This window comes from Nuphar pumila, chromosome 6 (genome assembly GCF_984573655.1).
Source record: "Nuphar pumila chromosome 6, dmNupPumi1.hap1.1, whole genome shotgun sequence".
Lineage (NCBI taxonomy): Eukaryota > Viridiplantae > Streptophyta > Magnoliopsida > Nymphaeales > Nymphaeaceae > Nuphar > Nuphar pumila.
Genome location: NC_143254.1, coordinates 92,167,915 through 92,240,003, shown reverse-complemented (window position 1 = coordinate 92,240,003; position 72,089 = coordinate 92,167,915). Strand labels below are relative to the sequence as shown.

General features: G+C 39.1%; 2 protein-coding genes and 1 long non-coding RNA gene across 4 annotated transcripts; all 3 read left to right on the top strand.

Annotated features, from left to right (window-relative positions):
• The first annotated feature begins 1,781 nt into the window (after positions 1-1,781).
• LOC149835153 (uncharacterized) lies at positions 1,782-2,612 on the top strand. The gene has a single exon (XM_090010425.1). The coding sequence runs from the start codon at positions 1,787-1,789 to the stop codon at positions 2,336-2,338; it is 552 nt and encodes a 183-aa protein (XP_089866551.1). The 5' UTR covers positions 1,782-1,786; the 3' UTR covers positions 2,339-2,612.
• Positions 2,613-14,282: 11,670 nt separating this feature from the next.
• LOC149835152 (uncharacterized) lies at positions 14,283-37,039 on the top strand. The gene is made up of 2 exons (XR_016432602.1): positions 14,283-14,590; positions 36,850-37,039. It is a non-coding gene; the product is annotated as an uncharacterized LOC149835152 (long non-coding RNA).
• Positions 37,040-52,097: 15,058 nt separating this feature from the next.
• On the top strand, positions 52,098-58,818 carry LOC149835151 (oxygen-evolving enhancer protein 1, chloroplastic-like). 2 transcript variants are annotated; one of them, XM_090011731.1, is made up of 3 exons: positions 52,098-52,434; positions 53,418-54,154; positions 58,465-58,818. In XM_090011731.1, the coding sequence occupies exons 1-3, from the start codon at positions 52,195-52,197 to the stop codon at positions 58,478-58,480; spliced, it is 993 nt and encodes a 330-aa protein (XP_089867857.1). In that variant the 5' UTR covers positions 52,098-52,194; the 3' UTR covers positions 58,481-58,818. The 2 variants fall into 2 exon arrangements, with proteins under 2 accessions (XP_089867857.1, XP_089867856.1); XM_090011730.1 differs by lacking the exon at positions 58,465-58,818 and having other exon boundaries at positions 52,099-52,434; positions 53,418-54,269.
• Positions 58,819-72,089: the final 13,271 nt, after the last annotated feature.

Sequence of the window (72,089 nt, the reverse complement as noted above, 5' to 3'; positions counted from 1 at the left end):
TGAAAATATAAAACATTTATAAAACTATATTAAACAATGAATATCACAAAAAACTACAATATTCTGTTTTTAGTGTATTAATATCACATTAAAATCATGATGAAAATGTGATATTTTCGAATTGAATAACTTTTTAAATGTCATTTTTTATCAATAAAAAGACAACCATTGAAGATACAAAGTTAATTCATGATATTTTCAAAATATCATCATTGGTTATCAAGTGATCTTAATAATTAGAGAACTATGACATATTGAAAACCGGATCCGATTAAGTGTAAATATCATATTTTGATCAAGTCGATCGGACCCGGATCGGATCTATCTTTTTTCATCCAACTCTGAATCCGATAGGTCAGATCCAATTAAGTTGGATTCGCTAATGTCTAGATTCCACCCAAATCGGCATCTGTTGGCATCCCTAGGTGAAGCTAAGGTACCACATGAGCAACAAGAGATAAAATGTACCACATGATCAACAAGAGATAAAATGTTTTTGTGCTTATTGGTAGGGCTAGGAAATGGAGATGAGCTGACCGTGGCTCGGCTACTGTTAAGGGCTTACTCGAACTCTCGTGAAATAAGCTCAACAAGCCCAACATTAAAAACAAGTGTTTGGCTTGGCTCGGTTCATATAACTAGTAACAAGTACATTTGACATATAGTTTATATTTCATAAAATGTAGATGGTTCAAGTATTTGTATTGCAACCACTAAATTTAGAGTTCACATCTTATTGCTTAGAGCTTTGAAACAATAAATTTACTTCAGTTTCAACTTGGGTTAGTAGGTTTGGAGTCTAAATTCTGTTATTTTTTATTTTTAAAAAAACTAGCTTTTTATATATTTTAACCTAGAGACGACAGTGGATCAGTGGGAAACGGGCCCTGCCCCGCCTCAGCCCGTTTGAATTGGGGATGGAGGTTAAAATCAAAACCGGTGCGAGAATGGAGGCGGAGATGAACTTACGCTTTCTCTTGCCCCATCCCCATTTTGATCCCTGCCTTGCCCTGTCCTCAATTCTTCTTTAGGGATGGCAATGGACCAAGAAGAAATGGGGTGGACCCACACCTCACCCCGTTTGAACCAGGGATGGAGGACATGGGGATGATGAAGATGAGGATGAAGGTTAAAATCAAAACCCGTGCGGAGATGAAGGCGAGGATAGAAAGCATAATTTTGAGACGGGGGGAGATGTAGACCTTGTCTCCCTCCCCCGCCCTGGTCCACTGCCAACCTTCTTTTAACCCTGTGAGCCTAATAACTCATCCTGACTCAGCCAGGTTTGAGTTTTGTTGGACCACCCGAGCCTACCCAAACCCAGCGCGCCGAATGTCGTGCTTCAAAGTGAAGAACCAAGAAAACTTTTATTACAGTGACCGTGTTACCCTCCGTCTAACAATTTCTCTTGCTTGAGTGTTGAAGGACACCTTCGTCCTTTCTAATAATGTTTCGTTTCTTTCTGTCATCTTATGAATCCTACATTTCCGTACCATTTTTCCGTTCCATTTTAGTGTAAGAGTTACAAATAACTGAGCTTCAGTCTCATTTTTCCAGGTGGACCAATAAGAAATTTCCAAGATTAACAAAAAAACAATTAAATCAACGGCTGTGGTTATATCAATTGAAGCGCAACTCACGAGGCAATATTTCCTCCAATGGGGCGCCTTCGTCACCTCTATATGACCATCCATACGACGCCATCTCGATCATTCTCATTATCATTCTTCTTCTTCTTCCTTCGTCCCTCAAAGCAACTTTCAGGTCCACCATCCCTTTGCCGACGATGGCCCCCAAAGCCAGGAAGAAGAAGTCTCCGGATGCCGGACCATCGACTCCGCCGGTAATTCCTCCGCAGGAGATGCCTCCGCCGGAGATGCCTCCGCAGGAGATGCCTCCGCCGGAGATGCCCCCGCCGGATATGCTGCCGCCGGAGCCAGCGAAGAAGCAGCGGGAGCAACGTGCCGGGAAGAAGCTGACGAGAAAAGAAAAAGGAAAGGCAGTGATCGGAGAGGAGAAGGGAAAGAAGGATAGCATCAAGAAGAAGAAGAAGAAGAGCTCGGAGTCGTACAAGAGATACATATACAAGGTGCTGAAGCAGGTACACCCGAATACCGAGATATCGAATCAGGCGATGGTCATCATCAACAGCTTCGTGGTGGACATATACGAGAGGATCGCCCAAGAAGCTTACTGCCTCGTCCAGTACAACAAGAAGCACACTATAACGTCCAGGGAGATACAGTCGGCGGTGAAGTTGGTGCTGCCCGGTGGGCTCGCCAATCAAGCGATCACCGAGGGGACTATGGCGGTAACCAAGTATAACTCTACGTCTTAGTAGGTGAGGCGCGGGTTCGGGGTCGGTTGTCCTTTGTTGAGTGTTTTGGTTGGTGGGATGGAGGGTTGAAGCGTGGGTTTCTTTTGGAGGGGTTCTTGTTTGGACGTTTTGTCTGGTCTATCGTCTTATTTGGGTTTTGGTAATAAGGGTCTTGCTTGGAGATGAGAAGAATACAGCAGTTGTTGATTTCGTTTCGTTATTTCTTGGTCTTTCTTCCTTCTTCTTTTTTCCTCTTTTCTTGACGAGCTAGATCGCTTCAGACATTAATGGAGTTGAGTTTTTGCAAGAGAATCTTTCTCTCTCTGTGTGTATGTGTGGCAATGTGGTGTTGCTGTTGTTTCTCTCACGCATGCAAACTTGCAGCAGACACGAACTGAGTTGGGTGTGGGTGTGCGCACGTGCATGTCAAGTTACTCTGTGCATGCGCACGAGCTGATGCACCTCTCTCTCTCTCTCAAAAGACCCATTGAATCGTTGTATGGTGAACCATGGTTGATCCAAACGTCAAGCCTCCACACTTCATGGTCTCATTATACGAAGCTAGATTACTAGAGTGCTTTGGGGAATTCATTTAGAACAAATTCGGTGAAACATATTACAGATGTCAGCAATTGGCTTAAGGCTTGAGGCTAGTACTTTTTCTCGATAATCTCAATCGTTTCTTCCCTTTATAGGATAGGCACCCTCCTCATGTCCCGTTGTCTGAAGGGGGGGGGGGGGGGGGGGGGATCTTGGGGGGATTATACAAATCGTCCATTTCACTCTGTGAATTCTGTCTCTTAGATTAGTGGTTTGTATGCGGCGACTGTGCTAGGAAGCGTACATGAGAACCATGGTCCATGGTCTTGCTAACTAACCATTGATCTTTCTTGTTGTAGGCCTACATATAACTATTGCCCACTAGGTTGTGTTGGTGTTGGTAAACCAGCCAACTAAGTTGAGCTCTTCTTGTTCAAGCTTAATTGGCTTGTTTTGCGCAATATGAGGTTTGGTTGACTATACGTGCAGACCCACTATGAGCACAAACCAAGCTACAAGTGGTTCCCTCGAAAAGTAAATTTTTTTTTTTATAAATAAAAAGGGCGACGAGAAATTGAATTATATATAAGGCTTTTCTTTGCAAGGGAAAAATAATGAACGATCAACCTCTTGTATACAACGGATGGCTACCAATTTCTGTATACTTGATTATATATATCAAGTTATGTACACTTCATTATATATGATTTTTTTTTTATGACCAAGGAACCAATGACAACCAGGTCACTTAATGGGTTCGTCTTTTTGAGAGGTAAAACTTGGGGTTGAGGACACAACCACCCAACCTTACGTCATGATACAACAACGGCAGCCCCTGGTTCATGTAGTTCTTAGTGGGTTCAGGAATGGGTTTTCTTATAATAGGCCGGATTAAACTTGGATCCGAACCCAATACCATACCCAAAAAATGGGTCCAAGTCTGGTACCACCTGGGTCTAAACCAAACCCGACCGTTGATGGCCATATATATATATATAGTTAGTTAGTTAGTTAGTTAGATCATAATATATTGCTAGCTGATTCAGAGTCGGGGGAGCCTGACCATCCTTATTCAAGCTCTGTTTACTTAACATAACATGTTGATACCGAGCTTAATAAAGCCATTTTGTTTTATGAGCGCAAACGAGCTCATTATGTTCATATAGAAAAAAATATTAGTATTTAGTTACAATATCTATGAGAGGACAATTCCGTCGAACGCATATTTATCTTTTAGAGACTCAAATTTTTACAGAATAGATCACCAAAACATCTGTATCATTCATCGTCGCATCCTTTAATGCTGAAGATACATCCTCTGCAAGCAAATGAGCTCGTTAGTAATGGCAGCCCACTGCACTATTTTTCTTAGAGAGAGGTCGATTCTTAGAGACTCTAGCATTGGTGCGCTCTTGATAATAAGCTTCAAAGGTCAGGAACCGAGGGGTTACATGATAGATCGCTCACTCAACGTATTTTTCATGAAGTATATTGAAGATTAGGTAGATACTTTTCCAACTGTGAAGTATGGTTTGCGAACAATGTAGGGTTCAGCGGTAGGAATAGGTCAAATAGATGGACATCTGCATCACCCCCCTGTCTATCAAGCACAGGTAGAAGGAACAAAGAAGAAAGAAAAATACAAGGAAGAAGAAGAAGAAAGAGAAGAAGAAAAAGTTGCGTTGCCGCAAAAAAGAAAGAGGAATAGAGGTTAAATAGATTAGGGTTTAAGACCTGGATAACGGGTTGGGTCAGGCTGGGTAGAGTTGTATATATAGATCTATATTAGGGTTTTACATTTTGCAGGGCTTTACGCACGTGTACAGGCATCGACACGATGTGTTGTCTTGGTAAAGTACAAATCCAATTAACAGTTGCAAGACGTTATGAGTAAATCGCTATATTACATATTGATATCGTTCACATAGACAAACAAAGACATATCTATTTTTTTTTATACAATTAGACATCCTGTTAATTACCTATTGGTGATGATATCTGTTTTGTTGATGATGATGGCCATGTGTTTTATCTAAGCCAAACCATTATGGTCAGGTAAAAAAGACTAGGTTTTTTGGTAAATGATTGTGGTTGTAAATGACATCGATTTGTAGTTTTAAAGTTATCGATTATAAAGTTATCGAATGTAAATGACATCGGTTGTAAACCATTCTCGTTAATTACCCAGGGCTAGGTAATCGATTTGTAATTATGAAGTTACCGCGATAACGATATGTTTTTGTTAGTCTTTGTGAACGAAATCGATTTGTATTTATAAAGTTACATCGATTTGTATCGCTGACTTATTCATGATTTGTTCTTTACTAAGTTTGTACATCGTGTGGCTTTGTTTATGAACGAATTATTCTCGGACAATACCGGATGTTGTAGAGGCCCTCCCATACAATATGGATGATACAATTTATATATAACGATTTGTATATGTGAAGGCTAGATGAGAAAATGATTTTCACTAGTTATATAAACACTGAGTTTACATACAATTTCTGATTTTCATACCCGATTGTCACATTTTTCACTAACTATGATTTATACATGTGAATGATACATATTACAAGGATTTATACATGTGAAAGATACATTATTAAACAGAGTTCTATTTTTAATACATGTGAAAGATACAATTCTATTTTTGTGGCTCACGATTCATGAAAATGGCTTCATTCAAAAACTCTTTCTTAATAAGACCATCTAGTGTACATATTCATCTCCTATTTTTGTTAAACTATTAACAAATCTGACAATGTGGAAATTGGGTCATGCAAAGAGGCATGGCAACTAACTTTATGGTAAGACTTAAACAGAATTCACATGTGATTCCTATGTTCCATAGCTCACTTTCAAATTCATCTGAGTTTGTCATGAAACAGAACAATATAAGACATTACATTAAGTTTCACAAGAAATGCAAACATCCTCCCAACATTGATTACATACCAAAAAACTTATAAAATTGAAGCTATTGTTCCAAAAAAACTGGTAAGGAAGATTAAAAGTTACAACATTAAAAATTATGTGTAAAAACCAGTGTCAAAAAAAGGGGGGGTCGAAAGCCGGGTCAGACCCGACCCGGATCCGTAACCCGGTAGGGTTTTTAAAACTTTCCCCTTCCTCTCTGTAGCCGCTTCGCACGATAGGGCCCTGTAACCATCGGGGCTACGATCTCCCCCAGTTCCTTTCTTTTAAGCAACGCAGAGGGAGAGGAGGCCCCTCACGCGCAACTTCTCTCTCTCCCACTCTCCCTCTCGACCGGTGTTGCGACAGTGGAAGTTTTGTAACATAAGGCAAGAATGAGAAGGCGGCAATGTGTTGTAACACAAGCTAAAAACCAAGGTGGGAACCTCGACTCGAGATGACGACAAAGGTTGTTACTCCGGTGGCAAAGTTTGTGTCGTCAAATGGAGCTTCTGTTACAACAGATGGTGCAAAAGTTTACTCCTTAGGGCAAAAACAGAACGTTTGGACTTTGAAGAGTTAACATCAATCTCGACTTTCTGAATGAAGGATATTTTTGTTCTTTTCTTGAACCGTCATTTTCTTTTTTTAAAATGAAAGACATTTTTGTTATTTTCTCGAATCGTCGTTTTATGGCAAGAATAGCAAGAAAGGGTACTTATGTCTTTGCAATTGCACCAGACTCCCATGTTAAGTGATGCCGACACACACGAGAAAATCATCCCCATGTGCTTACATACGTAGCGCGCATTGGGACCCCAAACATGCACTGTGGTTAAAGGTTGTATTCCTGGGAGAACACACACCACCCTCCCGTTCCAACCTCCTTCATTTTGCCCATTTTTTTTCCTTTCTCCTTCATGTTTCCTCCGTGGCTGCCACCGCGATTTCCGGCAACCAGCCAACGAAGAGGGGGTCACCACCACCTTTCGGCAATCATCCGGCAACTACCCGTCTGATGGAAGAACCTCCTCCACCACCGGTAGCAATGTTGCCTCTGTCGCTCGCCAGCAGCAGGGGTTCTCGTCCGCCCCTCTAACTCGAGTGCCACCATTTCCGGTGTGTCTCCTCCATCTCCGACCTTGGAAAGCACCACACCCTGAACAACTTCTTTATAGGTTCACGTCCAGACGGTGAAGGTTCTGAGTTTGCTGACGGACGATGGTGGCAGTGCCTAGGATGGTTGGTGGTATGCTGTTGCACTGTAAGTCGCTGAGGATGCTTTAAAGATTATATGAATGAGGTAATTCCCTAAGCGATCGATCATCAACTCGCATATATGGTCCTCAACCTCTGAGAAAATTGTCTCGAACTCGTCCGACGACTCTTTTTTACACTTGGTCTGCTAGAACCGACAGCCATGGTGTTCCTTGGCGATCGCCACCTTGTTCCTCCTTCGCAGTCGACATCTCTCGAGTGGCCGTGGTGCAGATCCACCTTGCGCGAGTATGCAGTCGCCGCCCCTTCAATGCTCAATGGCCAAAACGCTCTCAAGTACTTGAAGGTGTGCCTGCTGCCAACATCCGCGTGTCTGCGGCGGCGTTGCTACTCCGGCCCAAGCTTTTGTTGGTTAATGCTCAAGGTCGTGGGCAAGAGGATCCAGAGCCCACGTCCGTTTTTTGATGCTCAAGAAAGAAGAAGTGGGTAGGGCATCCAATGCCCACGATTTTCTTGAAGGGCACTCAAAGCCCACAATTTGTTAGTTTTCCTAGTTTATAGGAATTGCTTTTTGTAAGTAGGGTAAAAGGTAGTGTACGTGTGTTTTGCTTTTCCTATCTTTTAGCTTAGCCTTTCTATTTTCGTGTAAAGGCCTTTTGCCTTCTATAAATATTCTACCTCTTCATGTTAAAAATGTAGAGAAAGGTAGAGAGAGAGTGTAGAGAGAGGAAAGGAAATTCGTGAATAACAATATTTGAGGTTTTTACTTTTCAAGTCTTGTATTTTGTGCTATTTCATGTGTTGCACCTTTTTGCCTTTTACCTTTATTTCCCTCAATTCTTGGTATCAGAGCACAGGTTCGAATCAGAGCTGGGCGTTCGAGAAAAATGCAATAGGAGCATTGTCGAAGCAAGGAGTTCCTATAGATTCAAAATTTCTTTTGAAGGATAATTATTGAGTAAGTTCGATATGGCAAATAATTTTAACTCTCTCAATTTGTCACAATCATTAGTGCTAATTTTTAATGGTGAAAATTATGAATTCTGGAATATTAAGATGAAGACTTCTTTATCTCACAAGACCTCTGGGAGTTGGTTAAAAATGGTTATGCAGATGTTGAAGGATCAAAGGCAGCAGAAAAAATTGATGTCAAAGAAGCTCGAAAGAGAGATGCAAAGGCATTGTTAGTACTACAACAGGCTGTGTCTGAAACCATTTTTCCAACTATTGCCGGTGCTACTAAGTCAAAAGAAGCCTGACAACTTCTGAAGCAAAAATTTCATGGTGATAAGAAGATCACAACGGTTAAACTTCAAACTTTAAGAAGAGAGTTTGAAACATTTTCTATGAAAACTAGTGAGTCAATTCAAACCTTCTTTTTTAGGCTCTCTACTATTGTAAATCAAATGAAGACCTTTGATGAAATTTTAGATGATCAAAAAATAGTAGAAAAAGTTTTAAGGTGTCTACATTCTAAATTTGATCATGTTGTTATTGCAATTGAAGAGTCTAAGGATTTATCTGTGTATTCTATTGATGAACTAATGGGGTCTCTTTTAGCCCATGAGCATCGCATAAACAGGTCTTCAGAAAAGACATTGGAACATGCCTTTCAATCGAAAGTTGAAATTTCAAAAGAAAAGAATACTCAGTTTGATCAAAAGGGTGAAGGTAGAGGTCGAGGACGAGGAGGTTTTAGAGGATCTTTTCGTGGACGTGGAAGAGGTCGAGGAAGGTTTTATGATTCCTCTCAAAGGAATGATGGAACAGAAAAAGGTAATCAAAATATGTTCTTTAAAGGAAAACAATGTCATTTTTGTAAGAAATTTGGTCATATTGAAACCCGATGTTTTGAAAAGGCAAAGCAACAAGCAAATTTTGCAGATGAAAATGAAAATTTGTTTCTTGCAAGCATGAATACTAACAGTTGCAAAAGTGAAATGTGGTTTGTAGACAGTGGTTGCGGTAATCATATGACCGGTGATAGAAGTCTTTTTAAGAATATTGATGAGACTGTGAAGTTGAATGTGTGGCTTGGGGACAACAATAAAGTAGATGTCAATGGCAAAGAAACAGTTGCAATCAAGACAAAATCAGGTAATGAACGATATATTCAAGATGTGTATTATGTTCTTGGTTTGGCTCAGAACTTATTGAGTGTAGGGCAATTGGTTAAAAAGGGTTACACTCTTTTATTTGAAAATGACATCTGTGAGATTAAAAACAAGAATGGTACAGTTCTTGTAAAAATAGATATGGTTCAAAATAAAATGTTTCCACTTGCAATGATCAAGATAGATGATTGTGCCTTTATGGAAAATGGTTTTGATCAATCCAAACTGTGGCATTTGAGGTATGAGCATCTTTATTTTAATGGTTTGAAACTCTTGCATCAAAAAAATATGGTAGTTGGTTTGTCAGCCATTAATTATACAAATGAGATATGTGAAGGGTGTGTTTATGGTAAACAACACCAATTATCATTCCCAGTTGGAAAAGCATGAAGAGCTAAAGAACCTCTTGAATTAGTTCATGCTGATATATGCGGGCCCATGAGAACTCCTTCATTAAACAATAGCAAATATTTTTTGCTTTTAACTGACGATTTTACTAGAATGAGTTGGGTGTACTTTCTTTCTCATAAATCTCATGCATTTGATAGATTTAAGGAATTTAAGCTCCTTGTTGAAAATGAGAGAAGAAAAACTATAAAAATATTGCGCACAGATAGAGGAGGAAAATTTTTATCTGATGAGTTTGGTTTGTTTTGCAAAGATCATGGTATTCGCAGGCAACTGACAGTAAGAAAGACACCACAACAGAATGAAGTGGCAGAAAGGAAAAATCGTACAGTGGTAGAAATGACACGCAACATGCTAAGTGAAAAAAAGGTGCCAAATGAGTTTTGGGCAGAAGCCGTTAACACTGCAGTTCATATCTTGAATATTTCTCCAACAAAGGCAGTTCAAAACAAAACACCTTATGAGGCCTGGTGGAATCGAAAGCCAAATGTAAGTATGTTGAAGGTATTTGGCAGTATAGCATATGCTTTGATTGACTCTTCAGAAATAACCAAGTTAGATAAGAAAAGTGAAAAGTGAAAAGTGTATCTTTGTTGGTTATAGTAATGAAACTAAGGGATATCATCTTTATAATCCTTCTTCTAAAAAATTGATTATAAGAAGGGATGTTATTTTTTATGAAAAAGCATGTTGGGAATGGACCAACAATGAAAGTGTGAAGTTGCAAATTGATGAAGTGGCATCGCAATCAAATCATACTACTGAAGCATTATTTTCAGAAATGTCAAGTATGGGAGATGAATTCACAGAAAATAATGAGTCCACACTTGATGTGGACACTCCTCCAAAAAAGGTACGGTCTCTAGAGGATATTTATAAATGTGATTTTGCTTTTGTTGTTCTAGAACCATCATCATATGATGAAGCATGCACAGATAAAAAATGGTTAGATGCAATGAAAGAAGAAATGGAGGTCATTAAGAAGAATGACACATGGGAGCTTTCCAACTTGCCACCTGGAAAGGAATCAATTGAAGTAAAGTGGGTTTATAAGGTCAAGTATGATGCTGGTGAAAATGTGAAAAAATATAAGGCAAGGTTAGTTGCTAAAGGGTTCTTGCAAAAGTATGGAATTGATTTTACTGAAACGTTTTCACCTGTTGCAAGATTTGAAACTGTGAGAATGATCCTTGCGATTGCAGCTCAATTCAAATGGAAAGTTTATCAATTTGACGTTAAGGCTGCATTTTTAAATGGTTTTCTAAATGAAGTCGTGTATGTTGATCAACCATCTGGATTTGTTGTTAAAGGAAAGGAAGAAAAAGTTTATAAGTTAAAAAAGGCATTATACGGGTTAAAACAAGCCCCGCGTGCATGGTATAGTTGCCTTGATAAATTCTTCCACCAAAATGGTTTTCAAAGAAGTGATAGTGAACCTACATTCTATGTCAAAGTAAATGGGAATGAATTTCTCATTGTAAGTGTCTATGTAGATGATATTATCTACAATGGTTCTTCATTTAAGCTTATTGCAGAATTTAAACATAGTATGATGAAGGAATTTGAAATGTCAGATTTGGGGATGCTATGTTTTTTTCTTGGTCTTCATGTCGTGCAATCTGAAGAAGGGATTTTCGTGTCTCAAGAAAAGTATGCTTTGGAACTGCTCAAAAAATCAAAGATGTTGAATTGCAAAGTTTGTGAAACTCCGATGAATGCGAATGAAAAATTGAGTTTGGAAGATGGAATGGCAAGAGCAAATGAAAGATGTTTTAGAAGCTTGGTAGGTGGATTAATGTACTTAACTCACACTCGGCCAAATATTGTATTCTCAGTCAGTATGATTTCAAGGTTTATGCACAATCCATTTGTGCAACATCTAGGCGCAGCAAAAAGGATTCTCTGCTATATACGGGCAACAATCAATTATGGATTTTTTTTATAATCATGTTACTGACTTTAATTTGATTGGATTTACTGACAGTGATTGGGCAAGTTCAATGGATGATCGAAAAAGCACAAGCGGGTTTGCTTTCAGTTTTGGTTCAGGGATTGTGTCGTGGTGTTCAAAGAAACAAAATTCAATAGCGCTATCATCTTCAGAAGCGGAATATATTGCGGCTACATCTGCTACCTGTCAAGCAATCTGGATAAGGCATGTTATGAAGGACCTGCATGTAGAGCAAAATCTCCCAACTAAGCTCTATTGTGATAATAAGTCCACAATATCTATTGCTAAAAATCCTACTTTTCATGGTAGGACAAAGCACATTGAGCTTAGATATCATTTTATAAGGGATGCAGTGGAAAAAAGTGAAGTAGTGTTGAAGCATTGCTCTACAAATGATCAAGTTGCTGATGGCTTCACAAAAGCCTTGTTATCTAAAAATTTTTTGATGTTCAGAGAATCCATAGGCGTGCAAGGCCTTTCACATTAAGGGGGAAAATGTTGGTTAATGCTCAAGGTCGTGGGCAAGAGGATCCAAAGCCCACGTCCGTTTTTTGATGCTCAAGGAAGAAGAAGTGGGTAGGGCATCCAATGCCCACGATTTTCTTGAAGGGCACTCAAAGCCCACGATTTGTTAGTTTTCCTAGTTTATAGGAATTGCTTTTTGTTAGTAGGGTAAAAGGTAGTGTACGTGTGTTTTGCTTTTCCTATCTTTTAGCTTAGCCTTTCTATTTTCGTGTAAAGGCCTTTTGCCTTCTATAAATATTCTACCTCTTCATGTTAAAAATGTAGAGAAAGGTAGAGAGAGAGTGTAGAGAGAGGAAAGGAAATTCGTGAATAACAATATTTGAGTTTTTTACTTTTCAAGTCTTGTATTTTGTGTTATTTCATGTGTTGCACCTTTTGCCCTTTACCTTTATTTCCCTCAGCTTTCTTGGTCGTCCAATTATAGCATCGTCCGGAAATCTGGGGTTGAACCCTAATTTCTTCTTCTTTCGGGGCAGCAATTAACAAAATGGCAAGGGCATCGAGACCCAAGAGGAGGAAGAACGATGCGTCCTCCTTGGTGTCGATCTCCACGTGGAAGACCTAGATGCCAGAGAGCCTGATCCCACCCTCACAGTGACGCCGGTGACTCAGAAGCTCTGGTAGCGGGGCACCCTGTTCACCCAGGCCCCTCTCTCCACCGCCAGTCGAAGGCAGTTCATCCTGTTCGGTGTAGGGGGTTCCACTGCCTCCTTCGACGCTCGTCGATGCTCCGATCGAAAACGAAGAGCCCCACAACTCCTTACGCAGTTTGTCCTCCTCGTCGTCCTCTTCGTCGATCTTGTTCAACTCGTATGAGCGATAATTTTTTTTCTCATATGTGAGGAGCCGAATACGTCTGGTGCTGAAGACCTCTGCCGGATCGGCGTCGAGCGGCGATTGTCATCGAGTCTATGTGTGTACACCGTAACGACTCTGATACCACTATTGGGATTCGTATCAGTGGTGAGTCGAGAAGTGGATGGTACATTTCGATTAACCGGTTTGCTTGGGGGGGATTTCTTGGATTCACGTCCTTATTTTCTGATGAGGGGGGGGGGGGGTCTGGGTTTAAGTAGCCGGGTCCATCACTATTTTAGTGACTCCTGGGTCCATCACTATTTTAGTGACTCGTAACTCAAGGCCAACTTATGTAAGTGGGTCCTGGGACTCTGGCTCACTACTCTGAGTCATTAGATTTTCATGTTTGAGACCTAATGGTCATACTATACGAGGATCCAACAGTAACAGCTTTGCTCATCTGATAGGCAACTTGTGAACGCGGGCAGCCAAGTTGACTCGACTTCAGACTTCACGAGTTGAAGACCCTTAGAGGGTGTCCTTTACTCGCAAAGAGCTTGTTTAAACACGTGGAATAGACTCGGCAATCACAAGCATGAACAACCAATGTTTGGTTCAGTTTAACTCATATAAGCTCGTTAATTAATGATAAATGTATTTTACATATATTTTCAGTCACATAGGTAAGAGGGTTGAAGTGTATGGCTTGCAAGGTCTAAGTTTAGAGTTCAAATCTTATTGCTTACAAGTTTGAAATGTTTGTTTTGTAATGAGTCAACTCGAAAAGCCCTTGCTCGTTGGTTCACAAAAGAAAGTGATTTGAAAGGTTCTTATTAGCTCGTGTTTCAAACTTGCTTGCTTTGCATTCGCAAAATGTGAAGCTCGTTGTGGCTGTGTTACACATGTCTCATCAACAGCACCTGTATGAAAGTCAGTACCATCTCAATAAAGAACTGGTGTGAGCTTGGTTTAGAGTTCAAATTCTATTTATTCAACTCTAAAAAATATATGTTTTTGTAAATGAGCTAACTGGTGCTCGGCTCATTTAACTGGCTCGGCTCGACACAAGAAATGAGCAGGGCTTGAACACCTTCTGTTCGATTCTTTCGGCTCTTTAGCAACCTTACAATTGAGTATAGAGTTCAAGAGACAGAGACCCAAACTTGATACATCGGGGCTCACCTGAACCACACAGTCCCTAACTTGTTATGGTTGTATTGATCTAACACGTTTCTTGTGTGCAAAATCGAATCAAACCAGTTCGAGTTTGACTCCAAAAATTAAACTTGATGTTAAATTAACCGGATGCACTCAATCTCAAGAAAACTATGGGCCACCCTAATTAGTTGGTTGATATGGTTGTCAGGATTCGAAATAGATGAGGAAACGGAGAAAAGGGCAGCTTAAAATTTGCACGAACCGTGAAGCGTTTTAGACTGTGTGTTGGCTCTGTGGTCAAAGGTAACATATAAAACCGACCTTCCCAGAAAAACTCCCGAGAGAGAAAGAGGGGTTTTGGAACCTTTGCCTTGGTTATCAAGTGAGAGAAGAAAGAGGACCCTAAGGGAGAGAGAGAGAGAGAGAGTGGTATTGCATCATGTTTCTTGGGGCCATGCCTCGCCGGCCGGACAAGGCCACGGCGCACAGAGAGCTGAAGAAGCACCTGACCGTACTGGGCGTGTGGGTTGCGGTGATCCGCGTCACCCCTTACGTCCTCCATTACCTCTCTGGCAACAAGGAAGAACTCAAGCTCGAGCTCGAGTTCTGACCCCTCCCCACCTTCTTCCTGTCTCCCAACAGCTGGTAAACCCCATCTCTTTTCTGTGTTTTCATTCGTTTTCGGACGATCGACCCCACAAATCGTTTTTAGTTTTTATGCATTAGGCCTTTTTCAGTTGGTTCTACTTCTGAATCTTCATGGAATCCTTTTAGCTATAAGATGCAAAATTATTTTACTTGGTTCATCTTATTCTGCTGGCTTTAATGACTATTGTTACATGTGTTTGTCCTCAATTTCTCTCACTTTTTCATTGATCTGCCGATGATGAAAAGGCATGAACACCTTCTTTTAGCTCAAGTGCTTCTTTCCTTTGAAATCGTGCACTTCGAAACATAGGCCTGGATATGCCATTTGTGCAACTGTGTCTTTTCTGTTGAATATTTTTACACTTCTTTAAATCGTTTGTTTTTGGTGAAGTTTATTGTTTGATCGAGATGGTCCAATCGATGTATGAAAAAATGTATGTGTCCTTTAGCAAAATAAAACCATGAAGTGTCGAAAGAATGTAAGAACGGGATTTGAGCAAATTGTAAATAGTCCAACATGGATATTATGCGAGTTTTCTAGTTTCCGTTTGTAAGAAAGAGTTCTATCTTGTGTTATTTTGTCATGCTTTCACCTGTCACTCTTACTAAAGTTTCTGTTATACTTTGCCTTTTTTATTCATTATATTTGCATACTATCCTTTTCAATCTATTGATTCATCCCGTTAGTTTCATCATCGTAAATAGTGCAGCCAAATCCCTTTTTTTAGAGTTTATGCTTTTTCAGTACTCCTTCATGTATATTGTATGGGTGTCATAAATTGAAAATTGGAATCTTTTTAGTAATATTCCTTCTCTCTTGCTGGTGCTATCTTTAAGTCCCACTAGCGTGGCTATTTCTCTGTCATCTTGCCCCAGATTCCACAACTATGGAATGTTCTTTTATGTTTGAAGGTGTTTGTGTTCAACTGCCACAATGAAAATGGAAACTATATATATTTATTATGACTCATAGGAAAAGACTATAAGTGAAAGCCTCAAAAATACATTTTCAAAAACTTAAAGAACTTCAAAAATATCTAAAGCCATAATTAAATAAAAAAATGCTTTATTGATGAAGCAACAACCAATAAGACAGGAAATCTAAAGTTCTAACTTCTAAACAAATATCAAGCTAATTTTTCAAGTACTAGAACATGTAATAATTCATATTTAATTATCTATACTTGATCTCACTAACAAAAATTCTTAAAACTTATTTTTCATTTCCATGTTCTAATGACACAAATTAAAAGTCACAAATTCACATTAACAATCTTTATATACAAAATTACAAACCTACACATACACAATAAATTACATGTACATACACAATCTTTATATGTAGTTATGTACATATACAAACTTACACATACACAGTCAATTACATGTATATCCACCTATCAAAAAATTGTTTTAAAATAATGACACAATTATACAAACTAACATTCACAATTTGATCTACACAATCTTTACAAAAACCAACACATACACAGTCAATTACTTGTACATACATAATCACATGCACAGTCAATTAATTGCACAATCTTTACGAACCTATACTCGGTCAATTAATTTCACATCAAGAAGAACATAATCACATGCACAGTCAATTAATTGCTGCATGTAGCCAATGCCATCTTCCCAGGAGTATGCAACGACCAAATAGAGAAAACATAACCAGACAAAAGAGGAAGGGAATATACAATATTACAGATGTTGTACAATCTTAAAAATGAAAATGATGGTCAAATTCTGCAAAGAAGTCAATGACAAACAGTCTTTACAAACCTACACTATCAGTCAATTAATTTCACATCAAGAAGAAGAAAAAGAAGAAGAAGGAGAAGGAAAGAAGCAGCAGCAGAAGAGGAAGAAGGAGGGAAGAAGAAGTGGCAGCAGCAGAGCAAGGGAAAAAGAAGAAGAAGGGAAGAAGAAGAAGGTGCAGAAGAATTGAGAGAGAGAGAGAGAAGGTGCGCTCAGTTGTTCCTCTCTTCTTCTTCTTCTTTCAGTAGAGAGAGAGAGAGAGATGTTGATGGTGAAGGAGGGTGGGGACTGGGGAGCAAAAGAGGAGAGGAGACAAAGGGGGAGGTTACCCTAACATTAGGTCTCCCTCCCCCTTTTGTTTCAAGTTTTTTTTTAAATTATAAATAAGGTGTGCGCCTCACCTTGAGGTGCGCCTCAAGGCATATGAGGTACACACCTCAACCACTTTTGCGCCTTGGGCTTGCGCCACAAGGCAAAAAGCTCCTCGCCTTGAGTCCTGACATGCTTTCATCAACACTGCTTAGGACCTATGTCACAGGGACTCTGCAAACGGAGTGTCACACCTGCGTCGACGTGACGCAGGTGCGGCGCCCGGTGCGGTAAACCCGACCATGGGTGCATTGACCCAGGATCATTTGGGTCCAATTTTTATATTTAAAAAAAAATCTGCCCGATAAAATATACTGCGGAGGGGAGGATTAGGGCAATTTTTTTTTGCCCTAATCCTCCCTTCCTCTCTTCCCGACCTCTCCTCCTAAAGTCGACGCCGCCGTCGATCGCTCCGTCGGACCTCTCCGACTCCCTCTGCTCTCCTCTCCGACTCCCTTTGCTCTCCTCTTCGACCCCTCCCCTACACAAAGAGGGGTCAACAGAGAGTGCGGGTGAAAAAGGTGAAAAAGGATCCGACCCGAGTCGACCCGATCCATGTAAAGATTGTGTACAGAGTATACATTTTCTTTTAATCGGGTCTAGATACACCAGACCTGGATCCATATCTATGTAAAGTAAAGTTATAAATGCATTGTTTTAGGTCACTATTTCATACAGAAATCGTGACAGCCGCAGACCCCTTACTTTCGCCTCTTCGTCTCTCTCTCTCTCGCTCTTTCTCAATGCAGGTACGGGTGGATTTCTAACATGGTATCAGAGCTTAGATTTGTCTAAGGGCAAAAAAAAGGCTTCCGACAGGAGCGACAATCAGAGTTTTGAGGTTTTTCGTTCCTCCCCTTTTCTACTCTTCTTCATTTTCTTTCTTCTCTCGTTCTTCCCTCCTCTTCTGAATTTTTCTGTGTACCCACATCTCACGTGGGCTTGCTTCTCTCTTGGATCTGAGATTCACGTGAATCCTGTTCACGTGAACCCAGACCGTGAAAAACGAGGGGCTGTATTTCACGTGAATCGCTGAAATCGATTCACGTGAAACATCAGACCAATCGCGTGCCCTATTTCAGTTTCTGTTTGACATTGCCTGCTTTACTCCCTTTACTGTTGTCGTCTGCTCGATCTCCCTTTGTCCAATCCCTTTCACACATCCATTTCTACATATTCAAATATATATTTGCCGTGTAGTTTGTTTTTTCTTGTTTCTCTTATTGCTACTCGTTTGAAAATATATTTAACGTGGGAAAGTTTTTTTTTAATGTCAGTTTTCTGGAGAGCATAGAAAAAGGTTCAGTCTCTCTATTCTTATTCTCTGAATCTGACAACCGCAAAAAAAAAAGGCTGAGCATTTCGTGAACACTCTTGCTGAAATTCACTCTCTATGGATTCTTATTCCCCTCAATCAAATATTTCTTCAAGTTTTCTCAACTAACTCATTTTTGAAAAGTTGAATACCTCAAACTTCTTGATTTGGAAGAGACAAATCATTCCTTTTATAAGGAGCCAAGGTCTCTTAGGTCAATTGGATGGAACCATCCCAGTCCAACCAAAATTTGTTCCTAGAGAAGAGAAAGATGATCAAGGGGCGAGTTCGATCGTATATGTAAAAAATATAGAATTTCTCAATTGGGAAAGGAAAGATCAATCTGTTGTTGTATACATCACCTCAACCCTGTCTCAAGAGGTCCTTGTTGCCATTCCCGACAATTGTACAACATTGCAACTCTGGGAGCGACTGGTTCAGACGTATTCACAGGTTTCATAAGCTAGGATGGTTTTTCTAAAAAGGGAATTTCAGTTGCTAAGAAAAGATTTCATGACCATCATGGAATATTTGAACAAGATGAAGACCATCACAGATCAACTTGCAGTTATAGGATGTGCCATTAGTGACAATGACACGGTCCAACAAACTCTGAGCGGATTGGGATCTGATTACAATATGATAGTCACTTCACTATTGTGCCTTCCTATTCTTCCTACCTTTGATGAGCTACGAGCCAAATTGATCCAGTACGAAATGACTTTGAAGGGATTCTCTGAAGAAACTCACATTCACCCAAATTCTTAAGAAGTTTTTGCGACAGGAGTGACATATGGTAGAGGACGGGGACGAGGAGGACAAGGGCGAAGTGGACATGGAGGGCGTGGTCTGCTTCCCACTCCAAATATGTTAGCTCATGCGCAAAGATCAAGATTCATCCCTACTTGTTTCCTTTGTAACAAAAAGGGGCATATCAAGGCAAATTGCTGGCATAATTCAGAGAATAAAGGAAAGGGTCCACAGACGGAAACCAAAAGAAAGTTCACAAATACCAGAGACAGTGGAGAGATTAAAGATCTGCTGATATCTGCCTTGTCAGAGTTGAAATTAAGGCAGAGTGATGAAGGCACTTGGTTTGTTGACTCAGGGGCAGCAACTCATGTGACAGGCGATGCAGGTGAAATTTCTAACCCTATTCCTTATTTTGGAAAAAGTAAGATTGTCACTAGAGATGGATCCCACCATCCTGTTTCTCATGTTGGAAAAACTGTCATTCTCATGCCATATTCCACTCTTACTCTTTCTGACGTTCTTCATGCTCCTGACATCAAGAAAAATATTGTCTCTGTTTCCAAACTTATTGATGATAATAATGCTTCAGTTGAATTCACTCCCTTGTCTGTGCATGTCAAGGATCTACGCACGAGGGAAACATTCGCTGAAGGAAAGAGACGAGGCAATATGTATGTCTTTGAAGAAGCTCCATGTCATGTTGTTCGCCCTGTTCATCTGAATTCGAAGCCTTCATTAGAGTCATGCTCATCCTCTTATGCTAATGTTTTTAGTATTTCTGAATGTAATAAGCCATTTTTATGGCATTGTCGATTAGGACATTGTGGGAGTCATTTTATTGAAAAACTTGTCTCTAATAATCTCATTCCAAAAGAAAGTCTCAATGGGAATGAGAGCAGTCATAAGTGTTTCAGTTGTCTTTCATGCAAGTCATGTATTGCCTTTCCATTCCATTAATAAGAGAGCTTCAAAACCTTTTGAGATAATTTGTTCGGATGTATGGGGACCCGCCCCGATTGCCTCTAGATCTGGGAGCAAATACTATCTAATCTTTGTTGATAACTATTCCCGATACACTTGGATATATTTCATAAAAAATAAGTCATAAGTCTTCTCTTTGTTTCAAAGTTTTCTTTTCTTGGTCAAAAATCATTTTTTTGAGTCCATTCAATTTTTCCAATGTGATGGAGGTGGGGAATTCTCATCCCGTGATTTTACTTCCTTTCTCTGAAATAATGGAATAGGAAGAAGGGTGTCCTGCCCTCACACCCCTCGACAAAATGGGATTGCTGAACGAAAACATAGGCATATCGTTGAAAGTGCCATGAGTATGCTTTATGACAGTAATCTTCCTATCAACCTATGGACATAAGCTTTCCATTCTGCCGTACATGTGATAAATAAACTACCTATGGTTCTGGGAAATAAGTCTCGTTATCATTGTCTTTTTGGACTTCATCCTAGTTATCACGATCTTCGTGTTTTTGGATCTGTTTGTTACGTGCATATTGATCAGTCCCTGAGAAACAAGTTTTAGGACAAGGCCAAAAAATGCAGGTTTGTGGGATATGCAAATGACTATAAAGGATATAGGTGTTATGATCCCATCAACAAACGCATCAGAACCTCAAGAAATGTTGTCTTTGATGAACAAAATTTTGATCGCGAAGCTGACGCAACGAACATGTCAACTGAAGTTTACTATCCTTGGTTGAGTTCAGAACTTTTTGCTGGCCTCAATGAAGCGTGTTCCTCAGATTGCGTGCAACAAGAAGAAGAGATGTTTGAGAACACTGGGACGTCGGGATCACAGAATGCAAAGGAAGTACTAGGTAGATACAAAGGCATTGTCTATTCCAGACAGAGACCGATAGCATCAAGTCATTCAGATCATGTCTCAGTCACCAATCCAACTCCTTCTCATACTCTTGAGGTCAGAAAATCAAACCGCATACGACATCCTATTGACAAGTGAGTTAGCTATAACAACTTTTCCTTGGATCTTCAACTTTTTTTAACTGCCCTCAATAAGGAAGATGAGCCCATTATGTACTATCAGGCAGTCACTTCTACCAAATGGGTAGAAGCCATGAATGATGAAATGCAAGCCTTGCATGAATGTGAAACCTGGGAAGTTGTTCCCAGTTCACCTGACAAAAATGTTGTCGGATGTAAATGGGTCTATAAAATAAAGTACAAGCCAGATGGAGCCATTGAACGATATAAGGCAAGGCTTGTGGCAAAATGATTCACTCAAGAAGCAGGGCAAGACTATGATGAGACCTTTAGTCCGGTTGTAAGAATGGGAACAATTCGATTATTATTTCTCTGGCTGTTGAACATGGATGAAAGTTGAGTCAGTTTGATGTGAAAAATGCATTCTTGCATGGAGATTTGAAGGAGGAAGTATACATGGAGCAACCTCCTGGATATCAAGAACAAAATTTTAAAACCCATGTGTGCAGGTTAAACAGAGCTATCTATGGTCTGAAGCAAGCATCTCGCTCTTGGTTTGATAGCTTCTCCTACAGATTCAGAAACATGGATTTTCACATTCCATGCTGGACCACTCATTATTTATTTTAAAAGTCAGACTGTGACCACTCTATTATTAATTTATGTCGAGGATATTATCATCACAGGAAACTCTGCAACCCACATTCAAGAAGTCAAAGACTTACTAAGTCAGAGGTTCAAAATGAAAGATCTTGGAGTTCTACGTTATTTTCTTGGCGTAGAAGTTGATAACCAGGCTCATGGCTTGACACTCACTCAACATAAGTACACCGTAGACGTTCTCAGCAAGGCAAGCATGAAAGACTGCAAACCTCTAGGAACTCCAAGTGTGCTTCATCAGAAACTTAGCACTGATGATGGAGATTTGTGTGATGACCCCACCAGGTATCGAAGCATAATAGGAATGTTACAATACCTCACATTCACTAGACTTGACATCGTTTATTCAGTCAATCAAGTATCTCAATTTATGCATACACCACGTACTGGACATATGGAAGCGGTCAAGAGGATCCTTAGATATCTGAAAGGGACTATTGAGGATGAATTGATATATTCACCATAGTCATATGGCAAAGATGAGCACGAACTTACTGTATATTGTGATGCAGACTGGGCAGGAGATCCTGACGAACGGAGATCTACATCAGGATATTGTGCCTTTAGTCTTTTGGAGCAGTAGAAAACAAAAGGCTATCGCTAGATCAAGCACTGAGGTTGAATATAGATCCATGGTTGCTGCTACTGCCGAAGTCACATGGATCAGGCATCTACTAACTGAAGTAGGAGAAAAGATCTCCCGCACTACCTTGCTATGTGACAACCAAAGTGCTATCAATGTGTCATTCAATCCAGTATATCACAGTCGTGCTAAGGACATTGAGATTGACTAACACTTTGTGAGACAGAAGGTTGAAGAAAAAGAGATTGAGCCTGAATTCATCAGTACTGAAAGGCAAGTTGCAGACATATTTACCAAAGGGTTAACCAAGGATCGTTTTTTGGATGCTTAAAGGCAAGTTGTTCATGGTCCAAAACCATGATCAACTTGAGGGGGGTGAAAAAGGTGAAAAAGGATCTGACTCGGGATCCGACCCGAGTCGACCCGATCCATGTAAAGATTGTAAAGATTGTGTACAGAGTATACATTTCTTTTTAATCGGGTCTGGATACACCAGACCCGGATCCATATCTATGTAAAGTAAAGTTATAAATGCATTGTTTTAGGTCACGATTTCTGTATGAAATCGTGACAGCCGCAGACCCCTTCTTGCTTTCGCCTCTTCGTCTCTCTCTCTCTCTCTTTCTCAATTCAGGTACAGGTGGATTTCTAACAACGGGGAGGGGGTCGAGCCCCCTCCCCTGCACAAAGAGGGAGGACAGGGAGCACCATGGAAGTTACTCATAAAGGAGCAGGGCTCATGGTGGCTTCGGCATGCAGCTTGTGCGGATGATTCTCGAGCAGGAACAATATCAGAAGGAGGCTGGCCGAGTGGCACCGACAAGTGCTGCCGCAGAGGTGCGTAGGAGGGTGCCGACGGGTGACACCGATGCAGGGGTGGTAAAGTCGAGGACAGTGGCGCTGGTGCCGATGGCACCTAGTGGGTGTTACCATCAATAGGTAGGGAGTCAGATGAACCCTTCCATGAAATGAAAAGAAGAAACGGGAGGGGAAAGGGTTGACCCCCTCTGTATTGAGAGAGAGAAATGGGAGAGAGGTCTCGTATGAGATATGAAACAGTGAGGTGAGGGGCTTAAATAGGGGTGAGTAGGGGCAATTTATTAAATGAAAGGAGTAAATGGGGGTAATTGAGTATTTTTGAGAATAAGAGAGATATGAGATAGTGATGGGATGGGGGTAGGTAGGGTTATGATAACATGTATTAATTAGATTGGGTTGGATTTAGATTCATACCTAATTTCTTATCTAGATCGGAAACTCCAAATGGATAAAACCCCACACCCAATCCAATTGGATTTGGATTTCCTCTAGGTTCAAACCTAATTGGGTTTTGATCTGGATTGGGTCCCCCAATGGATATGATCCAGATATCATTTTTAAATCCCCATATACCTTACCATTGGATTTGGATCCTTATCCAGATCTAAATGATTCACACCCAAAAAAAAACCCAATAAGCTCTTGTATTCTGAAAAGGGTCTATCCTAATGGATCTGATCTGAATACCATTTTTAAAACCCCAGATATAATAATTTATTCCCTCGATACTTTGTTTTCTCTGCAAATTTTTTTCCCAATTGCCGTTTAAATAATACAATTAAATAACAGTCGTTGATTATCCTAATTTTACCAGCGTAGACTAATTTTTGAATGATAATTTCCTCATTATTTTATTTAAAATAACCCAAAAATACATGAAAATCTCAAAATATTACACCTTTAATTTAAAAATCTTTTTAAAACGGCTCGAGTTGGGCCGACTATGCTGAAAAGAACGCTCAGCTTGACTTGAGATGAACACCTTTAATTTAAAAACCTTTTTAAAAGTTTTAAAATTTATGTAAAATCTTTTTTATAAAAGAGGGGAACGGCAATATTTGAACCCATGCTCGACCCCTCCCCTGCACACTGAGAGCGCAGGGGAGGGGGCTCGGCCCCTCCCCTGCCAACAGGGAGCGCAGGGAGGGGGCCGACCCCTCCCCTGCACAAATTATATATATATTTGCTGCACCCCCGCACCCAAGTTTTTTGAAAGTGCCGCACCCGCACCCGCACCCGCACCCATGTGACATAGCTTAGGACATTATGCTGGAGTACAGTTTTTTGTTTCTGCTTTTGGACAAGAGTATAATGGGCTGAAAGAAGGATGTTGACACCCTTTCTTGACAGTTGGGGCATAAAAGTTTTGTTTTAGATCTTGCTATATTCCCTGTTATAGACTTATGTCCGATTTGTACCTCATGTTAGTTGGGAAAGAGGTTGTGGTTCATGTTCGGAGTTGCTTGGTTACAGTTACATGACAAATGAACTAACTTTAAAGAGGCATGCAATATGGTTTATTGGTTTTATGATACTGTTACATGAATGGAGGTTTTTGAATCTGACAAGCCTTGTTAGGCATTAACCTCTCTTTAGATTGTAGAGTAGAGGGGAATTCTGTTGGAGCTTCTTTGCTGGTGACCTTTGTCTACATAATGTGGGTTGGTTAGTGCTGAGATGACAGATTATGCTGTCCTAATGGTGCCTTTTGTATTCAACAAGCTTTTGTCGATGGGGCTTGTTTGTCTAGAGTGTTGTGAATATGTTTTGGTTCCTAGTCAGATTTCTTTTATGCATAGATGCATTGTTGTACATATCGAGCAGCAGAATGCCTTGTTCCTTGATCTCTGGGATGTTGGTTGTTCCTTACATTTGTATGTATCCCTGGAAGTGACTTATAAAGAGGGTGAGTGAATGTTTTTTTTCCCAAGAGTTGGAGCCATATTGTCAAAAACACCATTTGTTGTCTTTCATTCTTCTTGTTCTATTGTAAAATCATTAACATGAACGCACAATACAGTTTTGCTATTCTGAGCGAGCTTGGTCAATATGTTGTGGTCAACATATTCTCAATTTTCTAATGTAATACTTCAATCTAGGACCTTGGGACTCCGAGTTTGGTTGATATTACTTCGTAGAGGGAAAGCATACAGAGTTTACACAGAGAAAACATGGCTAATTTTTTTTCATTCATTTTTTTAATAACTCACTTTCTTTCACAATGTTCATTATTCATAACATAAGAAATAACAAATATATAAATGTTCAATGACAAGAAAAATTAAAAGCTCCTAAGTGCTCTTTTGAAGAAGAAGTAGTCGATCAAGCCTGTGCTAATGTGCCTAGAACCTACAGTTGTAATTATATAAGAGGGTGAGTTTACAACTCAATAAGAAATAATTAAATAATTATAAGTAAAATAAACACTTTAACTTACAATTGTAGTGAGTTCTAAGCTCCTAGTCTGAGTTTAGTTTTCGACATACTACACAAGTTTGTATATTTTAATTATCCTCCCATTAACTCTCTTAAACACTTTGTCATATCAAACTAACCTTATGTTGGTTATACCGGTTATAGTTGTTTATGGGAGTAACTGAAATGAAATGGGGATCTTCGAAACACGAGCTTTGATTAACAAGAGCAAGTGTCAAGAATGACACTAAAGCATAACCCTTAAAAAGGGTATAACTGGAAACAAAATAAAAATAAAAATGTATTCTTTATTGATATGAAAAACCAATTGCTTAAGAAGCATTGGAGTCAAATACAAGAGGGGCTGCACCCCTTTATATACACAGCTGAAAGAGGACTCAATAGAGCTGTTGGGCACAGTCCAACAACTCTATTTAGAGCTGTTGGAATGTGTCAGTCCAACAGCTCTATTGCTAGTCAAGTCTGGACAGGACTTGACTAGCAACAGTCATTCTAGTTCAAACTGAACTAGATGACATAAAGACAAAAAATAAAAATAAAGGAAAAAAAATACAGAAAAGAAAGAAATGAAAAATGTATTTATATATATATAATAATATAATATTATTATATATACATATATGTACAGTTTTACATTTTAACACTCCCCCTCAAACTTACGGTACAATGAGCGAAAGTTTGTCTAAGAGAAAGTGAAATCGGGGAGCAGCGAGAGGCTTTGTAAAGAAGTCTGCTAACTGATATTCTGAAGTGACATATGGCAGATCAATTATCCCGTGTAGATATTCCTCTCTGACGTAGTGACAATCCATTTCGATGTGTTTGGTGCGTTCGTGGAATGTTCTGTTACTGGCAATGTAGATCGCACTTTTGTTGTCACAACACATTTGTGAAGCCTTTGTTGCTTCAACTCCCATGTCAGCAAGCAGTCGTCGGAGCCAAACTACTTCCATGGTCGTGGTTGCCATGGCTCTGTATTCAGCTTCGGTGGATGAGAGAGATACCTTCTGCTGCTTTTTACACCTCCACGAGATTAATGATTCCCCTAAAAAGACACAAAAGCCAGTGGTTGAGTGTCTGTTATTGGGATCACCTCCCCAATCAGCATCAGTATATGCAATTAAATCAAGAGAAGAGGAGGAAGATAAGAAAAGTCCTCGTGAAAGAGAGGACTTGATGTATCTGATAATACGCATGACTGCTCCCATATGAACAGAAGTAGGAGCATGTTGAAATTGACTTGCTGTATGAACAACATGTGCTATATCTGGTCTGGTAATGGATAGATAGGAAAGTGCCTCGACAAGCTGTCTGTAAGGAGTAGGGTCTGCAAGAAGTTCTCCATCATCAATCTTCATTTTAACATTAACAACTTCTGGAGTGTCAACTTTCTTATCATCAGTAATACCAGACCTGAAAACAATATCAAAAGCAAATTTAGTCTGAGATAATAAATATCCTCTAGGAGAATAAGCAACTTCAATGCCTAAAAAATATCTCAACAAGCCCAAATCAGTCATTTCAAAATGAGATTTAAGAAGTGTTTTGATTGTTTCAACTCCCTGTTTATCGCTTCCGGTGATGATCATATCATTCACATAGAGAAGAAGCACAATGATCCCTGCATCAGAATTCTTAATAAACAAAGCAGTGTCAGTTAAACAGAATTGAAAACCAATATCAATCATAACACGACTAAACCTATCATACCAAGCTTTTGGTGCTTGTTTAAGTCCATAAAGAGCTTTTTCTAAGCGAAGGACTTTACCCTTAGGAATACTTAGACCAGGAGGGGGTTCCATATATACTTCTTCAACTAGCTTTCCATTTAAAAAAGCATTTTTGACATCCATTTGAAAAATAGACCATTTTTTGATAGAAGCTAAGGCAATTAAGGTTCGGACAGTAGTCATACGAGCCACCAGAGCAAAGGTTTCTTCATAATCAATCCCATATTCTTGGGCATAACCTTTGGCTACTAAACGGGCTTTATATCTTTTAAGAGTACCATCACTCTTGGTTTTAATTTTATAAACCCATCGACATCCTATAGTTTTCTTCCCTGGGGGAAGATCTTGAATATTCCATGTAGAAGCCTTTTCAAGTGCATCTAATTCAGCTTTCATGGTTTCTATCCATTTGATATCATTTTTTGCTTGAAAATATGTGGATGGTTCTTCATATGAGTGAATTAATGCAATAACTGCCCTATATGTGGGTGAGAAAGACTCGTATGATACAAACTTTTCTGGAGGCCTCGAGATTCGGGATGATTGTCTAGTTGGAATGTTAGAATATTTCTCAAGTGCACATGGAGTATTAGACTCTTGTCGCCTGGAATATTGAATACTAGTATCTCTATGAACTTCTTCATTTTCAACATTAAGATAAAAAATTCTTTGATCATCATCAAAGTTACAATCAAGGTCATATTCATCAGATGTTGATGTTAGATCTAGCAAAAAGGAGTACTCAGTGACGTCTTTTAATTTTCTAAAATCAAAGAAGCTCTCCTTTTCAAGAAAGGAAACATTTCTAGACACATATAGTTTATTATTTTTGAAGTCAAAACATCTATAACCTTTCTGGTTTTCAGCATATCCTAAAAAGGCACAGGGAATCACACGAGGGGAAAGTTTATCATTTTTGTCAGTAAATATTAAACATTTGCACCCAAATATTCTTAATCTAGAGTAGTCTGGAGAAATGTTCATAAGTTTTTCAATGGGAGTGATATTTTGTAACGAAGAAGATGACATCCTATTAATGAGATAGGTGGCAGTTAAGGCAGCTTCTGCCCAAAAGTCTTTAGGGACTTGATTTGCTATTAATAAAGTTCTAGTGGTTTCTATAATATGGCGATGTTTTCGTTCTGCCAGTCCATTTTGTTGAGGTGTATAAAGACAAGATCTTTGATGTGTGATGCCATGCAATTTAAGATAATTTTGAAAATCTGTGGATAAAAACTCTCCCCCTGAATCTGTGCGAAAAATAGTAATATCATTTTGAAATTTGTTTTTAACCATATTATGAAAAGTTTGAAAGTATGAAAATACTTCAGACTTATGTTTGAGAAAGTAAATCCACGTATGTCGGGAGAAATCATCGACAAAAATAACATAGTAAACAAATCCTCCTTTAGAAATTACTGGTGCAGGACCCCAAACATCCGAGTGTATTAATTCAAGTGGTCTTGAAGAGAAAAAGGTTCTGTTATGAAATGGTAATATTTTCATTTTGCCGAGAATACAATCTTTACAATCAAATGATTCAGAGTTACAAAATTTCCCTAGATTTGGAAAATGTTGGATTTTGGCTATATGTGGGTGACCAAGTCTCTTATGCCACAGTTCCAACTCTATTTTTTGAATATTATAACAAAAAGCTTTCTTCGGCATTTCCAAAAAATCCATGTAATAGAGTCCTCTTTCTCTATGGCCTTCCCCAATCAGCTTGCCTGACTGACGATCCTGTACCCAACAACCATGAGAAGAAAAAGAAATATTACACCCATAATCAGAAATTTGAGATACAGATAAAAGATTTAAATTTAATTTCGGAATATGTCTAATTTCTGGAATAAAATTTTTTTTTGTTTTATAAATTTTTTCAAAATTTCCTATTCCTTCTATTTCAAGAGAAGTCCCATCAGCAGTAAAGACCTTTGACACACTTGTTTTATTTTTAACACATTTGGATAGACTTTGATTATTTGGGGTCATATGAAAAGATGCACCAGAGTCAAGAAGCCAAGAAATTTTACCTAAATCAGAAAAAGATGAGGCTGCTGCGCCGGTTGAAGCTTCAGATGAGGAAGAGGCACCTTTGATGAGAGGCTGAAGGATCTCCATTAGTTGGGTCAGGGAAATTGGTGCATCCTGATCTTTAGGCTCCGATCCAGCAATTGCAACTCTTTTTTCTCTCAGCTCCTTAAGTTTGGGACATTGTGGCCTGTAGTGTCCCGGTTCATGACAGTGATGACAAATAACTTTCTTCTTATCATAGTCACCATTTTGTCGGTTAAAGTGAGGAGGCCTATATGATCGAACATGATTCCCTGGTCTAGACACGGCTAAAACGGAATCATCTTCAATTTTTAAAGAACCTTTCCGGAGACGATTTTCTTCCATTGTTAACTCTTCAATAGTTTCAACAATAGAAGGAATTTTCCCCCGGTGAAGTAGGGCCGATTTAGTGGTTTCAAATTCCGGCCTTAATCCAGTGATAAACTGGTAAAAATGTTCAGCATCGAGTTGTTTCTGACGAAGCTCGATGTCTTCGGCACAATGCCACTTTGGTTCTAAAAGGGAAAGTTCTTCCCAAAGTTCGGACAACCCATTGTAATATTCACGAATAGTTTTGTCTCCTTGTGTCATCATTCGAACTTTTTCTTGGAGGTTGCACACGTGTGCAATATCTTTAAGGGAATACATATTCTTAAGGTATTCCCATGCCTTATCGGCATGATCAAATTTGGCAAGACTTGAGCATTTTTTAATGTCAACGCTATTGATAAGCCATGACATTATCTTCGCATGAGATATTCTCCATTCTTTCCATTTCTTCTCGTATGAGGCAATAGCCTTGATTTTCTCTTCTTCCGATAGAGGGACCTGTTTATCTCCCTCCTTTTTAGTAAGATATACCTTAGGTTCCGAATCGGAACCATCCACAATCCCCCATAAGCCTTTTCCCCATATATGGTGTTTCATGATTGAAGCCCATGTTACATAGTTCGTATCGCTTAGTTTCATAGGCATGATGGTGACTTTATCATTGTCATCCATCGATTACAAGGAGAGAAAGAATAGGGATAGAAGAGAAACAAGAAGGAAAATGAGAAAGAAAGAAAAAAAACAATACAACAAGATGTGAAATCTTCTCCAATGAAGTGATAAAACACTTCTCTTCAAGTGGCGAACACTTTTGCAAACGGGCACGGAAACCGAGGCAGCTTTTCCTCAAGATTTAGTACTTCCGCGGCTCTGATACCATGAAATGAAATGGGGATCTTCGAAACACGAGCTTTGATTAACAAGAGCAAGTGTCAAGAATGACACTAAAGCATAACCCTTAAAAAGGGTATAACTGGAAACAAAATAAAAATAAAAATGTATTCTTTATTGATATGAAAAACCAATTGCTTAAGAAGCATTGGAGTCAAATACAAGAGGGGCTGCACCTCTTTATATATACAGCTGAAAGAGGACTCAATAGAGCTGTTGGGCACAGTCCAACAGCTCTATTTAGAGCTGTTGGAATGTGTCAGTCCAACAACTCTATTAAGAGCTGTTGGACTGTGTCAGTCCAACAACTCTATTGCTAGTCAAGTCTGGACAGGACTTGACTAGCAACAGTCATTCTAGTTCAAACTGAACTAGATGACATAAAGGCAAAAAATAAAAATAAAGGAAAAAAAATACAGAAAAGAAAGAAATGAAAAATGTATTTATATATATAATAATATAATATTATTATATATACATATATGTACAGTTTTACATTTTAACAGTAGCAACCCGCGTATAATACCCAAATTCTACATGTTGGCCAGACAATGAACCATACACTCCCAGTGATCCCCGGACCACTAGGTACTACAGTGAAACAAAAAGAGGGCCCCACCGATAGCTAACCGGGAGGTCAAGCTCAATATCAATCTCAGTATAGTTTCCGCGAACCAGGTAGCCCTTATCATAGGTCGCCATTTCTGAAATTTAAGGGGTTATGCATGCTAATCTCAATATATTCATTCACATAACATGAATAGAATAAAGGGAGTCAAGTCTAATCACAATTTCATCATGATGCATGTTATTAACAATTTATCACACATATATGCTATCACAACATAATCTCATTCTAATATGCATGACATATCACGGTTAACATATGTATGTAATCATCTTATAATTTCATGCATGAACATTTTATGCACATCATGTTTACACTCAAAAGTTATCTTTCTAATCATGCTAACTCGTAACATTACAATAACATGCATCATTAAAAGGTTTATTAACAACTAAAATTATTTATAGTATCCCTTACTTCGAATACGAATCTTGTGTTTTGGTCGCAATTGAGTCTCAAGCGACTCTAATAGTAGGATCTGATTATTACATAAGTATATTCATATTAATACACATCACCTCTTATATTTTAACAAAATTATCAAAATATCCCTCTTGAATTGACTCATGAGATATCGATTTTTGTGCCCCTGATTTGACTAAAACTAGAGGGCACAAAGATTTTCCTCTACGATACGAGTCCAACGCACCAAACCTCACTCAATTCTGAGTTGAGAGTGCAAAGTTATGCCCATTTACCAAAATGGATCTTGATACATAAAAGGGTACTTTGGTCATTTCGATAGTCATATTCAATATTCGAAATTAAATCACAACTCGATCCAGATTCATTTTTATCTGAATCTCATTACTGATCTGGATCCAAAACTATCAGATTGGATCCTGGCCCAATTTTGATATAGATTCAAAACTGATCCATTCAGTTGGATCCAGATCTAGTTTTGATCTGGATCTAGTACTAATCTAAATAAGATCTAGTTTTGTTCTGGATCCAAAATAGTCGATCCAGATCTAGACCCAGATCTTTTTGGATCCAGTTCTATTTGAATTGGTTCAAATTACCTGAATTCAGAATTAGTCTGATCCATATCAGATTGGATCCAAATCAAGACCCGAGACCCAGTCAGACTCGACTTAGTCTGGTTCAAACCTAGACCCAGTTTGGTCTAAACCGGTTCAGTTTCGAGCTGACTTGATCTGAACCGATTTGACCTGATTTTTTTTCTCTCCTCGTTCGGTCTAGGTTGCATCGAGGCGGACCCAACCTCCTTTTTTTTTAAAGAAATAAAAGCGGAAGGGGCTCTACCCCTTTCGTCTTTTCTGTTGTAGAGGAGACCGATCGTCGGCGCCCGTCGGCCGACCCTCTCTCTCTCTTTCGACAACATTCGGGTTTTTTCTCTCTTTTTTTTTGTTTCTCCGAAGTTCGTCGGCAACCATGGTTGTCGGCCCTCTTTTCGATTCGAAAAAAGGAAGAAGAAGACAAAGATTCTTACCTCGTCATCAACCGAATTCCAGGTATGCTCCCCTCTGAATTTTTTATTCGTCTCTCTCCCTCGCTCTTTGCCGCTCTCTCCCTCTTGCTCAACGGTGGTGGGGAGCGCACCATGAGGTCTATTTAGATAACCTCTGAAAAGATGTCATTCCTGACTGGGTCAGGATCCAGATCCAATTCGTTTTATTTAAACACATGCTCATTAATGGCATGTTGTAATTTTAACATATCATGTAATGGGTATTTTCGGACCTTAATTTTTGTATCTGTATATACTTAATGAGAAGCAAAACCGCAAACCCTGATTTGGGTATTCTTCTGTAGCCATCAGAGTGTCTCTCTCCTCTCTAACCATTTTCTCACATGGTATCAGAGCAAGGCATATTCTGAAGATCTGATCGTTCTTATGAGCCTCTCCAACGTCTTCCAAGGTATTTCTCAAATCGTTCTGAAGATCTGATCGTTCTTATGAGCCTCTCCAACGTCTTCCAAGGTATTTCTCAAATCTGATCCAACTATTCTTCTTTTTCTTTATTCTTTCTGAATCCTTTTTAAGCCAACGTATTTATCTCCAACGTATTTTCCTATTTCTAAAATCTGCATCAGATCTTTCTCTTTATTCTCCTTATTCTTCTATTCTCCAACATATTCTTCTATTTCCTATTTTGATCTTTTGCGTGATTTCACAAGTTGATATCACATCCATATTGTTCCTCTTTTTCTTCAGATTAACGTAAGACCCGATTCAGATCTGAGTAAAATCTCAGATCTCTTTCTTCTCGAATTTCTTTTCTTCTATTCTTCTTTGCATTTTTCGAAAAGAAAAGCACGTTACATTCAAATAACGTATTTTTGTTTTGCATTTTATTGACTGATCTTTATTCAGATTAGTTTACTGCATAACCTAGGTTTCTGTCTCGAGTTTGTTGTAAAAAAAAAAGACAGCCGAGTTCTCTGAAATTACATATTCGTTTTGATTTTTATTCTTGAATTTTGTTTGTTAGTCTTTTACTCCTTTTGTTCTACTCCACTCTTGTTTCTAATTCTATCTTGCTTTCGCTTTCAATCGCCTATGGATTCTTTTTCTTCTCAATTTGACCTTTCTTCCAACTTTTTTAGCCAACTTGTACCTGAAAAACTGAACAATTCTAATTTTCTCACATGGAAAAGACAAATCATCTTATTCATAAGAAGTCAGGATCTTTCTGGACATCTAGATGACTCTGACTCTGTTTCTGTTCCTTCAGAGTTCATATCACAAGATGACAAGACTGGGGAGGGTGACACTTCCATTACTTTTGTTAGAAATCCAGAGTATATATCTTGAATAAAGCGAGATCAAGCTTTGGTTGCCTGCATCATTTTCACTCTGTCACAGGAGGTGCTCGTGGCAATCCTGGATGACTGCACAGCTATGCAGTTATGGTATCGTCTTGTTCAGACGTATTCTCAAGTTTCTCAGGCTAGAGTTTTATTTTTAAAGAGTTTCAAATGCTGAGAAAGGACTCCATAACTGTCATGGAGTACTTAAACAAAATGAAGATTATCACGGATCAGTTGGCCATCGTGGGTTGCGCGGTCAGTGACAAAGATATGGTGCAATAAACTTTGAGCCGATTGGAACCCGATTATCATATGATGGCTACTTCTTTGCTGTGTTTGCCAGACTTACCTACATTCGAAGACCTTCGTGCTAAGCTCTTACAGTATGAAATGATTTTGAAGGGATTCTCTAAAGGTAATCACAACCCCATTAGAGCACACGACGTTCTTGCCACAGGAGTTACCTATGGTCGAGGACGTGACAGGTATGAATCTCGAGAAAGGGGAGGTCAAGAGAGGAATGGATAAGGAGCTCATGAAATATTACCTACTTCCAGTATGCCTCCTAATCTGCAAAGGCAAAGGACAATACCTACTCCCTTTCTCTGCAACAAAAGGGGGCACATAAAGGCAAATTGCTGGTTTAACACGCAAAATAGAGGAAAGCAATTGAAGACAAGAAAGGAAACAAATACATTAAAGAATAGTGGAGAAGTCAAAGAGTTATTATTATCTGCCTTGGATGAATTGAATATCAAACAGAATGATCAAGACACTTGGTATGTTGATTCTGGTGCAACTCCGGTCATGAAAATGGGCACTATCCACATCATACTATCATTGGCGATTGAGCACCAATGGATTCTCAGCCAGCTGGATGTGAAAAATGTGTTTCTACATGGAACTCTAAAGGAAGAAGTATACTTGGAGCAACCCACTGAGTATGCAGAAGGGAACTCTAAAGAATACGTGTGCAGGTTAAAGAAAACTATATATGGTCTGAAGCAGGCATCTCGATCTTGGTTTGATAGTTTCTCTCTTGAAGTAGAAAAATATGGCTTTAGTCGGTCTTTTCTTGACCGTTCTATTTTCATATTCAAATGCAAAGATATAGTTACCCTATTATTGATATATGTTGATGACATTATCATTATAGGTAACTCTAATAAACATATTGAACTGGTTAAAGAACTTTTGAACCATAGATTCAAGATGAAGGATCTTGGTAAACTGCGATACTTTCTTGGAGTAGAAGTTGACAGGACTCTTGAAGGCATGGCACTTACTAAACATAAGTATACTGTTGATGTTCTTAGCAAGGCAGGTATGACAGATTGCAGGCCTCTAAGCACACCCAGTGTACTTCATCAAAAACTCAATTCTCAAGATGGAGATTTGTATGAGGATCCTACAGGATATCGCAGGATGGTAGGAATGCTTCAATATCTTACCTTCACTCGGCATAACATTGTTATTCTGTCAATTAGGTATGGAAGTTGTTAAATGCATATTGGGCATATGAAAGCTGTTAAATGCATTCTTCGATATTTGAAGGGAATTATTGGAGATGGTCTTCTGTACAGAAAGAGTATGCATGGCCATCACATGCATGAACTTTTTACTTACACAGATGCAAATTGGGCAGGAGACCCAGATGAGCGTAGGTCAGTCTCAGGATACTGTGTTTTCATTGGCCTAAATCTTGTCTCCTGGGTCTGTAGGAAACAAAAGGTCATAGCCAGGTCGAGCACATAAGCTAAATATAGATCAATGGCAGCTGTTACAGCCGAAGTAACATGGATAAGACACCTGTTGACAGAAGTAGGAGAATCGATTTCTAAAAGCATTATCTTGTATGCCAATCGAAGTGCTATCAACATGTCATTCAATCCTATCTACCACAATCATGCCAAGCATATTGAAATTGATCAACATTTTGTAAGACAGAAGGTCGAAGAGAAGGAAATTGAACCAGAATGCGTACGGAGTGTTGATCAAGTTGCTGACTTGTTTACAAAAGGACTTATCAAAGACAGATTTTGGATGTTAAAAGGCAAGTTGTTCATGGTTCAAAACCATGTACAACTTGAGGAAGGGTGAAAAGACGTCATTCACAAGTGGTCCGGACCCAATTCATTTTATTTAAACACATGCTCATTAATGACATGTTGTAATTCTAACATATCATGCAATGGGTATTTTTGTACCCTAATTATCGTATCTGTATATACTTAATGAGAAGCAAAACCGCAGACCCTGATTTTGGTATTCTTCTGCAGCCATCAGAGTGTCTCTCTCCTCTCTAACCATTTTCTCACAACCTCAGCGCCCCCATTTTCTCACTTCCTCTCCCAAATGCATGCTCTCATCCCTGCTATCAGTTTCCAAACATCCACCACCAAGGTACTTTGACCATGTATCTATCAAATGCATAAACTCCCATCCGAGCTGCCAGTTTCCAAAAAGAGCCTTAATGTAGTTTCAACTGTTCAGAATTTTCTTTTCCTGAAAGAGGAAAAAGCATCCAGATAGCATCATAAATCATGTGAAACAGAAACTGTTGCCTTTTCCAACACCCCATGTACAATCCAGATTCGGTAGTTTAGATGTACTTGTGCATTGATGCAGGGGCAGTTATTAGTGATTACCAGTAGTAATGATCTATATTGCGTTTGCTACTACAGATTTCCACTCTGCAAGAACTCCAGATCATTCCCTTTGTCTGTTTGATAGTATTAGCAAGCCATTTTCTTATAAAAAGTCTAAAAATTGATTTTGCTTATGAAATCGATTGTGGTGTGTGTGTGTGTGTGTGTGGACATGAGATTTTTCCTCAAGATTTTGCATATTTTGCATTCGTTGTTCCAAGTTGGATTCTGGAGAGGTGTTGACATCTGCTACTATTGCATCACTGCATCCATTTGAATTCTGCGAAAGTGACAAAATGACTATTAGTTGGATGAGATGCTCTATTGTCCATATCAGATGATCTACTTCATTTTTTATTTTCTCATTCGTGAGTTTTAAATAATCTAGTTGAGTGCAGACATGGAAGAAGTTTGAATGTGGCTAATTATTGATTTGCATAAGAGTTGTTGCATTCATCTTTGGTGAATCATCCATTGGTTGTTCTTTTAGCTAATTGGCAACTTGAGTTTGTTAAGATTTTCTTTTTCTTATGGAAATTTACAGGTGGGTGGTGGGAGGTCGATGAGGACGACAGCATGTTAGCTTTTAGATGTTTAACATTTACCGTTCATACTGACAGAGTAAAACTCTGGCAAGAAATAAATTGATGTTTGTCTGCATTTTTCTCCCGAGGAATTCAATGTGATATCTTGGCTACTATTCCAGTATTCCTGCTCTCTATTGAACTCGTTTCGACAATTTTCTTTTCTATTTAATAGTCTAAACTTTAATATATCTATTCTGATTTTACGTAGTCTTAATCTTACAAATTTCAACTAATAAAACCGTGATCATGAGAATTGACCTGAAACCGATGGGTTTTAAGCAAGGACTGCATATATGAGCTCTGTTTGTCAGGTTTCCTAGGCTATGGGAAGCTTGTTTTGCTGTGATTAATTCAATTGGTGCATTGCTTTGGGTTAAACAAGATGTGACTCAGTACTTGCTGAGAGTTCTAGTTCTTGCCCCGATTCATTAGATTGTGTTGAGGTGTGCCTTGAATTCCATGTTACAATCTCTATAAGTCACTTGAAGAAGACCATATTGAGGAAAATATGGTGCGAGGAAAATTTGTTACGCGCCTTGAGGTGCAAAAGGCATGCCTCGCCTTGAGGCGCGGCCCTCTGTGCCTCAAGGCGCAATTTTTTTTTTTACAGCAAGACTTATGAGACATAATCAATAAGAGTTTTGTAGGTTAATCTCATATGTTTTTCAATATTTCAGTTATGTAATCAGTTTCTTAGTATATTTTTACTTTTGTTGGTTAATCTCGTATATTTTTCAGTTATGTAATTAGTTTCTTAATATATTTTAACTTTTGTTGGTTAATCTCATATATTTTTCAGTTATGTAATCAGTTTTTTAGTTACTTTTATATGTTAATATCATAATTTTTTAGAATAGTCTCATATATTTTAACTTTTGTAGGTTAATCTCATATATTTTCCAGTTATTTCAGTTATGTAATCAATTTCTTAGTATATTTTAACTTTTGTTGGTTAATCTCATATATTTTTCAGTTTTTAGTTACTTTTATATGTTAATCTCATATTTTTTAGAATAATCTCATATATTTTAACTTTTGTAGGTTAATCTCATATATTTTCCAGTTATTTCAATTATGTAATCAGTTTCTTAATATATTTTAACTTTTTTTTGTTAATCTCATATATTTTCCAGTTATGTAATCAGTTTTTTAGTTACTTTTATATGTTAATTTCATATTTTTAGAATAATCTCATATATTTTAACTTTTGTTGGTTAATCTCATATATTTTTCAGTTATTTCAGTTATGTGATCGGTTTCTTAGTATATTTTATCTTTTATTGGTTAATCTCATGTGTTTTTCAGTTATGTAATCATTTTTTAGTCACTTTTATATGTTAATCTCATATTTTTTAGAATAATCTCATATATTTTAACTTTTGTAGGTTAATCTCATATTTTTTCCAGTTATTTTAGTTATTTAATCAGTTTATTAGTGTATTTTAACTTTTTTTGGTTAATCTCATATATTTTTCAGTTATGTAATTAGTTTTTAGTTACTTTTATATGTTAATCTCATATTTTTTAGTACTTATTTGAGATTTTGTATTTCTTATTGATTGTTATTTAATCAATAAAGTAATTTTTTATTTATTTGTATTTTTAGATATTTTTTATAATTTTTTTTAAGTTTTCAAAAAAAAAATTTGAGGCTTACGCGTTACGCCTTGGTTTTTGGTGGAGCGCCTCGTTACGCCTCAACGCTTTTCACAACACTGGGCCCTATAAATACTCTTTTAGGGTTTCTTGTTGAAGCAATGAGTTTCGGTGTTCTGGGTGGCTTTAGGGTTTTCTGTGAGATAAGAGCCGTAGTCTACTTTGAGCCTTCATCTACTTTGTGTAATCCTTCTTTTTCACAGTGAAAATCTCTCCTTCTCCACCGCCCGTGGAAGTAGGTTTTTGGCTAAATCAAGTAAATCTTATGTTTATCTGTGATTGTTTTCTTGAATCTCTCTCTTTCTCTCTCAGTTGTGTTTATTCGGCTGTACAACTTTCTAACTGATCTATTTGTAAAAGACCCTATAAATACCCTTTTAGGGTTTTTTGTTGAAGCAACTTCTTTTTGTGAGTTTCGGCATTTTGGGTGGCTTTATGGTTTTCCGTGAGATAAGAGCGTCATCTACCTTTTGTAATCCTCTTTGACAGTGAAAATCTTGAAAGCAGATCAGGTCATGCTGAACATGAGCGTTTTTTTATCATGCCGACATCGTGGCCGCCTATTTGCATTTTGGATGAATGCCACCTGATTTTGTTGACTTTTGAGCTTTTTAAAATGCAAATCGGATGGCCACTGACATTGGCATGAACAAAAACGCTCATGTTCAGCATGACCTGATCTGCTTCCGAAAATCTCTGCTTCTCCACCGCCTGTGGAAGTAAGCTTTTGGCTAAACCATGGAAATCTTATGTTTATCTATGTGCTTGTTTTCTTGAATCTCTCTTTCTCTCAGTTGTGTCTATTGCATTGCTCTGGGTTAAACAAGATGTGACTCAGTGAACGTGGTCAGAGTTCTAGTTCCTGCCTGGATTCATTGGATTGGTGCATTGCTCCGGGTTAAATAAGATGCGACCCAGTGAACTTGCTCAGGGTTATAGTTCCTGCCCGGATTCATGAATGACTTCACCTTGTTAACCAAACCACTTGAATCTATTTTGCGACTCATCTAAACTTAGACTAACATGATAAATGACAGATTCTTTTGTTCTTTCAACGTATCTTCTTTTCCTTGTGGTTACTATGATCCCGTTGTTGCAAGTATCCCCTCGGGAAGTGGGTTTCATGTGAAACTCGCCCTTGTGTGAGCAACTGCTTCCCCAAGGGAGGAGGTATGGCCCTGTTTTCATATGAAAACGGTGGTTTTGCATTTAATGCACGGGCCTCATATGGTCTTTCAGACCATGTAGAAAAGCTGCCCATTTTCATACGAAAGAGGGTCTGTTTCTCACGTTCTGGGGTGAAAAACTTTGAAGCTGAGAATGCTATTAGTCCAAAACCATTCCTGGCTGTTATGGATACTCTTTCCATGAACCAAGGTTGAGCTGTTTTCTCAGTGAGACCATAAGTCTTGCATGTTGGTGTATTCACAAAGTCAAAGCTGAAATGCAAATGTGTATCAGTAGATGTCAAGAAGCGACGTGCGGGTGCTCGGCATTCTCCTCAACTTGTCGATGCCCATGATGAGCCCAGGCTTTAGGTCGATGGTTAGCATGACCCTTAACCCAAAAGAGAATTTCCTAAATGTGGGCAATGAAGATTTGGGCTGATGACTCTCATCATTCATACAACCCAATCCCTCTTATATAATGGGAGATAGGGGGTGGTTACGTGAATGTGGTATCTCCACATTCACGTAACTCTCACCCCACTAATTGTCCACTAACTTTCCTTTGAACAACCTACTAATTGTGTCAAACCAGGTCACCTTATGGGTTGAACTCAGACCCGTAATGTCCATCATTCTCTTACTTGACTCATTGACACTTAAAAGTATACTAATCGAGTTTTATACTGTTATCTCGATTTAATTCTTCATGTGGATTCACATGCTATCATGTATCACAAGAATAAATCATGAGTCATAGAGATGGACACCTTTTTATGAAATGTCATATTTTTATGTAATACAATACAATTCATTATCAATGCTTTAGCATGTTAAGATTACCTTTATGAATAAGTTGATCTCTAACCCATTCTATTGGTCCTTTAATATTGTTATTATGTTATTCTCTCTAACCATATAAGAGATCATTTATGTAAAATCAGCAATACACAATCTCATTAATATTGTTATTCTGTTATTCTCTCTAACCATATGAGAGATCCTTTATGCAAAATCAATAATACATAAAAACATAGAGAACCAATTCATTTTCACAAATGTGATCACATATAATGTATTATCATACATCAGAAGAAATAAAAAATACTCATCCCCTTTACATGTTGGGAATACAATCTCAGTGTAACCCTTTAGTAAGAGGATCCATTGTCATTTTCTTCATCCCAATTATATCAATACATATCAGATGAGGACATGGTTGCTTCATTCTCACAAAAAATCTTTAGTGGTCTCCCAATAAAGTCTATAATACCAAGATCCGTAATGAAGTTTCTTATCCAAATGGTCTGAGACAAAATCTCGTATAGAGCAATAAATTCCGCCTACATGGTATGAGTAACAGTTATAGACTGTTTTTTACTTCTCCATGAGACGACACCACCTGTTAATAGGAAGATGTATCCAATAGTAAATTTTTTACTATCGAGACATCCTCTTAAGTCTGCATCAGAGTATCCAATGACCTCTGATCATGCATAATTTCATAAATTTTCATGCATGATCATGTGCAATAAATGTTTAAAAATGATTGTTTGCAAAGGTTTTCATAGTTTTTCATCAAATTGTAATTTGATCAAATTGAGTCTTTTTAGAGTAATTTGGAGAGAATAATTAAGTTTTTAAAAATTATTTTTTTGAAAGAGAGGTCTTTTAAAAATATTAAAAATATAAAAAACTCATCAAATTCTTTTTGAAATAATCTCTAAAAACCTAATTGTCAACTATAAAAAGAAAATTTTGAGAGGAGAAACACGTTTTTTCCCCTCTAGAGTTGACGCCCCTCTCTGCCTCTCTTCCCTCTTCTTCTATACTGGTTTCTTCCTTCTTTTTTCTTCTTCTTCCTCTCTTCTTCTTTCTCTTCTCTTCTTCTTCTTGCCCCTATCTTTATCGGTATCTTCGTTCTCTTTCGTCGAAGAGGTGTTTGCGATAAGTGAAAAAGTTGTTTCTTCTTCTCAACCCCTCCATCGAAGGTGAATTATGAGATTTGCTTATTCTCCCTCATTTCTTTGTAGTTTTGCATGTAGTTTTGTTTTTTTTAATCCTAGAATACTAAAGAACATGATTATTGTCGGTATTGCGTCTAGAATAGAATAAGCAGTATTTTGTTTTTGCATAGTTAGCAGATCGTTATTTATTGTTTGCTTCATAGTTTTAATGATTTGTCACTCTAGTTTCTATCACACTTGGCACAGAAATGTCAATAGAAAAATACAATCTATGTGATTGGTGAATCACACAGTCTGTGTGTTTTCTGAATCTTGATAAGAACACCCACCGTATATTGTGTGATCTGTGCATCATGGCCTTTAGCCGGTAATCAATCAGAGTCGTGTTGATCAGATTGATAACTCATGTTTTAGTGGTTTTCTTGATCACACATTTCAGTGCAAAGTTCTGATCTAGCGTTATTATTGACCTACGCTGAGTAGCACCTTTCCAGATTTAACAATTAGTGTTGTTTCAGCAATCAACAGATTTTTGATTAGATTAGCAAATCGGTCGGCTAGAACAACCTGTACTCATAGAAAAATAAAATTTTGGACGTTCAACAAGCTGCATGGTTCACACATATCACTTGTAGGTCAGAAGAACGTATATCAATGTGACGTTAATTGTGATCCAAAATAGCATTTAGTAGAATTTAGGTATTATGTGTTGCTTAGCTAATGTGATTCAACATGTCGTGTTTCATTAGATTGTTTTAGATAGACTTCAATTGTTTAGTAGTGATTAGTTAATTTATTCAATTCAGCATGCTATCTTATTTAATGGTTTAGTTGGAAAGTGTATTAACCTGATTTTGACATATAGTTTCGGCTATTCATGAATTAATGCATTCAATTTTATTTAGTTGTTCATATCAAGTTTAGATTGATTAAGTTAACATAGTCTTTCTTAAGTGGTTTTACGTTCACTTGTCTTCAAAGTTATTTACCTAGAATTTGCTTTAGTAGTTGCATTTGATTAGATTGTCAAATAATCAATTTTAGTCCAAGTTTTTTTTCTTGGTTTAGCATTAACCAATTTGTTTTAGTTTAATTCATGTTTAGTTAGATTGCCTTTAGTTAATGCAGTTCATGTTTTATTTACTTAGTAATTAGTTCATTATTTGATTAGTTCATTATTTGATTAGTTCACATTATTAGATTGATTAATTTATTTTCACTTTTTTATTGTTCAAGATTAAGTAGTTAGTTTTATATGTGTTTTAAGTAGTTAGTTGTTGCATGGTTTGTTATTCAGTTTATTTGTTATATGTTAGTTTATTTCTTGATTACATATTAATTAGTTGGTTAGAATAGTTTGTTAGAATCTTGATTCTTGTCTTGATTGACTAATCTTAGTTTTAGAAGCAATTTTTCCATGTCTTTGCTATGTGTTTTGTATTTTTGTTTTGTAGAAAAGTTTTTGGACGTGTGGTGAGCCCTCAAAAGTACCCTCAAAGAGTCTTCAAAGATCCCTAAAAGGTCTTTTCAAAAGGCCTTTGAGGCCCTCAAAGAGCCATTCAGGAAATAGAAATAGAAAAGAGATTGATGAAAAAAAAAAGATCATAACCGCTGAAGACCAAGAAGGGACAAGAAACTCAAGCATTGAAGATTGTTTTTCTCTTTATTTTAGATTAGGATTTTTTTTATTTTATTATTTAATTTGGGTCGGTAATAAAACTATTTATTTTTATTTGTTTAAAGCCCTCTGCAGGAGGCCGCACTATTATTTAGTTAATTATTTTTATTTTCAAGGCAATAAAGAGTAGTTTAGCTTTTCTGTGAAATACAATGTATTTTTCTCCATTTTCTGAGTTTGACCCGGACTTCACAACTAGTGTGAACCAGTTTTTATTATTTGATGCATGGTTTGCATAAACATTTTTACTGAAAATATATTTTTAAAATAATTTATTAAAAAAGTTGTATAAACCTCTAGGTGGTAAACTTTTCTATAGGTCAACATGTAGTCCTCTGTTTCTTCTTGTAAATAGCGCATGACCTTCTTCGCTGTCTTTCAGTGTACAATGCTTGGATTTGACTGATATCTACCAAGCATTCTCACAACAAATGCTATATTAGGTCGTATGCAGGCCTGTGCGTACTGCAAACTCCCAACCGCTGAAGCATATGAGACAATTGTCATTTGAGCCTTTTTATTATCATCCTAAAGACAATCCTTTAAGCTCAATTTATCCCCTTTCACTATGAGTGTCAAACCAGAAGAATAATTCTTTATCCCATATCTTTTAAGAACCTTAAGGATATAGGATTTCTTAGAGAGGCCAAAAATACCCTTAGTTATGTCATGATGGATATCGATTCTAATGACATATGTGGCTTCACTCATGTCCTTCATATCGAAATGAGAGGAAAGAAAATCTTTTGTCTCATGTAATAGACTCAAATCATTAGTTGCAAGAAGAATATTGTCAACATATAAAACCAAAATTATGAACTTACTTCCACTAGACTTTATGTAAATGTATAGATCAACAATGTTTTTAGTGAATCCAAAGTTCATAATTACCTCATTAAACTTTTTATAGCACTAGCAAGAAGCCTGTTTAAGTTCATAAATTAACTTTTTCAATTTGCAAACTGGATTATTCAAGTCATCTACACTGAAACCAGAATGTTGTTGCATATATACCTCCTCTTTTAGATCCCCATTCAGGAAGGCAATTTTCATATTCATTTAATATAGCTCTAAATCAAAATGAGCTACGAGAGCCATGATTATCCTCAATGATTCCTTAGTTGAAACAAAAGAAAAAGTCTTATTATAATCAGTACCCTCTATTTGTGTGAAACCTTTTGCAAGAAGCCTAGCCTTGTACCTTTTCACTTGACCTTTAGAGTCTGTTTTAGTCTTATAGACTCACTTACAACCAACAGGTGTAACTCCATCAGGTCAATGTACAAGATCTCATACTTGGTTCTGTGCTATAGAGTCACACTCTTCTTTTATAACATTGATCCAATATGTTGATCTTTCACTTTTAATGGTTTTTGCAAAGGTGAATGAATCATCATCAATGTTTATAAAATTATTAGACTCTTGCAAATACTCCATATAGTTTGGATGGATAGTAGAGTTTTTGGTCTTCATAGACCTCCATACAGGTGTTACAGGTGGTTCAAAATGAACTTTTGTATTATGTTGTTGTATGTCCTCATCAACAACTGGCTCTATTTGGGATTGATGTTCATTGATCAGACCTTTTCTGACATTATCCAAATGGACAATAACAGGAAAAACTAGGTCTTTCTCCTTCACAGGTGTGAAACTTGAATCCTATATTTCTTCAAAATCAATATTTAGAGATACGTCTATCCCAATAGAATAATTTTTCAGAAATCTCACTTTATCTGTTTTCATTATCTATAGTGTATGAGATGAACAATAAAACCTAAAGCCCTTTGACCTTTCTGGATAACCAATAAAAAATCCACTAGTCGTCCTAGGATCAAAGGCTTTTAAATGTGAGTTATACAATTTAGCTTCAGTCGAACATCCCCATATTTTATTTTGTTATTCTCTCTAACTCATATAAGAGATTCTTTATGCAAAATCAACAATACACAAAGTCATAGATAATCAAATTCATATACACAAATATAATCACATAATGTATTGTCATATATCAGAAGTAATAAAAAAGACCCATCCCATTTACATGTTGGGAATATAATCTTGGTGATAGCCCTTTAGTCATGGGATCCGCAGTCATTTCCTTCATCCCAATTGTATTAATACATATCAGATGATTCTCAGTCATTTCTTCAACAAAAAAATATTTTAACTTCATGTGTCGACACGGGGTTGAGCTCTTGTTATTTGAAAAAGACACAGTTGTTTCATTATCACAAAAGATCTTTAGTGGTCTCTCAATAGAGTCCACAATACCAAGACCTATAATAAAGTTTATTATCCAAATGGTCTATGACAAAGTCTTGTATAGAGCAATAAATTCTTCCTCCATGGTATGAGCAGCAGTGGTAGACTACTTTTCACTTCTCTATGAGACAACACCACCCACTAGTAGAAAAATGTATCTAGTAGTAGATTTTTTACTATCAATACACCCTCCTAAGTCTGTATTAGAGTATCCAACAACCTTTAGGTAGTCAGTTTTTCTGTAGGTCAACATATAGTCTTTCATTCCTTGTAAATAGTGCATGACCTTCTTCGCTATCTTCCAATACACAATGCTTGAATTTGACTGATATTTATGAAGCATTCCAATAGCAAACACTATATTAGGTCGAGTACATGTCTGCGCATACTGCAAACTCCCAACTGTCAAAGCATATGGGACAACTATCATCTGAGTCTTTGCAATATCATCCTGAGGACAATCCTTTAAGCTCAGTTTGTCCCCTTTCACTATGAGTGTCAAACTAGGAAAGCAATTCTCCATCCTATATTTTTTAATAACCTTAAGGATATAGGTTTTTTGAGAGAAGCCAATGACACCCTTAGTTCTGTCACGATGGATCTCGATTCCAAAGACATAAGTGGCCTCACCCATGTCTTTCATATTGAAATGAGAGGAAAGAAAATCTTTTATTTTATGTAGTAGACTCAAACCATTAGTTGCAAGAAGAATATTGTCAACATATAAAACCAAAATTATGAACTTACTCCCACTAGTCTTGATGTAAATACACTGATCAACAATATTTTTAGTGAATCCAAACTTCATAATTATCTGATTGAACTTCTTATACCACTAGAGGGAGGCCTGTTTAACTCCATAAATTGACTTCTTCAATTTGCAAACCAAATGATTTGAATCATCTATACTGAAACCAGAATGTTGTTGCATCTATATCTCCTTATCCAGATCTCAATTTAGGAAGGCAGTTTTCGCATCCATATAATGTAGCTCTAAATCAAAATGAGCTTCGAGCGATATAATTATTTTCAACGATTCCTAAGTTAAGACAGAAAAAAAAGTTCAATTATAATCAATGCCCTCTATCTGTATTAAACCTTTTGCAACAAGCCTAGCCTTGTACCTCTCCACATGACCTTTAAAATTTATTTTGGTCTTATAGACCCACTTACAACCAATAGGTCTAACTTCATTAAGTCAAGATACAAGATATCACACTTGGTTCTTTTCATAGAGTTAAGCTCTTCTTTCATGACATTGATCCAATGTGTTGATCTTTTACTTCTAATGGCTTCTGCAAAGGTGAATAGATCATCATCAATATCTATGAAATTATTGGACTCTTGCAAATGCACCATATGACATCATGCATAACTTGACCAACATAAAACACATGAATTGACATAAAAAATAACAAAAGCAAGCTCATATGGGTAAAACCTGGGGTCTTCAAGTTGGAACCGGTCTGAAACGACTCTGAACCAGTTATCCAAGAGTCTAAACCGGTTTTGAACCTAATAAACTGGTGCAAAACATGAACCAAAGCTCATAAAACCCTACAATCAAAAGAAAAAATCCCTATATTTTTATAGATTCATGAAAATAGGGTCTCTACATCTCGAAACTGGTAAAAAACTCAAAGGAACCGATAAAAAATGGTTCTAAACTAGTCCTGAAAAGGGCCGTATCGAACACTGATCCGGTTCAGGATCCATAATAGGGTTCACCAGGGTTTGGCTTGGAGAGAATAAGACCGTCAGGGACTCAGTTTGACCACATCGATTGAGTAGACCTTGGTAGCAACCTTAGTTCACTTAGTGAGCTCAGCCTACTAGATCACAATAAAATGAATTAGAGAGGGACCATCCCTTGAGATAGAGAGAGAAAGGAGCAGGGCATAGAGAGCCCAAGAGAGAGGGGGGGAGGGGGATGAGAGAGAGAGGAAAGATTTAATTCAAATTTTATTTTTTTAAGCCAAGAAACAAGTCCTATATATAGACCAAGAGAGGCTCATAAATCCTTACACAAGTTACCAAAACATTGTAAATGTAGGCCTATTTCTAGATTAAACCTTCTAAGAGTTGGGGTATTTCTAGTTAATCCCTTGGATCCGTTTATTTTTTGGATTCTTGTATCTTGGAAATAGAGCAGCTCTTTGGTCCACTTTCTTGCATCTTTAGGGGCTTCATAAACTATCTTGCACGTCCTTCCTTGAGTTCTAGAAATAGGGGAGGCACCATTTATGTGGGTCTCACTAAGCCTTGAAGTCCAACTTTAGGAGGAGTCGTCCCATGAGTGGGCCCCACTAGTTCATTCACTTTGATTTTTGGATTTGGATCTATATCTTCAAAAATTGGATTTGTATCATCCCCTCTCCCTTGAGAATTGCCTAGTCCACTAGGCAAGAGTCTTTCATACTTCCTTCGATGATAGTAGTTGAACTTCTTAACTGGTGCGTTCTCAATATGACAAGTTTCAAAAGTAAGGATATTGATTTTTTGCTTCCATTCATGAAGTGCCCTCGAGTAAGTAGGCCTTCCATTTCTATAGTGTCATTATGATCAATAAACACTTACACTTGTTGTTGATGCACATACCTTCATGAAATTCAGAATGGGCATACCAGCAAGGGCATGGTAAGAGATTCCATGTCCTTGTTCTATTTACTCGTCTCTTTCGCCCATGGTATTAGTTTGTTCTTCTTCACTCTCATCCTTGCTTTCGCACCCTACGAACAATGTAAGGACTTTACACTTGTGCCTGAGAGTTCATTTTTCATTGCAGTTGTAGCATTGCCCCTTGTTGTGCGTATCCGCCATTTGGGTCTTGCTAATGAACTTGGTTTTGATGAGAGAATAGAAAATGGCCTTGGCACCCTCTTCTTTGCTTAGGATATGGGTTCTCGGTTTATTAGAGGGTCGACTAGGCTTCTTTACAAACATGGTCTTTTTCATGTGCTTTTTCATAACTCGAGCATTTAAAAAACACTCCTCTAATATCTGAGGGTCAAGAGACATAAGCTCAACCCTAATTTTCTCTTATGAATACGCCTACGAAGTGGGTTTAGACCAATCTCCTCACATGGTGCTAAGGTCCTCTAATTCTACTTGGTAATCTTCGATGGACCTCTTTTGCTTTAATTTTTTTTATCTCTATGTTTTGATTAACATAGGGAGATGGTCCAAATCTTTTTAAAAGTTCAATTTTGAACTCATACCAAGTGGGTGTTTCATGGCATTGCTCATGCTATTGATACCACCTTAGAGCTTCACCTTTGAAGTGAGTCACGGTGCATCCTAACCTATTTTTGTAGGACATTGATTGGGAAATGAGCGTGATCCAAACAAACCTAAAGGAGGAAAAAAAGCGAATGAGGGAGAATAAAGGAAATGATGGCAATGCCGAGCAACAAAAAAAGACTTCCAAACCTTGTGGAGTCGACGTTCTGAAGGCATAACTTCACAACCAACACATAGGGAACATCTTTGTGTCGAAACTACAAGCCGAAGGGTCTGATTGTGTTGGTGCATCGAATAAAGGTGTCAAATGCTTATCGAATGCAATATGGTACTACAAGACATAATACTGTTTTTCTTTGTACATCCAATCATGATGATTTTTTTTCGTGAAGGGAGGGAAGGGTATCTTGATGGGCCATGAAAGAGAGATTCCAAATTGATGCGTCCTTAAGATAGCTCCACAGTCCTCTCGATGCCGTCCAAGAATTGATTCATGTGTGTCCTCCTCACGATCATCATGCTCCTTATGATAGTCAGAAAGCACTTGAGAGCTCAATGACATGCTTGGGTTTATTTAGGGCCAAGCCCAACGACCAACAATAAATGGGCCAAACAAATAGGTTTAAGTGGCAAAACGACTAGGTAAGGGTAGGGGCATGGGCAGTCAACGGGCTAAGCTTGCACTTTTCCTTCACAATTTTGACCTTTTTCTTTAGGAACCTCATGAGAATTATGTTCTCTTAAAAAAAGGTAACAAGAGTTTCAACTTCTGAATCTTTGATGACGATTTAGGTAGTCGTTTTAATGATGTTAGATGAACCAAAGTCTTCTATGATTTGCATCAATGACCATAGTCAAGGTGTGAACAAAACTTATGATTTTCATCTTTTATGGAATAATACTGGGTCCACAGTGGATCTCTTTTAAAAAATCATCATATTTTTCTAAATATTTTTTTTCTTTATCAGAGTTTAACTTGAAATTAATTCAAAATATATATCAATGGCCATAGTCAAGATATATTGAGACCTGATTTCATTTTAAACTCTATAAATGCACCAAAATGTGTTTCATTCTTTATCTGAATTTAAATATAGATTATCTTATAATACATTGAGATCTTCTTTAACAACATCCTTAAATAGACCCATTTCATTTGAAGGTTGAGCTTCATTAGTTGGCTTAAAAATAATTAAATCTTATAATTAGGGATGGCAGTTGACCGGAGGGGGGGGGGGGGGGCAAGGTCTCCACCCTCACCCCGTCTCAAAATCCTGCCCTCCATCCCCGCCTCCATCCTCGCATGAGTTTTGATTTTAACCTTCATCCCTACCTCATGTCCTCCATCCCCAAGTTTAAACATGGTGAGGTGGGGCAGTGCAAGGCGGCCGGGGACAAGGTCTCCTGTCAACCCTGTTAGGTCAGTGTAGGAGTCAAACCCTGAGTCTGTGTTAGAAAACTACTATTTTACCCACTTTCATTAGGAAAATTACCATTTTACCCCTAGGTCATCCCGGACCCCAGTCAGTCAGAGTCAACCAAACTCATTGGTCAGTTCAGAACAGTTAGAATATCAGTCATTTCAAGCTCACCCGAGCTCACAGTGAGAAGGTCATTTTCATTTCTGACCATTCCTACCAAAATAGAATCATTTCTTTAGAAATGAGCTCATTTCTCACTCAAATCCAAGCCAATTGTCTCCAAGTCAGTCATTCACAGTCAATCATATTTTCCTGAGTCTAGCTTGAGATCACCAGGAGTTCAAGTGCTCCAGTTTTAGTTCAAAATAATTTCCAAGTGTCTAGGAGCACATTTTAGCCCGTTTCCGCTCTTTCAGCTGAAATCGAGCTGAGTCTGGTCGATTGAGCTAGTGTTCGAGCTTCGATTTTAGTTCATGTCAGTATTACTGACCTTTGTTTTAGCTCAAACCCAACTCAGATTCATAATTCACTTCACTCTAGTGATCATTCCGCATCATTTGTCTAAAAATGATAGCTTTTCTTGAAAATTTAGTCGGAAATGTCAATTCAGTCAGTGCCTTGTCAGTTCAGTCGAATTCTGAAACTCTAAAACTTAGTTCAATCCAGCTCGCACCCTAATCTTTAGTGTCACTCTAGCTCGATAGAGTCTGAAAACCATTTCTTGAATCATTTGGCAAATTTTATCAATTTTAACACTTTTTGAACTGGTACAAGTTTCAATCGGGGTCAAATATCCAAATTTCTTCATTCAGGGTTAGCATTTCACATATCATTTTATATCATTTCTCAACATTTCATAACATTTCATCACATTTCATTTCATTTTTGAAGTCCAGAACTTCAGTTTTATAAATTTCAATCCAGATCGAGTTTTAGAAGCTTTCAGAAATGAATTTCAAACTCTGAAACCCTGTTTCTGCAGTATACAGCGGTCGGTGCTGACCCTGCAACCCGCCCGATGATCGCAACTACCGTTGGCACGAAAAAATGACATAGGGCAGAGTCGGATACGCAACATCGGTGAGCTAAAACCAAATGCTCTCAACGCACCCACATGTGCAGCGAAATGCATGATGACGTGGGCCCATAACCCAATGTTAGTGTATGCACAAAATCAAAGCTGAAATGAAAATGTGTACCTGTAGATGCTATCAAGTGATGTGCGGGTGCTCGATGTTCTCTTGAGCCTATCGACGCTCACGATGCGCCCAAGCATGGTGGGCAGGACCCTAAACCCAAAAGAGAATTTCCTGAATGTGGTCTATGGGGATTTTGGCTGATGACTACAGCCCAACCCCTCTTATATAATGTGAGATAGGGGGTGGTTACGTGAATGTCTCTCCGCACCGGGTCACCTTATGGGTTGAACCGAGCTCGAGCTCCGTAAATGTCCAACATTGCACACAAACTTTCAAGTGTGTCCCACGTCAAGCTAATGCCTTTCTGGGCAGGACTTGAAGCCAATAAGAGCTCCGATTTGGATCTCTGAGGCCCACACAGCCCCTGCCAGACTGACTGTGGCCCCTCCAACGCAAGTTCCACCCAGCCCACCAAGCAAGCCTGAGGTCATTTGGGTCAAAATTTATGGTTATGATTGGGTGGTATAATATATCCCTCCATATGGAGATACTTTAAAAGAAAAAAAAGAGAAATAAAACGTGGCCACAGCTGAGTTTCACATATTGAACTCAACCAATAGGATGACATCTTATCCATCCCCTTATCCATCTATACACCCCCTCTCCATGAAATAATCTCCTCTTTCTTCCATTTTCTTCAGTAGAAGAGGAGAGAGGAATAAAAACTTAAGAGTGAAGAGAGGAGGAGAAGACCAAAGGAAGAGAGAAAGAAGATGGCGGCATCTCTTCAAGCTGCAGCCACCCTCATGCAGCCCGCGAAGCTGGGGGTCTCGGCTCGGACCAGCCTGGCCATCAGGTCCTCCTCGCACATCTCCAAGGCTTTTGGATACGAGCCGGCTGCGGCCAGGCTCACTTGCTCTGTCCAAGACGATTTGAGAGAGTTGTCTCACAGGTGTGCCGATGCTGCTAAGATCGCCGGGTTCGCTCTGGCCACCTCGGCTTTGGTCATCTCTGTACGCCGTCCCCCCTTGACCCTTCCTTTCCTATTTATATATTTAAGATTTATCCATTATTCACTATTAAGGAGAAGGGCTCTGCTTAGCCGGTAGGAGAATGTTGAACAAGTTCGAAACCCAGGGTGACATCCCTTGCCACAAGGTCAAAGTTGGGTGTGCTCCCCAGTGTGCAAGGGTTTTACCTCAAGGGTTTTACCAACACAAGGGCAGCCAATGTGTAGTCGGTGATAGGGTTTTTCCTTGCGTTATCTATTAAGGAAAAAATATATATGCGATTGTATAAGCATGGATGCTCTTGATTTGGTGTTGCTTCTGATGGGTTTGTGCTTTCGCTTGGTGAGTGGGTCCCACATAAATTCCCGGATGACAATTTTTGGATCGGATGGTCCAGATGATAGACTGTTCCCATCTTCATCAGTACCCTGATCAGGCAATCATTTCCCTGTTTGGGGACACTCGGGTATCTTTTTAATCAACAAGATAAAGCAGGATCTTACAAATCCAGTGGTTCTTTTAATCAAGGTGCAATTATATATGCCTAAGATGGCTGGAATTGCGTATCAGTTTTTAAATACTCGTTTTTTTTAGTTACAGAATTTTTATTATTATTTGCAGAAGTGTTGGAAACAATGCCAATAAAATGCGAGACTCTTTTTCAAAACAATGAAAATTTCAGAGGCTATGGTTGATTAATGAGAGGGATTATTATTTCCCACCACATTGGTTTAAATTAAGTAGCAGTCTTTTAACCCCATTACCTTTTGAAACTTGATCCAGTAAAGTAATCAACATGTAATTATATCGGAATTAATTGAGAAAATTGTCCATTTTCTTGAACGAGAATTACCAAAAGTTCTTAAAATGTCTCAGAAACTTGCTTATTTGAGTAATTTCTTGGTTAAATTTAGAGCTATTGTATATCAAGGGTATAGTTTGTGTTATATCTCTTGGGTTTGCAACCTTTGTATAATTGATGGCAGGGGGCGAGTGCAGAGGGGGTGCCCAAGCGGCTGACGTACGACGAGATACAGAGCAAGACGTACATGGAGGTGAAGGGCACGGGGACGGCGAACCAGTGCCCGACCATCGAGGGTGGGGTCGACTCCTTCGGCTTCAAGGAAGGGAAGTACAACATGAAGAAATTGTGCCTGGAACCCACCTCCTTCACGGTCAAGGCCGAGGGCGTCAGCAAGAACGCTCCCCCCGAGTTCCAGAAGACCAAGCTCATGACCCGACTCACCTACACCCTGGACGAGATCGAGGGCCCCTTCGAGGTGTCCTCCGACGGCTCTGTCAAGTTTGAAGAGAAGGACGGCATCGACTACGCGGCCGTCACCGTCCAGCTCCCTGGAGGCGAGCGTGTCCCCTTTCTCTTCACCGTCAAGCAGCTCGTCGCCTCCGGCAAGCCCGACGGCTTCAGCGGCGAGTTTCTCGTCCCTTCCTACCGTGGCTCCTCCTTCCTCGACCCCAAGGGACGGGGCGGCTCCGCCGGATACGACAATGCCGTCGCGCTCCCTGCCGGAGGGAGGGGTGACGAGGAGGAGCTTGTGAAGGAGAACATCAAGGACGCGTCGTCGTCGACGGGGAAGATCACGCTCAGCATCACCAAGAGCAAGCCGGAGTCCGGCGAGGTCATCGGCGTGTTTGAGAGCATCCAGCCGTCCGACACCGACCTTGGATCCAAGGCGTCCAAGGACGTCAAGATCCAGGGCATCTGGTACGCTCAACTCGAGTCGTAGGTCCGTCTTTTTTTTTTACCCTTGGGCTCGGTTTTTCTTTGGGTTGTCTTCTCAATTGTTATGAAAGTAAAATGACATACCTTGTGCTTTCAATCTCTTCTAACGCTGGGAGTCCGTACATGATGTGTATAATTCCAGAGTATCTTGATACTCACACCTTCGAAAAGATCACTCATTGAGAAAATGATGCCCAGTGAACCACCATGGCTAGACTTCTCGTCCGGGTGTACCCACTTATCCAGAAAAGCAGCACGTAACGAGAACTTGTATATGCTCTTACTTGCAAAATCCCAACTTATCCAACTTTTTGGGATAAGTGGGCACATTGGACTCTGCCCAAGCGGCAGTCGGTTTCTTTGTTTGTTTTATGTTTTTCTCTAGAAATAGGGCTTCTTTCTTACAAATTAAGAGCGAAACAAACATGTCAATTAGAAATATGGCTTAAGACAATAAATGCAAAAAAAAAAAAACAGCTTTCCCAACAAAAAAGGGTTCGTAGTTTCCCAACCTGAGAAAGCACTTTCCCTCCAATGTTGCACTTTCGAAGGAAAGATACACAAACGAAAAAGGTCAATAAGGATAAAGAAAAATATATGATTGATTTGCCAATATATTTCAAAGCAAAGGGTTATTCCACGAAGCAGGTTATATGTTACCCCCCCCCCGAATAGGGCATCTCATGATCGAGGTCCCAAAAAGCACCACGTATATAAGCATGTGCGTCTCGTATCCCCATGTTTGTCAGCATCACTTAGTGTTAGAGTTTGATGTGATTGCAAAGACTTAAGTACCCTTTCCTCCACTGGTGCCAAAAAAATTGACGATTCTAGAAAATGAGTGGTTGCAAAGACTTAAATACCCTGAAGATGGTTATTTATGACTCAGTCCCTGTACTGTAGGATCATCCGAGAAAGGAATCCCCCTTGGAAAAGGCCATGAACATCAACCATCTCTCTCTTCTTTCTCTTTCTGCTTCTGTGCACATCCAGCAACGATCCTACACTGCTCCATCAAGCACCGACTGACCTGCACACTGATTGTAGCATCGTTCAACTTGATGAGTTGTAGAGCTTGATTCAAAGTTTTTGCCCTTACAGGAGGGGGGTTTGGAGGTTCTTCCCAGCGTGGGTAGCATCATTCAATTTGATGAGTTGTGAAGTCTGATTCAAAGTTTTTGCCCTTACAGAAGGGGGGTTTGGGGGCTCTTCCCAGCGTTGGTAGCATAGTTTTTGCCCTTACAGGAGGGGGGTTTGGGGGCTCTTCCGAGCTTGGGTAGCATGATTCAACTTGATGAGTTGTGGAGCCTGATTCAGAGTTTTTGCCCTTACAGGAGGGGGGTTTGGGGGCTCTTACCAGCTTGGATAGCATGATTCAACTTGATGAGTTGTGGAGCCTGATTCAGAGTTTTTTCCCTTACAGGAGGGGGGTTTGGGGGCTCCTCTCAGCATGGGTAATATAGTTTTTGCCCTTACAGGAGGGGGGTTTGAGGGCTGTTCCCAGCGTGGGTAGCATAATTCAACTTGATGAGTTGTGGAGCCTGATTCAGAGTTTTTGCCCTTACAGGAGAGGGGTTTGGGGGCTCCTCCCACCATGGGTAACATAGTTTTTGCCCTTACAGGAGGGAGGTCCGAGGGCTCCCCCCGGTGCGGGTCCCGCTACGCAGTCACCGGGCGGGGGACTCGGAGACCCCAAACCAATTTTTTTTGGGGCCTTTATATGATCTCTTTTATAAATCGCTACTCTCTTATCTGATTGTCATTATAAATCGCTATGGTGAGACTCGTCAACACTATAAATCGCTGTGGGGCTCGTTGGAGACCCGAAAATACTACAAATCGTTGTAGGGAGACCCGACAACACCACAAATCGTTGTTAGAAGACCGAACAACACTATAAATTGATGTGGGGCTCGTTGGAGACCCGAAAACACTACAAATCATAAATCACTACTCTCTGATATGATTTTTATTGTAAATCGCTACTCTATGGTCTGATTTATACTGCAAATTGTTACTCTCTGATTTGATTTCTACTGTAAATCGCTACTCTCTGGTCTGATTTTTACTGTAAATTGCTACTCTCTTATCAGATTTTTACTGTAAATCGCTACACTCTAATCTGATTTTTACTGTAAATCGCTCTTTCTGGTCTGATTTCTATTGCAAATCGTTATTCTCTGATTTGATTTCTACTGTAAATCGCTACTCTTTGATCTGATTTCTATTATAAATCGTTACTCTCTGATCTAATTTTTACTATAAATCGCTACTCTCTGATCTGATTTCTACTGTAAATCGCTACTCTATGATCTGATTTCTACAGTAAATCGCTACTCTATGATATGATTTCTATTATAAATCGCTACTCTCTGATCTGATTTCTACTGTAAATCGCTACTCTCTGATATGATTTCTACTGTAAATTGCTACTCTCTAAGTTGGTTAGCGATTTATGATTTGTAGTGTTTTCAAGTTTTTCACGAGCCCCACAGCAATTTATAGTGTTGTTCGATCTTCCAACAACGATTTGTAGTGTTGTTGGGTCTCCCTATAGCAATTTGTAGTGTTTTCGGGTCTCCAACGAGTCCCACAGTGATTTATAGTGTTGTTCGGTCTTTCAACAATGATTTGTAGTGTTTTCGGGTCTTCAACGAGCCAGACAATGATTTATAGTGTTGTTCGGTCTTCCAACAACGATTTGTGGTGTTGTCGAGTCTCCCTACAACAATTTATAATGTTTTTGGGTCTCCAATGAGCCCCACAGTGATTTATAGTGTTGACGAGTCTCACCATAGCGATTTATAGTGAAAATCAGATAACAGAGTAGCGATTTATAAAAGAGATCATATAAAGGCCCCAAAAAATTTGGTCCGGGGGGCGCTGCCCCTCGAGCCTCCCGTCAGGGGCGGCCCCCTCTGGACCCTCGCCTGCTGACCACGCAGCGAGACCCGCGTCGGGGGGAGCCCCCGGACCCCCCTCCTGTAAGGGCAAAAACTATGAATCAGGCTTCATAACTCATCAAGTTGAATGATGCTACCCACACTGGGAAGAACCCCCAAACCCCCCTCCTGTAAGGGCAAAAACTATGCTACCCACGCTGGGAGGAGCCCCCAAACCCCCCTTCTGTAAGGGCAAAAACTCTGAATCAGGCTCCACAACTCATCAAGTTGAACGATGCTATAGTTAATGTGCAGGTCAGTCAGTGTTTGGTGGAGCAATGTAGGATTGTCTGCTGGATGTGCACAGAAGCAGAAAGAGAAGGGAGAGAGAGTGAGGGGTTTTTACAGTGTTTTACGGAGAAGGAAGAAGAAGAAGATGATGATGAAAAGTTCAAACAAATATTTTTGATGGCTCAGGTTCGTTAAGTCGGATCACCATCAGATCGTTGGCTCACCATCGACGAAACAATTAAGGTTTGTTTCGCTGTGTAGACTTTGAAGAGTCAACATCATCCTCGACTTTCTGGATGGAGGACATGTTTGTCCTTTTTTTGAACTGTTTGTTTTTCTTTTTTGAATGAAGGGCATTTTTGTTATTTTCTCAAACCGTCGTTTTATGACAAAAGAATACTTAAGTCTTTGCAACCTCACCAGACTCCAATGCTAAGTGATGTCAACATACACGGGAATACGAGCCCCATGTGCTTATATATATGGTGCTCATTCAGACCCCCGAACACAGACATGGGATTCAGTGAATCATCGGGGGAGAGCATGCACCACCCTCTCGTTATTCCAAGTTCACCTCGTGTAAACAATGTCAATCCAATTTATCCAACAGACTTTGTGTGAAACATAAAGGAGACTCCCGGTAGAACTGCCTGGTGAGCGGTGTCTGCAATTGGCATTGACCAAGTGAACAAAATCAATTCAATTGGCTCCGTTTGGAAACTGGTAGTTGGATGAAAATTATGCATTTGAATATATGGCTGGATTTGGCAGCTATCAATTTCATACTTTAGTGTAAATACAAAGGAGAGAGGACCTCACTTCTTATCCCAAATCCAAAAACACCCTTCCCAACTATGCCTTAATCAAATAAAATGAGTGTTGCTAAGCCAGAGACTAGCATGGTATTTTGTACTAGATTGTCCTGACTCAGCTGTTCGACGGAGGCAGCGCATACGCATCCAGCTACCTGCTTCTAGGCATTTTACTACCGAGGCTGCTGCGGTGGTGGCTGCTGTTGCTGGGGCTGTTGTTGAAGCTGTGATGAAACTGCATCTCGATTTTCATTCTTTGTACTTCTTATTCAGGCACTCAATGATAAAATGGCCCATCTTGATGCAGTATAAACAGGCTTTAGTATCATGAGGACACGTGCATCCTAGATGAGGTCGTCTGCACTTCATGCATTCCTCCTTCTACTGTTGCTGCTGTGGTTGAACATCCTTCAGAAATTTCTCTCTTGACAGACAAAACAAACTTATTTCCTCACGGGCTCTTCTGACCCTGATATTAACAAAAAACAAAAAAGCAAGCTGCCATTTTGAGGAATGATCAAAATGCTTTAGCAATCTCCTCACCATATGTGATGGTGCAAAGTATGTCAAGGATTGGAGGAAAAAAAGTGAGGTTTCTTCGATTTATAAATTATAAAAAAAAGTGTTGGGTGTTACGTACGGGCTAAATTTCAAAGACAAATTTTTTTCCTTTCAAGCCAAGGAACGCCTGTGCAGCACTAGGCCTCGTGGCCTAGTTAGCCCAAATTGTTACAGGCATAGAATTTTTTGCAAACCCGCGACGTGTTAGACTATCCCAGTCTGGCCAGCATATTTTTTATGTGTTGAATCATTTCATTGGCCCTGCATACCGCCTCATGCACAGCTACGTAACAGAAGTTAGCTACGTAGCGAAAGTTGATTAAGTGTATCTTCAAATGCATATTTTATCTAGTCTATGTCACTTAGCACATAGTCGTCTCATACCAACTATCACTTCTGAAAAGGGGCACAAACTTGCCTTAGTCTTGTGTGCTATGAAGTGTATTACAACTCCATGTGCACGTTACAACCAAATGTCGTCATTGAAGGAACAAGACTTTGTGGCCCCGATCCGAAGACCAGTTGATGATTGAACACCATAGCGAAGAACACCACCCAGACTCATTCGTCGGTGCCTAGGCATTCACTCGCCTAGCCTCGAGTTACCATACTCGATTGAAATCATCTAAGGTGATTTCTAAAGAAATTAGCCCTAACCCACACGCACCCCCGTGCATCCAAACGCTACATGTGGAAAACTCCTGCATACCAAGAGGTCCTTACCCAAATCTTTCAAAGGCAACATCCTCTGATCAGGTGGCACTACTTAACCAAACAACGCTCCATGTTTGTGCCGCCACACAACAATGCATTAACGATGATATCATTACCTATCGTGTGTCATGCTACCACCACACATTATCGATCAAGTCAACGCATACCGCACGTTCCTGCACTCGATGCATTTTCTACTTAATAGAGTTTCGCATTGCACCTGCCTCGTTCTGAAGGCTCGGTCTGGGACATTCTCTCCCACCCAAACTATTATCGTCCTCGACAATGCCGGTGCAGGTAAGAACACAATCTTCACTCATATGCCAATTTCTCTTTGTACTTATCTTTGGTCTACTTCCTTTCTTCACCCTACTCAACTTGTGCTAGTTTTCATCCACCATCACCGCAAATTTTAACAGTTCAAGTCCCATAACTTAACACACCTTCAATCACTTAGACAATAGTCTTTCACTCTATCAACATCGAGCAGTCTTTGCTTGTAAGACCCCAAATGCAGTCTCATACACAAGCAGGCCATCTTCGCCTTCAAGACAAACTTGTCATCTTCATGTTTATGGTTGGGGTGCCTTCTAACTCTAGCAAGGGCAATTCTAAGCCCTTCGTGGTTCTTGCAAAGAAAGACGACCATAAACGCATGTCGCAGAGATATCAACTCTCTTAAGACACTAACTTGCAGTTTTTCAACAGTCCAAACTAGTCCTTAAGTAAGGAACACCTACTTGCATATCACCCCAAAGTAGTCCTTTAAAGCGTCTTCCTGAGCACTCATACAGCCAAGGGACAATATAGCCCAACACTGCAACTCTCATCTAGAGGAACTGCCAACTCAACTTTTTCTGCACACACAATCCATAGAGGAACTGCCAACTCAAGGGACCAAAACAATGAGCATTCTACTCAAGATGGGCACTCCGCTAACCCACAATCTTGGGAGAGAATATAAAAGTTTAGTTGAGTCGCTCATGCCCAAAGGTGCAAATACATCCATCCGAATCCAACGTGCATTCTCTGCATGTACAAGGAAAACATCACGCTCCACCTGCGAGACTAACACACAACTGCTAAGAATCTTTAACTTATCAACATTTCCTTAGCCAACTGAACAACAACCTTATATTTCTACTTATCATCGACAAGATGACCCATACCACCCTGCCAACATCTTGCTTTTATGCTCGATCAACAACACTTCAACTGCATAAATTTGCGTAACCAGGATAACCCATCATTGTCCCTTTTAGTGTTGCACCTAATGAACAATAAGGTCTCCGTAAATCTTTCTACTCTGATGCCAATTTGTCACGGACTAAATTCTAAAGACAAAATTTTCACCTTTCAAGCTAAAGAACGCCCGTGCAGCAGTAGGCCTCGCAGCCTAGTCAACCCAAATTGTCATGGGCATAGAATTTTTTGCAAACCCACGACGCACCAAACTACCCAATTTGGCCAGCCTAACGGCCAAAGGCCGCGCATCGACACTTTTTCATGTGCTGAATCATTTCATTGGCCCTTTGCACCACCCTATATGCAGCTGCCTAGCGGAAGCTGATCAAATGCATCTTCAAATGTGTATTCTATCTAGTCCATGTCACATAGTGCATAGTCGTCTCATACCAAATATCACTTTTGAAAAGAGCGCAAACTTACCTTAGCCTTGTGTGATATGGAGCGTATTGCGATTTTATGTTCACACTACAGTCAAACCCCGCCACTAAAGGAATAAGACCTTATGGCCCCCAGTCTGACGATCAGTTGATGATTGAACATCATAGCGAAGAACACCACACAGATTCATTCATTGGCGCTTAGGCATTTACTCGCCTTGTTTCGAGTCACCATACTTGGTTGGAATCACCTAAGATGATTCCTGGGAGAATTAGCCCTAACCCACATGCATCCCCGTGCGTCTAAACGTTACGTGTGAGAAACTCCTATAAGCTAAGAGGTCCTTAACCAAATCTCTCAAAGACAACATCCTATGATCTGCTGGCATTGCATAACCAAACAACGCTTCACGTCTGTGCCGCCACACAATGATGCACTAATGATGATACCATTGCCTACCATGTGTCATGCTACCACTGCACGTCATCGATCAAGCCAACACATACCGCACATTCCTACACTCAATGCATTTTTCACTCACTAGAGGTCCGCACTACACCTGCCCCATTTTAAAAGCTCGTTCCAAGACACTGGGAATGCTTATTTATAATGTGGTATAAGAGACGATAATATCTCAAATCAGAAAGGTGTGTTTATGAATTTGAAACCATGTGGCGACTCTCTTGGGGTAAGGGGCAACCCACAAAGTTTTACTTTGCCAGGACAGTGATCTCAGCGCGGGTATGTCTTTGATCTTGGGGATGGTTTCTCGGTATAAATATCAAAAAAATTAGAAACGATATGAAGAGAGTCTGAAAGAAATGAAATTGTGCTACTTTGTTGTAACACCCCAAAATCTCAACTTGAAAAATCTTTAGATTTTTAGAGTATTTTTTTTTTTTGAAATATTACGCAAGCGAAAAAACATAAGGGAAAATAGTTTAAAATTTTGAGCAGGTTACAGGACGAACAACAAGTAGAATCATTTCATTACTATTGGTTTACAAAATGAGACAGAAAAATATATACACCATTCTCTTTACAAAAATATCTCCCAAAAGCAGGGGATTCCCCAAAACCAACTGCCAAGATTGCAAAAGTCTAAAGTGTGAGTTCAATTCTCCACCACACATCGATCGTCATCGCACCACTAACAATCATCACTTGCATCCTTATGAAACGGGGTCAGTACTCTTGCGAGTTGGTGAGATAAACCATCTAGTCCAACCAAACAATATACACTTAACTTACCATGATGAGACAGTTAGAAATATTTGCAATATTTAAACAAGTGCAACTACAAGCAAGAAACAATAAGCAGAATAAATACTGAGCAATAGGTGGCAACATCAAGTAACTAACATGCTTTAAACAGTGAAATTAAGCATTTAGGCAAGTAAGCAATTAAATAATTAAGAAGTGAACTACGACAGAAAACATCAACTCATAAGTCAGTAGTTAGCACATTAGTTTAATTGTTCTGTCTTGATTACTCCTTAGGGTATGCAAAGAAATATTGCATTCTATGAAAAATATCATCGACATTTGTTATTCTATTTTATGTGATAACCGGGGTACCTACAGACCGAGTAAACCTCATGCGAGCAGCCCGTGGCTAAGAGAACATCGCATAAGTAACAGATTGCAACCCATATTACTGCAGTAGCTGAGGTACCTCAATAGGTAACATCGACCTCCCTAACTCTGAGTGACTGAAGGTCAAAGGATGCCTTTGCTTCTTAAAATGTGTCATAAAATCGACCGATCACTCAGAGTTGTACCATCTACCCTCTCCAAGGTGAACCATTTTATGAATAGGCAACCAGGCGGTTTATCTTATTTAAGCTTATTTAGTGACTTCCCCATCTTTCGAGGTACTTAGGCCCATCTAGTCTTGTGTTCCCCGCAGAGCAACATGAATAACTCACCAAGGTCTAGCTCGCCCATTCACGTGCTTAAGCCTCACACAGCTAAGAAGAGTGCATCGCCTATGAAGACGATCATCACACATTTGTTAATTTTTTTGTCTTTGGGGTGTATGACACAACAAGCACAAGTGAGCTTTACTCATGAAATGGGCCCAATGCCCAGCACAACTCGCCACGGAGTTCCAACATGCAACAGATTTGCAAACATGTGTCAAAACCCTACTGTGATGCTCATGTCCCCCTTGTCATTTGGGATGAATCAAGTGTTCAATCGACATGCATTCGTGTAGTGTGAACATACATGAGTCAATTTACTAGCATAGATATTGCATGTTGGTTAACTCAGAATTTCTACAACACTTGATTAATACATGCTTCATTAAGCCATTTGAGTGACATGGCATGCCAAAGTGTGTGTAAATATTTTAATTTCATCAAGCATATTTTTTATAATTTCTTAAACATACTAAAGTGCGAATTATTTTAACTAAGCATGTCAGATATGTTACATATCAAGATCATGCCAATATATGCAAGTGTGGAATGTAGCTTAGCAACAAAATTCGTTACACATATAACCATAAATTTTTTCATACGATTCTTGAATCATTTCACAACATGCTATCACATTTGCTATTGCAAATTGACAAGGAATGGCAGCAAGCATAGTGCTACCACCCAATCCACTTAAAACACAACGAGTGCCCAGGCCATGGGCAGCACACATCACTTGCAAGTTGCTACCACGGTGGATTGGAGGAAGGCCATCCTAGCCCTCACACTCGCAGCTCGCAAGGAGACTAAGAAGATACCGCACCACCCATTGGATGCAGCAAGGAGGGGCTGCAGCCCGACTGCTGGGTGGGACGCCCACTAGAGCACCCTGTTGCAGACCAACACTTGTCACTCACCTTGCTGCCAACTGCAGCCAAAAGGGAGCGACTAGCAGGGCAGACACACTACCAGCCTATTGCACCGCATGCAGCCAACATGCTGCAGCCAAGGCTGATCCCTGTCGGGTGCAGGGAACAAAAAAGGAAGGCCCAGGTCTGGTCCGACAGGTCCAGACCTGGACCAGCTATATTCAGACCCCAACAGGGTCTAAACAGGAGGAGCTCAGACCCGGTGTGGCTCTACCACACCCACCATGCGACGCAGACCTGCTGCGTTGGAACTGACTACTCCATCTCGCAGCCCAGTTGAGGCAAGGCACTCAGACGCATGTCCATGAGGGTGCAGCTACAAGGCGAGAGGGGGGAAGGAAAGACCCCATGGCTACGAGGACTGGGCCTGACATGGTCCTGACTCAGCAACATGACAAGTCTAGACCATGTTCGGTCCAGGCCTGTCCACGATGGAAGACGAGGGTGCTCATGGCCCGGACTGCAGCTCCAACGCACCCACTCGAACGTGGGGGTTGTTGCCAAGGTTCGGACTGCAACGGCACCCAAAGATGCATGCAACCCCAACAACAAGAAGAAGACTGAAAGGAAGAGAAAGGGGCAGGCGTGGCTCGGCCCGGACTGGTCCACGCCAGCAGCAACTAACCAAATGGTCGACCCAAACTTGGTTTCGCTGTTGGGCTTGGGTCGGTCTGTGACCTCCCTGCCACCCAAATGCACCACCATTGGCAGCCCTGGGTTTGCTGCCATATCCGGGCAGAACCTCAGGCTGCCATCATCCACAAAGAAGGGAAAACAAAAAGGAGATGAGGAGGTGCCAGAAGGGGCTCCCATGGTGAAAAAGTCGAGCACCCAAACCGACCCGGGAGGATATGACCGAACCAAGAGAGTTTGGTCATGCCCCCACCCACGACCCTCCATGCTCAACTATAAGAAGAGAACAAGAAAAAAAAGAAAAGAAAATGGACAAACATGCAGTCGACGTTTTCAAGAGGAGGAAACATGTTGAAGGCTTTGAGAGCACGCCACTAATTTCGTGAATCAATCAAAATGGTAAAAGCAAGAATAACTAAATTACATCCGCCATTCCCCTTTCCCTAGCATTCTCAAAACCAAATGCAAGGGAAGGGAACCAAGCCTTCATTGCTTGCATAATACATAAAGGAAGACAAATGAAAGAAAAACCAAATGCTTGAAATAAAACGTAGACGGAAGCTCACCATATTTTCTTTATGGAAGAGATAGGGGAAAATGAATTCCTTGGCTTAGAGTGTAGGGGAAAGTTCCAAAGTTGGCACCCACCCCTACACAATAGCAACAAAGGAGGGTTCGGTCCTCACACAAGAGCTGATGATTTTTTTTGTGAGAGAGAGAAAAGAGAGAAAAATGAGCTCTCTCTCTCTCTCTTTCTTAGGTTTAAATAGGTTGGGTTTGCAATTCAACAGTGAGGATTCATTCTAGGGATCAGACGGTTAAGGGGTGTCTCACACCCTTCTAGGCAATGGTGTTATTGAAATTCTCGACACACGCCCCCCTACAAGTACCACTCATCTTATTTCGTTTGAATTTTACCAACATTTCTTTCAAAATTTTCACCGCCCCTCTCTTGGGTGTTTTTCTCAGTTTTTGACATTTTTAACAAAGCTGTCACTGGCCACCGCCCTATAGGCCTAGGTGCGCCAAGCTGGATGTCCCATCAACGTGGGTTGCACTCTAGTGTGTGTCCATGCTCCCTCTTGAGTGAAAATATTTTATTTATTTCATTATATTTGAAATTATACTTAGGATTTTTGAAGTGTTCTTTTTAATCTCCTGTAAAACTCGTAATTTCCTTAAAAACCACATTCTTTGCCAAAATGCGTAGGATGAAATGGGTTTAATCATATAAAAATCTTTGATGGTGCAAATTCAAATGTTTTCATGTATCTGAATAAAAACTTAGAGACTCGATGTAATATCTTTACTATATATATATATATATATATATATATATATATATATATATAGAGAGAGAGAGAGAGAGAGAGAGAGAGAGAGAGAGAACAAAGGTAGATTAGACTTTCAACTTTCAAGAATTCCTTTGCATTCAACCTCTAACCCAACGGGGGGCTCCGCTTGTTTGGTAGGAGCTGTTAGTGAACATCACCATGTGTGGGGACGGTGCGAGGAGAGGCGGGGCAAGGCGAGGTGGGGATCGGGACGGGATGGGATGGGAGAAAGCATAAGTCCATCTCTGCCCTGTTTTGATTTTAACCTCCGTGCTCATTTCATGTCTTTGGGCGGAGCCCTGTTCCCCAGGTCCACTGCCATCCCTAATACTCTAATCCAAAAAGTTTAAAACAATACTGTGAGTAGCTTGTAAGATGGGTTGGTTTTATTTTTATATAAAGAAAATAGCAAGCATTTTTAGATAGCAACTACCTCTTCATTGTTAGTCTTACCCTATGTGCCAAACTTTAGGGTGGTGATGATGACGAAGACCCCAGGTTCAACTGCAGCCACTTATCATGAGGGGCTTTATTGATATCACCTGCTTTTCCAACCATATTTCCATCCTTTTCCATTTACCAGTCAGCTTGTCAATTCTTGATCTGCGATACATCTTTAAAATTGTCAATTCTTGACTTGTAATGGAACTTTTTTACGTAATCATTTCGCTATCAGCTGCTAACAAGGGTACGAAAAATTTATTTAAAAGTCAAATTTATTTATATTTTATTACTTTTTTCCTAAAATATGGCTTTTTCAATGTTTTCAATGTGTCACAACTTCTGGACCAAAAATTTGCCAAGAGAAACACAACACAAAGTTCTTTAGTTAGCAAATAAACTGTGTTGATTGCATTTATATGGCTGGTTGGATTGAGCCGTTGCAAAAGTACAAATATGATTTTTAGTTTGTACCATAGTTATAGGAAGTTTCTTGTGTCAGGAAAAACACTCTTCCCTAAAATTTTACTCTGCTTTTTCGAAGCTCACTTCCTCAAAAGGAGGGAAAGCTTTGGAAAACCCACTTTCAAAAATATAGGAAACTTGATTATTGTAGTAGAAAGTCTGCTTCCTTTTTGTTTCTCAAATCGATTTTTTTTGGCTTTCTTAAACGGTCCATTTCACGTGTCACTTTCCCCTCACTTCTTACATTTTTTATTTCGAAAAATTATAATTTTTTATAACAAACTTGCATGTTGATTTTATATACTACTTTGTATTCATCTCATTTCTTATTTACTTTAGTCCGCGCATCATATTGCTTTCTATGTGTTTGTTTTTTCATTTTTCATACACTTCCATAATCACTTCTTAACAATAATTTGCTTCCCTCTTCGTACTACCTTTTTATCACTCGATTTCTCACTTTCTTTTCATGTGTCACTTTTGGTATCCATTTTGCTTCCCTCTTCATAAATGACATTGATTTTTAACACAATATCATAACTTATCGCTAACTAAAAAACATAACAAACATGGCCAATTTACTATTTTCATAACAATTTTGCTCTTTTGTTTAATCAAAATCATGATGCCTGAATTTTTCAAGCAACAATTTACATGGCATCCCAGTTTTTCAGCTGACAACTTACATGGCACCAAGTTTTAGGCGATAACATAGACAAGTGGTTTCACCAAGGTGCCTAATCTTTTAGGGAACAAAAGGATAAAATAGTCAAGAAAAAAATCAATTGACCAAATTTGTCATGTTTTGAATTTGAAATATTGGCCATGCTTGTCATATTTTTTGTATCTCAGCCAAAACACATCATAGTGACAAAATTGAGTGTCATCTGTTAGTTTTTAGTTCAATTATTCAATGCCTTCATTAGTAGCGAATATTTACCCATTTTGCAAGGTCGTTCCTAAGATTATATTTGATGTACAACATACACATACAATGGCTGATCCAGGGGAAAAAAATTCAAAATTTTGCTTAAAGAGGGGCAAAAAAATTTTCAAAAGCTGAAAGGGGGCAAAAAAAAGTAATTTTGCTTAAACGGGGGCAGAATTTTTTCAAAAGCTTAAGGGGGTTAAAAAAATTTAAAAAGCTTAATGGGGGCAAAAAGTTTTCAAAACCTCTTCCTTTTTTTCTTTTCTTTTCTTTTTTTTATTTCTTTTCAAAACTTTAGGAGGGGCTCCAGCCTCTCCCAACCCCCTCGATCCACCCCTGCACACACGCATATATATAATAGAGCATAGGTAGTTGTGATACGTGCTTGATAGTGTTTTTTTTTTTGCAGTTTCAACCCCATAGGGCATGGTAGATTTAAAAGCAATCCACACCTAGATCATGTGTTTTCCATGAAAAAAAAAATTATATTTGGAGACTCAAAAATTTACAAAGATTTTAGACTGTTGATTTTTCAAACCTTACAAAAACTCACCCATATATCAGAATCAAACACTTCAAGAGATGATCCCTATAAAATATACTACATAGATCACATTTGTATAGTCAAAATTTAAAAATAAAACAAAAAAAACCTGAAAAACTCATCAAGCATGTATCACAAGCACCTAGTATTTAAGCACCTCTCTCTCTCTCTCTCTCTCTCTCTCTCTCTCTCTCTCTCTATATATATATATATATATATATATATATATATATATATATATATATATATAAAACATTTATTACCCTTGTGAGTAGGGTTGTCAATGCGTCGGTTTTACTCGAACCCAACCTAGAACAAACCCTATATGGTCCGAGTATGTGACAAATAAGAAGACCCGATTAAGACTCGGGTCCAGATATGAAGGTCCAATTAATACATAGACCCGGGCATAGTTTGTGAAATTGTATACCACACCTGGACCCAACCCAAATTCTTATTAAGACCCACATTTTTTTAATGTAAAAATGATAAAAAATATTACTTTATCGAGTATGGACCGGGTTTGGTTCATGTAGTTCTTATCGGGTCTGGGTATGATTTCTCTTATAGTAGACCTGGGTCTGAACCCGGTACCATACCCAAAAATCTGGTCTAAGTATGGTTCAACCTGGGTACAAACCAAGCCTGGCCTGAACCAAACCTGACCCGTTGACACCCCTACTTGTGAGTAGGGATCTCCTGGCAGAGGAGGTTGTTTTTACCAAATCTGGCATCATGAAATTATCAAAATAGTAATAATTGACCCTTTAATTATAGTTTAGCGTTATAAGTTTTTTTGAGTTTTGAAAATTTAGTACATTATAGGTTATTAATTTGTTTACCTTCATAAAATCTAACATATACATAAGAAAAACATAATCCAAATGTCAGTTTCTTCTAAACTTAATATGTAGATCACATCTTAAGGGGTTAGATATATATAAAAAAAAAAAAAAAAGATAAAATATTATATTTTTTCAATAGAACGTTCCTTACTCATGAGGGTGGCAAGTATTTTATAGTAGCTGCTGGAACCTTGTAGTCGGGCGACATCTCCAGAGAAGTTGAGGCCCTTGGCATATTTAATTTGAGGCCTATATTTCTCCATATGTATATATTCTTTGGAGGCCCTAAGCATGAAACACATGCACGTGTCATGTTTAGAGGCCCTCAGCACGTCAAATATAAGCGTTATATTTTTTTTTTCATTCGAGGCCCTAGGCATTGGCCTCAAATGGCAAAGAGCAGGCTCGGGTTGTAGCTACATGTGAGCAGGTTTTCCCAAAACCTTGTTTCAAAAGCATAAAACTCTTTTCTTCCATAAAAGAAGGAAAAACTTTTGAAAAGCTGCTTTCAAAATATGAGAAACTCGAATTTCTTTAGTGGGAAGCAGGGTTCCTATTTGATTCCCAAATCAAATTTCTTTCGCTTCCTTAACATTTTTATTTCACTTCTTGTGCTTCAACCTCACTTCTTATATTTTTTATGTTAAAAAATAATAAATATTTTTTTATAACAAGGTTGCATGTTGATCTTATAAGGTTGTATGCTTGTTCACGTTATTTTTTTATTTACTTCCCCCACTACAAGAAAAATGTTAATTAGCGACGAAAATTGACGACGGATTATTTTCATCGCAAAGTTACGACGGCTTAGCGAGAGAAAAATAGTCATCGCTAAAATTGAAATTTGTGGCAGATTTAGCGACCAAAATATTATGTCTCATACTCCGTCGCTAATTAGCGACTTTCATAGCGATAAAAAACTTATGTCGCTTCTGTCAAAACTTTCGTCCCTATTTTTTGATATAAGCCCATCTAAGCCGCGACATTCTCTCTTCTCTCTTTCTAATTTCCCCCAAATCGAACCCTAACCCTCCCGTCTTCGCCGTCTGTCTCTGTCGAGCCTCATGTCTGACCACCACCGCTCCTTTTTTGATAGCTCCATCGTTGCCTCCTCGCCGGACGATCGACCCCGTACGGTAACCTCACCCCCCCCCCCCCCGGGTCCGTGCTCCCTCTCCTCGCCGGAGCCCCCCGTCCGCGCTCCCTCTCCCTTAGGTGATCTCTCTCCCCCTGCGTTGTCTCCTTCTTATTTTATTTTTTTTGTCTTGGTCTGGCAAGGGCCATCGGCCCCTGCCTCTTCCTTTTCAAGAGCCGCAGGGGCCTTTGGCCCCTGTGCTCCCCACCCCTTTTTTTTTCTTGGTCTGGCAGGGGCCATCAGCCCATGCCCCCCCCCTACACACACCTTTTTTTGTCTTGGTCCGATAGGGGGCATCTGCCCCTACCTCCTCCTTTTCAAAAGTCGCAAGGGCCTTTGGCCCCTACCCTTGCCCCCACCCCCATTTTTTTTCGTCTTGGTCCCGCAGGGGCCGATGGCCCCTGCCTCCTCCTTTTCAAGAGCCGCAGGGGCCTTTTGGCCCCTGCACCCCCCTCCCCCTTTTTTTCTTGGTCGTATATAACTATGCTTTGCAGGTGCGTAGCTGAGCTAATTGCGTGATGCTTAGTGCTAAGTATCACATAAGGCTAAAAATAAAATGCAAAAAGAAATTAAAAAAATGCAAAGGTAATAGCATGCAAATCGGGTAAATACCCGTGGTGAGTTAGTGATGCAAGCGCATCATAGGTTATTTAATTCCTTGGATGCAACAATTTTTTGTTCACACACTCACTTAGTTGTAGATATTTAAGACTGCTTTGATGGAGTTCGAAGATCATGCTGAGCATGATTTTAATGTATAAAAATAGAAGTGCTCTTATTTTTGGAGTTTGGATTTCATGTTAGTCATGGTAGTAGTTAGCGGGATATTAGAGTGTGTTTGTTGTAGGTACATGTTTGACATTGTTTTGATATGATTGATTTGAATGTATTGCAATGTTTGATGTAATTGTATCCATGCTTGAATGCAGTTATTTTCAATTTGATTATATCCTTCATGTGAAATTATATCATGAAAACATGCTTCAAATGAATATATCATGTTATGAATGAGTTTGCACATAAAAATGAATGATAAGTTATCAATGCTTTAAATGAATAGTTTTGCACATAAAAATATTAAGTTATCAATGCATGCATCATTGTTCTAGTGATTGAATGACATCATATATATATATCAAATCATTACATCTACCATGAATTCATGATAAATTTGATATTTTCTTCATCATATCATTCTTATAATTCTCTTTTAACTGGTTAGGATAATATTTGTAGCATCATAGGATAAAATGACTGCAAACCGTGAATGGATGTATCGTAAAATAGTTGACAATGATGTATCACTTGAATATATGGATGGTGTTGATAGTTTTATTGAATTTGCAATGGCAAGTGTCAGTACAGTGGATCCCACAGGTCGGATCAGGTGCCCATGCATGATGTGTAAGAATAATCAATTTGCAGAACCTCATGGCGTTAGACATCACATATACAAGAAAAGTTTTGTGAGTGATTATCAGAATTAGACACTTCATGGTGAAGAATTTTAGAACAATTTTGATGCACAGGTGGATGTGGTGCACGATAATCTATATATGAATTTGATATTTGATACCGCAGGACCAGAACTGAGTTCTGCTATGGGTCCTAGTGATGTACCCACTAGGGTAGAGGAAGAAGCACCAAACAATGCAGCTAGTAGATTTTATGATTTACTTAGAGATGTTGATGAGTCACTTTAGAATGGTTGCGAGAGTCACACTATCTTGTCTGCAGTTCTTCAACTAATGAATTTGAAGTTTGAGTATAATTTGAGTCAATCATGTTTTGACCATCTGTGCTTTATTGTGAAGAGTATGTTGCCCAAAGATGAGAAATTGCCATAAAATTTTTA

Bases quoted from the DNA above. Each gene is read 5' to 3' on its own strand.
- LOC149835153 (XM_090010425.1), top strand. From the start codon at position 1,787: ATGGCCCCCAAAGCCAGGAAGAAGAAGTCTCCGGATGCCGGACCATCG.
- LOC149835151 (XM_090011730.1), top strand. From the start codon at position 52,195: ATGGCGGCATCTCTTCAAGCTGCAGCCACCCTCATGCAGCCCGCGAAG. The intron at 52,435-53,417 runs GTACGCCGTCCC...AATTGATGGCAG, and splicing joins CCTCGGCTTTGGTCATCTCT to GGGGCGAGTGCAGAGGGGGT.